General features: G+C 38.9%; 3 protein-coding genes and 1 non-coding gene across 5 annotated transcripts; all 4 read right to left on the reverse strand.

The window, feature by feature from the left end:
* Positions 1-7,972: 7,972 nt before the first annotated feature.
* LOC143881246 (uncharacterized) lies at positions 7,973-8,455 on the reverse strand. Its single transcript, XM_077384234.1, has one exon. The coding sequence runs from the start codon at positions 8,453-8,455 to the stop codon at positions 7,973-7,975; it is 483 nt and encodes a 160-aa protein (XP_077240349.1).
* Positions 8,456-8,922: 467 nt separating this feature from the next.
* Positions 8,923-14,437, reverse strand: LOC143881389 (rRNA-processing protein). The gene is made up of 3 exons (XM_077384430.1): positions 14,138-14,437; positions 10,684-10,796; positions 8,923-9,603 (listed from the first exon to the last, which is right to left on the reverse strand). Exons 1-3 carry the CDS (start codon positions 14,301-14,303, stop codon positions 9,331-9,333), a joined length of 552 nt encoding a protein of 183 aa, XP_077240545.1. The 5' UTR covers positions 14,304-14,437; the 3' UTR covers positions 8,923-9,330.
* On the reverse strand, positions 9,998-10,100 carry LOC143882368 (U6 spliceosomal RNA). Its single transcript, XR_013252208.1, has one exon. It is a non-coding gene; the product is annotated as a U6 spliceosomal RNA (small nuclear RNA).
* A 2,688-nt stretch (positions 14,438-17,125) lies between the features above and the next one.
* On the reverse strand, positions 17,126-55,292 carry LOC143881390 (phytyl ester synthase 1, chloroplastic-like). Of its 2 annotated transcripts, none has more exons than XM_077384433.1 (13): positions 54,650-55,292; positions 53,814-53,865; positions 52,332-52,387; positions 49,471-49,629; positions 49,307-49,384; positions 45,859-45,965; positions 42,269-42,390; positions 33,481-33,589; positions 22,763-22,896; positions 22,441-22,618; positions 19,170-19,283; positions 17,770-17,855; positions 17,126-17,667 (listed from the first exon to the last, which is right to left on the reverse strand). In XM_077384433.1, exons 1-13 carry the CDS (start codon positions 55,029-55,031, stop codon positions 17,367-17,369), a joined length of 1,878 nt encoding a protein of 625 aa, XP_077240548.1. In that variant the 5' UTR covers positions 55,032-55,292; the 3' UTR covers positions 17,126-17,366. The 2 variants fall into 2 exon arrangements, with proteins under 2 accessions (XP_077240548.1, XP_077240546.1); XM_077384431.1 differs by having other exon boundaries at positions 22,249-22,618; positions 54,650-55,291.
* Positions 55,293-56,003: the final 711 nt, after the last annotated feature.

The following is a 56,003-nucleotide window of genomic DNA, read 5'->3' on the forward strand; positions in this document are numbered from 1 at the left end:
TAGTGTTTACTTGGAGACGAAAATGCCCTTTCACAGATGGACATACCTGGAAAATTAGGTAGGGTATTTTGGTCAAATTCAGTCTACTGTGGTAACTGGTAACTGAATTTATGGGTAGGATCCTATATAAGATGCACTTGTAGTCTTGTATTGTGTGGGAGATTCCATGAGATGCATGGTACTGGGCCCACCCATTGAATATGGATTCTTCCTTTGCTCTATTTTTTTTTTAATTTTATTTTACCTTATAATTGTCTGGGTTACCAGTGATCGAATGGTTAAGATTGTATTGATGAGACTGATCTTTTGGGCTATGACATTTGCATAGTGGGCCCACCAGATGGATGGTGCAGATCATTTTGAGGCCATGTGGTGGGTCCAATCCTTGCATCTCATTAGAGAACATATATTTCATCCAAAGGAAATGATATATTCTCCCTTAAACCATCCGCTTGTAGTGTAAAAGGTTTGTCATAAATACACCGGAGGGAGCTGCCTGGGGTTGGGCCTGCAGCTCAACGGTTGAGGCTTTGTGTCTCAACCTGGGTTCGGTCCCAGCTTACCTTATGAAAAAATAGTCTCTTTTCAGGATATTTTATCTCCATTCACGAGGTGGCTGCTCTGACATGCGACAGACCATCTGCGAAATGCCTTTTGCGATTGACGCTAGCAAATCCCATTACGGGATCCTGTGCTTCGTCGTGGCACGCGTGCACGCGTGCAAGCAACAAAAAGGAGAGCTTATTCCCACAATAGCAAATAAAAAAAGTGAAAATTACCAAATCTATCTGTCATTTTCACCTCTTCTTTATTTTAAGCACGGGATCCAATTTTAGAAGTGTTTTCCTTAAATAAAAGAGGAAGTCTAAACTGAAGGGAGCCCTTGCAAAAAAGAGGTGAAAGGGCTCCCCCGTTGGCTGCACATCACCATCATGTTTTACTTTTCAGCCGTTATTAATGCATGATGGTGATGTGTAGCCAATAGGAGTATAGGAGAGCCCTTTCACCTCTTTTTTGCAAGGGCTCCCTTCAGTCTAGAATTTCTCAAAATAAAAATAGCAACATGCATTCCTAAATCGACATACACAATAAGTAATAATCAAAGATGGCTAGGGTTTTTATAGAAATTCAAAGATTTAAGTGTCACATCTAATAGAAATTAAATCACTCACACAAGTTCCATATAAAAAGTACTAGACAAGAAAACAAATAACTAATGAATAAAATCAAATCTATCATAAAAATCAATTGAAAAAACAACTACAACACAAAAAAAATAAAATACAATTGGGGTATGAGAGTAATTGTGGATAGATGGATTTGAGTAGGTAATCGAGTATCAAGGGTTAAGGAGTGATTAGTTAATGGTTGTAATGATAATGAAAAAGGCTCCAAAGGAAATGTTTACAAGATGGGAATGTTAACTGACCAACTTCTCCAAAAGCTTAAGCTATTGGAGAAAGGCGTTATTTATCTTTTATACTTTAACACTCCCCCGCACGTGTGGCCCACTTGGCAAACACGTGGCACATGTGGTCCCACTTTGGGCCGACTATCGCATGTGGATTTTTGCTATCCGGGAGGTTTGAACTCGAGACCTTTGGCTCTGATACCATGTTAACTGACCAACTTCTCCAAAAGCTTAAGCTATTGGAGAAAGGCGTTATTTATCTTTTATACTTTAACAGGGAATACAAAGAATAAGGATGGTTGGATCCGTACCTGGGGCGATGTGCGCGAATTCGTGCTTATGTCGATACATTGCAGGTAATGTTCGTGAAGAGAAAAAGAGACAACTAGAGCGAGGGAAAAAGAATAACTGATCTTAGCAAAGATAACGAGAGGAAGAAAAGAGAAGAAAAAAAGGAAAAATAAGAGAAGTATCTGGGGAGAAATAAGTGGAAAGAGATGGTTGTGATGAGATCTTAGCCATGGGAAGATGAGAGACGAAGGAGAGACTGAAGAAGAAAAAGGAAACTATGAGAAGTGACTATTCACACAGTTGTAAGGGGAGAGAAGAGAGCAGAAACAATAGGAAACAAGAGGAAAGAAGAGAAAAGAGGGGAAGAGAAAGAAATGGAGGGAGGAAAGAAAGGAAGAAAGAGAAGATGAGAGGGAAGGTGGAGACAAATAGGGGAAGCTGTATGTGGTCGATAGGAGGAGAGGAGAATATATAAGAAAAGAAAGAGGAGCAGGTGGTGGGGGTGCTATTTTTAGTCAATATGAACTTACGCTTAGGAGTGGGGCTTGGGGGCTGTATTTACGGGTATTAGCTGTCACAAGATATCACAATTTCAAAAAAGGTATCAGAAGCCAGTTAAAAAAGGAAAAGATGAGTTGCTTTTGTGCAATTATTAAACAAAGTACTGCCAACATTAGTAGCCTTAATTTGTCAGTTACATCACGTTCAATTAGGGTTAATCAATAGTTGGACCAGTTTGAAATGAAATGGGTAGGGGTGTCAATGGATCCAGACGGTCCACTGGATACTCCAAATCCGAACTTCAATGGACGAGATATGAGCATACTAGAAAGATCCATGGACGTGTTTCGGATCCTCATACAGGATCCGAAATTTTGTAGGATCGGATCCTGTGATACCATTATGAAGTATGTAATGTGCAGGGTATTTTTGTAAAAGCGAATAAATTTCACATTTTTGCGATTTCATGATTCACTTTCCTTTTCCTCCATTTTCGTCGATCGATACATCTCTTCATCTTCCTCAATTTTCTTCCTGTAACCCTAATCCACTCGGCATCCATTCAAGCTATCGCTACTCGTTCACCCATACCCTAATGCACTAGGCCTATCCATTATGTCGATAGTCATAATCTTGCCTTGCATGTGCTCCATCCGCAATAACTAGAAAGAAACGACCTGATTGGAGCACATTTTTGGCTCACCCTCTATTTACAATCTGCAGGTTTTAGTTAAGATAAAAAGACTCGCATTTTTATTCATTTGTGTATTCAAAAGACTTGTTTGGATTTCATTTGGTGAACATCTCTGTTCATGAATTTCCATCATTATGCAAGTGTTAGAGTTAGTGCCCTAAAAGTCATTACATTTTGTATTTCCTTTGAATTAAAGTATCAATAAAGTTTCATTTCATGACATATTATGGGTATTAAACATATGAATGTTTATGATGTGTATTCGTCCTTAGGTACAAAGTAGGAATGCCATGCTCAAGGATTCATAGATCCAAGGGAGCAAGGAGGATATGGCATTCCGGTTCTTTGCAAACCTTAATAGTTCTTGGTTGGGGCTGAGATTGGACATCTCTTCATGTATACAACCAGTACCATCCTTGCCTACATATACGTGCCGTGAGGTGACTTATCTCGGCCATCTATGTAGTGGATCCAAAGCAAGAAGAGTGGGTGCGACAATTTGATCGCGCACTGAACATGATCACATTGGAACAACCTATGGACATGAGATTATAAGGTTGTTCTACCAAACATGACCCTTTACATGTCCTTTGACTTGAGAGGCGAATAGTATTGGATTGTATGACAAACCCTCAAGATCATTAGGGACACCCAATACGGAATCTCTGCTCTAAACTCTAGGGAAGACATCTACAATTTCATTCAGAGCTGTAGGCCTATTAAAATACCTGGCCAGATGGGTTTGATAAAAGGTTTATCAAAATGGGTTTGAAACATTAAGAAGTTTTAATAGTTTAGCAAATGCATTTGCGAGGCTTACACCACTTGACTATAATGGTATACCATGAGTGGGCCTAAGGGGTAAAAGGTGTCTACCCCGAGTAGGACTCAACTCACTAGATGTAAATCAGTGCAGGGACTTGCACATACTAGATGTGGTTAGGGGTAAGATGATTTGATGGTCATCTTCAAGGTTACGTCTTGATGGAGGCCACTGACTTAATGCGATTATAGTTTTAACTATAGAGCGAGATCGCAGTGGAGCCCACTGTTGAGGTCTGCAGGATCGATCATCGGATCCTTACAACGATCTCACTCATAACTTGAATTGCCCAAGTACATTCTTATGAATGAGGGCCCCGCATTTTATCTATAAGCACTTACGAATTTGATTAAATGGAGAAGAAACATCAGAAATGTTTAAAAGGATTTTAGAAATCCATTTGAGCCTTTTCTATTCCCATTGGATGGGATTTAATATATTTAAGATATTAATTAGTGAGAGCTATACAGAAGGGGAGTGAATTATCCTGTATACAGTTGACATTACAAAGAGGGAGTGAATTATCCTGTATACAATTGACATTACAGGGGGTGAATTATCCTGGAGAATTCGGCCATGGGGTGCTCCCCATGCTTGGCAGACCACCTACACACTCCAAATTCGTTTTGAATTTCCCCTCCTTTAGGAAGTAGGGATTTGTTTCCTAGATTTTAGGATCTAGCTTTTGAGAGATTTTTTAGGAGAATACACCTCCAAAAAGTTAGAAAAAGATAAACTACCTACAAACAAGAGCATGTTATTGGTCCTTGTATTCCTATTTCATAAGAAACTCAACATAGGATTAGAATTACCAAGAGAAATTGTAGGGAAACTAATCCAACTATTATCCAAATTCAAAATTTCTATTTAAATACCTATGGATGGAGAAATTTTACAGCCACTCTCTCTCCCTTCGGAAATTTGTCCATCCCTTTCTCTCACCTCTGGGAGAATTTGTAGTCAATTTTCTCTCTTCTAGTCTCTCTCTACACTCTCTTTCTAGAATTTGTAGTTCAATTTGATAGAACTACATAAAGGCTCCTAAAGGAAAGTTGTCCCTTTTAATTAAAGAATTGATTTGGATCAATTCATTGCTGGAATAAAGGTTATTCCATCTCCTACAAGTGCAAAGAACCGGAATACATCGATTCAACTTGCGGATTCACGACGTTGATAACTTGCGCGGATATTTGATGAGTAGATCAAGCATAAGAATTTGTAAATCAAATTCTAAAGGTAAAGTACTAATCTTTATATGTTTTATTTCAGCACCATAAGATCATCTAGTTCTCTATTATCCAGAGTTAACGGGCGAAATTGAAGAAAATTTTTACTCTACGCAATTTCTAGTTCCGCTGCGCGTAGCAATTTCGCCTGGGGGTGAAACCCTTCCAATAGCAGGTACTAGGGCTCTAAGTCTTTTGGGAGATATTACATATCTTATGATCCAGTAAAAGGACAATGGTTTACTCCCAGTCGACTAAGCATTCTAACTTCTTTTTAACATTTTAATTGTGTATCACCATTAAAACAAAACAAAAAAACATTTTAATTGTGCACAGTGGAAGTATAGGACATACTAGGACTCTCCGATGGACAGTCCGATTTGAAATGGATCGTGACTGGGAAACGGGAAGTAGGATCTGAAGAACACCATGAATCTCACCCGACCAATAAGGGATTTGAATGGATCGTGACCGAGACATAGTGTGGATCCTTTGACACCCCTAAAAATGGGATCTTTTTTCAATTCATCATCGATATGATTTTGAAAACATTGTATATGTAAAAAATATGTGGACCATTTCTCAAAACATTGTTTATGTACGGTCATTTTTAATCCGATATGGCATATTATGATCATTTTTATATCATGGGGATATTTTAGTCATTTTCTACAACTTAGGGGTATTTTTCTAATTTTTACCCAATATAGGGGTATTTAAGTTATTTTCCATAGCTCAAGGGCAGTCTGGTCATTTTATATAATATGGGGTATTTTAATCATTTTCATGACTAGTGGTATGTTGGCCATTTTTACCCGGTGTGGGGTATTTAATTATTTTATACTAAAGTGTTAGTCTAGTCAATTTTCACACTCGATATGTGGTATCCAAGGTTTAAAATTTCGGTTTCGGTACCAGTTTCGGACCAAGGAATTTCAAAATTTCGACCAAAATTTCGAAATTTACGTTGAAATCTGGTACATAATCCGAAATGATTATTTTATTTAATATTAAATTTCGGCCGAAATTACCGAAATTTCGGTAAAATATTAAAATAATATTAAAAAAACAGTTTTTTTGGTCAAATTTCGGAAAACCCGAAATTTCGGATTTCGGTCGAAATTTAAAACCATGGTGGTATCTTGATCAATTTTATGTTATAGGGGTATCTTAGTCATTTTCCACGACTCAAGGGTATTTTGATCATTTTGCCTGATATAAGAGGTATTTCTACCATTTTCCACGACTTAGGGATATTCTGATCATTTTCACCTGATTGGCATATTATGATAATTTTTATGTCATGGGGGTATTTTAGTCAATTTTCACATGGATTCGGTCAAGAGGAAATTTGGGGAGATTTAACGTCGATTCTCTCCATCCGAGGAATCAAAATGCCACCCACTTGAGCATGAAACAAAAGAGCCAAATATTCCCTTGTTTTTTTCAATCGGAATTAAGTATTGTTTCCCATTCCAATTTGCAAACGAAAACAAACACTAGAATAGCCTAAATTGGAATAGGATACCGATATCGACTCCCGACTCCAAACACACCCTAAATTAGAGTTGGTTGCGCATCATATATTCGGAGTAGGAGAATTAGTAAGGGGTGTCATTACCAATACAGAGAGAGAGAGGATGCTTCCAAGGAGGAAAAGTGAGCAAATATATCACTTCCCTTTGCCCTCACTTGTACTTGTTTAAAGGGAAAATATGCACATGCATCCTTAAAAAGTAACAACAGCAGAAGCAATCTATTTGCCCTTTTGTGTACATGGTCCCCACTCTAAGTGTATTTATGACTACTCTTTTCCAGTAGAGGGGTTGTCCCAAGTAAAATAAGTGTTGAAAATATCATTTCCCTGACACACGTTCATGATCAAATGCCTTAATTGCATTCAAGGTTTTAAATTTCTGCAAGGACCGAAACCGAAATTAACGAAATTTTGGGTGAATTTTTTGAAATTTCGGCGAAGTTTTTGATAAAGTATTAATTTTTTATTCCTTTACATAATTTGAACCGAAATTTTGAGTGTTGTTACCCAATTTCAGCCAAAATTTCAGGATTTCAGCTAAAATTTCAGTTTCATTTAGGACTAAAATTACCCTCGAAACCGAAATTTAAAACCTTGACATGCGAGAGACCAGCTGCGATTTGCCATTTACGATGTACGCTAGCAATTCCATTTTCCCTTTTCTTAGAAGGCAAATAAAGTCGATCCCCACGTTCCCAATAATGAGAAGGATAGACTATGAAAAGGCTAGAGAGAAATCCCATTCCAATATGGCCATGTCTGGCAACCGTGATTTTTTTTTTTTTTTTGGGTGTGGCAAAAGGGGGCTAGCGAGGGTGGGAGATGAGGAGATTTAGATCACATAACTGGATAGGCTAAGAATTGGATAAAAAGGCAGGGAAATTTTGGGCAATGATACCCCCTCCCCCTTCGCAGTACGCATTCGCCCCCTTTAAAAAGGGTTAAAGTTGTCCATTGTTCACGTTACAAGGGGGCGAATGCATACTCTGGGGGGAATCATCGCCCAAATTAAATTATAATTTTATTAGAGTTTTTATTTCCTTCGTTTTTCAGACTTTTCTCATCATCTGTCACTCATGCTCTCTCCGGTTGGAGGCCAAACACGGCCCAAGTGTCCAGGCAATTACGCAGAGAGAAGTGCCACTACAGACTGTTCGAATGAATGGAAAAATAATTCCACATAAAACGAAGTTATTCGGTAAACAAATTTTCCATTTTCCAGAATAAAATTGTTCTCCTTAAAATCCTACCAGACCCTGAATTTTTTTTTATGGAATACTAGTTTCCATGAAAAAAATTCCATAATTTTTTCACTAGATCCCATACACCCCGGGGCTATTTAATGAAACACTTGTAAAGTCAGCTACGAGGTGCCACTTCTTTTCTTTTTTTTTCTTTTGTTTTTTTTGAATAAGGCAGATTTATATAAACAACAGAACCGAGATGGTCCTGAAGAGATACAAAGAGAAGAGAAAAAAATTGCAATAAGTCAAGGGGGAAGATAATCAAACCACTCTAAATCTGTCCTAAAAACACCTCCCTTAGCTAGAGAATCTGCTTCAGCATTGGCTGTTCTCCTTACATGATCAAACACAATAGAAGAACCCTGAACCAGATCCTCAATCTCCTCGAAAAAAGGTAAAAATCTCCAAGGAGGGATCGCCTCACCCGAAAGCCAGCAAATTACATTTAATGAATCCCCTTCCACTATGATTTTGTCAAAAGCCGATCTATCCAAATACTTGATCCCGCTATGAACAGCTCTGACCTCTGCTTCATTTGAGTCCGCTACTCCGATAGGTCCCGAGTAAGCCCAAAGAATTCCCCCCTTGTCATTTCTACATAAACCCCCAATTCCTGCTTCTTCTCTAGGATTACCAAGAGACGAACCATCGAAGTTAAGCTTCATAGCCCATCTGAAGGAGGATGCCAAGATTGGATGGTTTTCACTTTGCTGACCCCTTCTTTGCATATGATTGCCCCTCCTTCCCAAAGGTCAAAAGCTGAAACAAAATGAAACAAAGGGAGTCTCCTAGCCCAAGATATAACAGCAGCTATCAGCTTTACATAAATCCAATAGGGAGACCTAGCCTCTCCTTCAAAAACTCGCGCATTCCTCTCTTTCCAAAAGAACCACCAAGTAGCCACAAGGCACATCTTCCAGAGAGTCCTGCCTTTCTTTCTCCAAGGATTCCACTCCCAACTCCTAATGAAGTCCGCCATAGTTTTGGATGGGAGCCAACAGACCCCAAAGCGAGCGAAAATGGGACCCAACAGACCCCAAAGAAAAGTCAGCTATGAGGTGCCACTTCTCTCCTGAAAGAGTCGGTCAAATTGCTTTTGCAAAATAACCTTAGACTCTACTAATAAATTGGCAGAGGAGAAAGGCAACACTTTTCATGCAGGATGGTAAATACAAGATATGTGATGTGGTGAGGATTATTTCTTTGAAAATATTTTAGTATGGCAAAAGTTACAGTTAAGTCTCAGCCATTCAGTGATCCAAACCATCCATCCAGTTTTTATCCAAACCATTCATCTGGGATTTTTATCAGCACATGCAAACTGAGATTCATAAAGGAGAAGCTCAACAGAAGCTAGAAAAAGAAAGGATCTTGATGTTTACACTGCCATGTTTTGATAATTGCACAAAATCGCCTTGTCTTTTCCTTCTTAATTGGATGCTGACAGCTTTTGGGCAATTGTAATAGCTTTTGACAGATAGTTAAATAATTAAAGACAAGGTAAGTTTGTGTCATTATCAAAACATCGTAGTGCAAATATCAGTAGCCAAAAGAAAACATACAATAAGGCCTTACAGGAAAAGGAGAACTCCATACACGGCATCTAATTGGGGAAAGCTTGAATACTTTCGAGGAGATGTTCAATTCTATATTTCATGACAGGCTGACCTGATCGCGTCTTCTTGAACATCTTCTCTCTCAGCATCTTACGTCGTGCTTCAGCTTTTCCTCTTTCTTCCTTCTTCGCTTGAATGATTGCTTCTCTCTCCATCCTAGCCTTCTCTTCTTCCTCGTGTCTCTTCTCGTACTCTCGTCTCAGACTATGAAAACTGTTCTTCTTCTTCATCTTTTTACCATTTCCAATTTCATTGCCATCCTGCCATAGAATTCGAAAGCGGTTTTGAAACTGAATTTTCAAGGAGTGTAGGGGAGCAATATAGATTGAGAAAAAGAAAACAGTAAATGCTGACATAAGTTTATAAAAAAGAAAAAGAAAAAAAAAGGTCGCTTGGAAAACTTTCACTAATTTTCCGCAATCCACCATTTTTGTTTTGTAGTTCTTGAGGTAATTATCCTATGTATATAGAACAAATTCGACGTTGTCCAATGGGTGTAGATGCCAGAGTCAGACTTCTAATCAATGGTCCATATATTGGATATGCCATAACAGGACCAAGCAAACGATCCTAGCCATCCGATCATGGACCTTTTTGTGGACCATTGTCTGTCCACCCAAAAAAAGGTCTTTCATCGATTGTTTTTTGAGAAATAAAAGTTTGGACCGTTTCTCGATTTGTGCGTGTCATCCTTGCGCAGGGGACATGCTAATCTTCTCTGCATCGTTCCAATTTTATCGGATGTCTCCGAAGAGTTTTCAGGCTGACCTGTTTGATTGGATAGTGCTACATTACAAATATCGTTCTCGGGAATTTATCAGCAAGGGAAAATCTCAGGATATATTAAATTTTTTTTTTTGGGTTACTATCGGAAAAAGAGATAAAATGAAATTATTTAAAAATCTATAAATTAAGAAAAAAAAAATCATGATATTTTCGTGATATTATCACGGCAAATGGAAATATCGCTCTATATTTTTTAAATTTCAGGATTATTTCTAGATTTTGTTGTTTTATCAAAATATCGCAATAAAATTGCTATATTTTGAAAATATCGGAGATATTTGTGACATAGGTCCGGTGAGCATTGTCACCAATTTTCTGGCATGTTGTCCACATTTCAGGGTAACTATACTCGAGTTTTGGGGTAGAGTTGATTGAATATTGTAGCCCTCTTTCTTTTCTTTTGCTGAAAGAACCAAGTGCAACTTGGTTTGCGATACAAAGCCTCAACCATTGAGCGCAACCCACAATAATACAGAGTAAGTTACCCCTAGAAGAGTTGCAGCAAGAACCAAAAATTTAATAGACTGAATTTTAAAATAAGTAAAAAGTTGAACCTCTGGGAGGACAGCAGATACAGAAAGATGATCTTGCATTCCACTTTGCTGCTTCAGGGACTTCTTGAATTTGTTTACATATTTGGCATTTTTGTAGAATTCCCTTTTCTTTTCTGAAAGTACAGGAAACCTAGGTCATGACATAAACAAAAAATCTCGGACCCTCCCAATATAAGCAATCCACATATGGAAGTGCCAACGTAAGACAAATATTTGTTGATGTAGTGTATCTCATTAGATTATCCCACTGAAGTAATAAAATCAAGTGCATCAAAGTAGCAGCAAATTAAATCAAAATGCAATATTTCAGATGTGTGACTCTCATAATCATTTGATTATTAATCGATTGATATTATAAAGATACACCCACATCCATTCAGTGTGCATATCTCCTTGACTTCATTCTACACTCAGTGGTGGCAGATAGGGGGAAGGATTTGTTCAAAGCAGCCTGAGGAAATCAGCCCTAACAGAACAGATCAATTCCATGGCTAATGGGTTAGGAGTGCAAGGCACAACTGTTTTACATTTTTCTATTCTTTTCTTTTTGTAATGATAAAGGAGACATACAAAAGAAGAAATTACAAAGCGAAAGAGATGGCCCCACATATAACGAAGGTCTATTTACATCCACTTGATAAGCTGTCAACTATATCGTTAGCCTCTCTTAATATTCAAATCTCTACTAATGTTTTGATTTCAAGGGCCCAGTCCATGAATGGAAGTACACTTGATTATATTTGGGAGATCATTTGATTGTGTTTTGGGAGAACAGTCTCAACATAAAGTACTCCTGTCACCTCCTTAATGATGATTCGGAGGCATGCGAGAAGTGCATTTGCTTCCGCATTGTTTGAGTCTTTGACGTTAATACACTATGAAAGAACATTCAGAATCTCCCATTTTTCGTTCTTAAAGCGCTCCACCACCTGTTGGCCCTGTATTTAAAAAAGAACAGCCATTGGAGTTGAACTTGGCAGCGACTGGTGTAGCTCGACATCATGGACACGTGGCTGGTCCCATTCCAGTTATCTTATTCGAAGTGGAGACTTAGACTATGCCAAACGACTCGTGGTTTTTAGAAGGAAATTTTTGTTAATGGCACTGAAGAAGTTCCAAGAGACTTGTATGTATAACCTCACCTCCAGTGGATCTCACTTGTGGATCACCTTATAGAGTGCCAACACAAGAAATCTTTCAGACCATTGTTTCAAAGAATTAAAAAATTCACAGGGGATTGATATCCAGTTATGCACACAAAAAACCAATAACTGCATGCTGAAATTTGTCATTTTGTCAAATTGGACAGGCATGGCAGTAAATAGTTGCCCAAGCCAGTTGCCTTTTATAAATTTTTTGAAATTACCAGGGATCAATTTGTGCCTTTGTTTTCTACTTCAGCGCTCCAACCAGCAAGACATGCTCACTTGCTATCCACAAATATTTCAGCACCCTTTCATTAGGAAAAAAACAGCGACAGCCAGCGTTTCAAAACTCAGATTCAGATGAGTCAGCCATGGTAAAAGGGAGTCGACCCGGGCATGCAAATGATTTTTGCGGTCATTTTTTCACTAACTCAAGCAGGTCAAAGAAATTTTGATTGACTTGGTAGGGCAACAATTGGACTCGGTGGAGAACTCAGCCAAGGTAAAAATGAGTCAACTCCGGTGAGTATACCATTGACGTGGGGTGCTTTAAAACAGTGAAGAACCTAGCAAGTATGCTCACTTTCCTACCTCTAGCACACCCTTATACAACCCTAAATGCTGCTCAAATCTATACTGACAATGTATTTAAGCTACAAGGGATGCCCACATCCGTTGTTAGTGACCGTGATCCAGTGTCCACAAGTACGTTTTGGCAAGAACTATTCCATCTTTCATGGGACCCAGCTACTACTCAGCTCTTCTTACCATCCACAAACAGATGAGAAAACAGAAGTTATCAATCGTTGCCTTCCAAATTATATAAGGTGTATGACTAGGGATTGACTGACCAAAGCACTTGGCTAAGTGGTTTTCGTTGGCAGAATGGTGCTACAATACTACATTTCATTCATCTATCAAAACTACTCCATATGAAGCTATCTATGGCCAGCTCCCTCCTAGTTATATGCTATGTTTCGGGTGATTCCATTGTTGCAGATGTTGATTGAAGCTTACACAATCAAGATGCTAAATTATATATTTTTCTGAGTGATAGATGCTATAATACGTTTAATGCGAGGAAATTTAAAGCATGCTCAAAGCTGCATGAAGAAGCTGGTATATGAACATCAGACTGACTGTGAGTTCCAAGGAGATTGGGTTTACTTTTGTCACCAACGGTATCATCAAACCTCAGCGGCAATCCAACGGAACATGAAACTAGCTCTACGATACTATGGTCCATTTCAAGTGGTTCGGCGAATAGAAAAAGTGGCCTACAAGCTTGAGTTACCAGCTCAATCTCGCATCCACCTGGTTTTTCATGTCTCTTTTTTGAAAAAGAAATTGGGTTCTCATGTTGTACCACAAATAGGGCTTCCACACGATGGGATAGGAGGACAAATGCCACTGTTAGGTTTTAAATTTCTGCTGAAACCGACATGAAAGGACCGAAATGTTTCTGTTTCTATCCCCACCGAAACGATACCGAAACCAAAATCATAAGTGCATTAGTATACTATAGAAGTATAAAAAGGGTGGCCCAGTGCACGAGGCTCCCGCCATTGCAGGGTCTTGGGAGGGCTAGAAGTATGTTTAACTTATATTTATAAGAATTGTATGTGAAATGTGGTATATGCATTATGTATAAATATTTATAAGAATTTCATGTGAAATGTTGAACGCACAAAATTATTAGCCATGCATGACAACATATGCCACTGAGTATTTCAATTATCAATCCATTATGGATAGTTGTCTTGCTCATGTGTTGGTGCAATAGTCCAATTCATTTCTTGAAGATGCAAAGGGGGAAAGTTGGTTCGATATTCGACAAGGTTGTTTTCAAGCAGGTGGGAATGATAGGTGCAGGACAAGTAGAGAAGGCATTATTATCTCTCACACATCTCCAGCTGAGTTGTTACGATATTTGTTAGTATGTTATTTATCTGCATTAGGTTGTTAGAAGGGTCAAATGAGGTGTCAACTGTAGGAGGATCCAAAGGCATTATCTTAGAAAGTAGTATGTTTAAACTTTAAATAAATCATACATTCAGATTTCTGAGCAATGAAAAACATATCATATTAATCGTTTTTTTGTGAAGGTTTCCCTTTGGAAATGGGTGCGTGCTTTGATTTATTTTGTGTTCTTCTCCCTGTTCGTATCAACATGTCTCTCTGTAATTATTGACAGAGAAAAAAAAACCCAATCAAAATAGAGAGAGAGAGAGAGAGAGAGAGAGAGAGAGAGAGAGAGAGAGAGAGAAGATTTAAGAGAGACATATAAAGATTGGGGAATTTGGACTCACTTTTTATGGAGGGTTTGTAATCGCTTCTTATCGATTTGGCCTTAGCAAAGGCTTCGAGCGACAGACCTTTACCTCCCAACCGATTCTTTCTCCTCATCATCGGTTTCGAACGATCTTCATTCTCGTTACTCTCGTTCCTATTATTTTGCAGTGTGCGATTCTTCATTTCCACGAGAAGAGATTTCTTTTTTTCTTAACAGAAACGAAATCCAAAACCCTAACCCTAATTCTCAGACCAGTTTTATTAACCCTCGAAAGCTGGAAGAAAGACGTAAACGGTACCAGATTTTAAGTCGGTTCTTACGGCGTAGACAGATTTTTAATTGACAAAAATACCCTTCTGGCTATTTGATGCGGCGCAGGTATCAATCAACGGTCACGATCCACTCTCATCCTCATTGGATCCACACCACAAAGTGCAGTTGAAGTAGCAGAAATATGTAAAAGAATGGGTGTAAACGGATCGAATTCGAATCGCATATGGCTATATCCGAATTCGGATTCGGATTCGAATTTGACGGACACGATCCACTCTCATCCTCATTTGATATTATCCGTATCTGTTTATCCGGTAAATTTTAACATTTTATTGCAGTACTTTACCTTTCTTCTCCGTCTTACTCCTCGAATAAATTTTCCAAAACCTAAATCCGAACCTCTACCTTTTCTTCACAAAATTAACTCTCAAACCATAAAATATATGAGATCCTCTTCTTCCTTTTAAAACAAAGGCAGAGAGAGAGAGCCGGTGGGGATGGATGATGGTGTTGGTAATGGACTTTGGGTTTTTTCTTTTTCTTTTTATGTACATGATGGAATGGGTTTGGGCTATTTTGAACAGGGGAAGTATGAGTGCTGATTGTAGAAGATGAAGAGAAATGAGGATGGAGATGGCGATTGGGTTAGAGATGGAGGTGGCTGGCGGTGATGGAGGTGGCTGTGAGGAGGTTGAGAGGGGCGGCGGTGGATTTTGGTAGGGTTGGAGGCACCAAGGAATGCCGAAGATGGTGTCTCAGCCTCCTCCTTTCTCCTCTCTCTTGCTTCTCCTTGCAAACCTTAGAAGTTCCCTCTTTTAATTGCATTTTGGGTTTTTATATAACCCTAAGTTGAAAAATTAATATGAGCCGTCCATTTACCATCAATGAATATGGCCTTTTTGCTATAGAATTCTCTAGAAACTATGACATCTTCTTTCAATCACCATCATCCATTTGTCTCTTTCATCCTACAACCCACATTTGTTGCTTCATACAGAAGCCATGTCAAACTCCAAGAATGCCCTTAAAATGAGAGATTACTTCATTTCCTACCCAAAACACTTTTTGTTGTTGTTTTTTTCTAAGAAGAAAATTCACTTTTCTTTTAGAAACAAAAGATAGTGTGTCATTACTAAAAATAAATATTAATAATATTATTAATAATAAATAAAAAGGATTTACTTCTCGGATTCGGATGTTAAACTGATCGGATATACGATTTACCAGATTCGCATCCGCTAAGAGCCGGATATCTCATAAACGGATTCGGATAATATCCGCTTGAAACTGATCCCGATAATATTCGCTTTAAACGGATTCGCATGCGGACAACAATCGATTTTTCGAATATCCATTTACACCCCTATGCAGAAGTAAAGGAATATTAAATTCAGTAGGAATGCTAGACTCATGGGCGCCCTTGCAAGTAAAGGAGCATACGGGCAAAGGGCGCCCCCAGTGGTCAAATTCCTTTTAAGATGGCATATAAAATTACGATCATGACTTTCTTAAATAGAGTTTAACCAGTGGACCTACCTTTGCCCCCTTGCTAGTAAGGGTGCAACTCAGGTCGGGTTGAGGCCAACTTGAACCCGACCCTACGAGGTTCAACCCCGACCCAACCCTTTTTCCCAACCCAAAACTGACCCGACCTGAGTTCAACCCAACCCCACCAATCCGAGTAAAAAAAAATTGATAAAAAATGTCGGGTTTCACTAGGGTTGGTTTGCCCGAGCCCTCAACATGAACCCGACCCGACCTTTTTCAGGTTGAACCCAACCTGAATTGCACCCCTACTTTTTTGCAAGGGCGCCTGCGAATCTAGCTTTCCTCTAAATTCAGTCATGGTACATTCCCACGATTTTGAAGGAACTGATATAGCTAAGGTACATTTAGAAGAATATTGTCTTAAACTATGGTTCCCTCTAAATTAAGTTTAATTTTGAGTCCAATAACCAGTTATGATCCAAACAGTTGAAGGAGTGAAAAATTTTCCTATCCAAACTTTTCCAAAGAAATCTTGCAATACAAACATGGCTTTATGTTATAAATGGGGATGTCAGTTTTGAAGATTAACAGATTTGATTTCATATACATGCCCACCTCATAGTTAGCAAAACCATCTTTCCAACTGTACCCCGCTATAGTTTATAAATGACAAAAATTTAAGGAAATGTTATCAGCACAACCATGATTTTATAATTGCACAAAAGCAGCATTTCTTTTCTTTTTTTAATTGGCTTGTAGAGCTTTTTGGGACCGGTAATGACCTTTAACAGCTCTTGAAATAATAGAAGATGAGATGTGTTTGTGCAAATATCAAAATATGGTTGCGCTGATAACATTTCCCAATTTTAAATGTGTTTTATTTGTTGGTGTTTCCGTTTTCACTACTTTTTTTAAGCCCAAACTGAAGTGGCTTAAAAAAAGGGGGTGAACTCATTCTCCGGTGTAACTTTGCAGTGATCTAGAGAAATAGGTTTCTAGAACGGGATCATCCCTTCTTTTTGTAGTTTTTCTCCTTCTCCACGAGGCAAAAAATGAGATAAACCCTACAGAGAAGGGTTTGAGTGCTGCACATTGCATTGCCACAAATATGCAGAATGCATGTTCTTATTAAGCTCCTGTTGAAAATGCTGCTCCCCATTTGTTATAACTCAACTGAAATAATACTATAAGTATGTTTTAATGGTGAAAAAGACTAATATAAACAGGCATGAACAAAAAGATATTCACAGCAATGGCCAACATTTCTTCCTTTTCATTCTCTCTTTATTCTTTTTGGTGGCCTTACAGAGGCCAACAATGAACAATATGAATAGTCACACATTCATTCTACAGGAAACTACACAGAAAATCAGGAATAGAGCTCTCCCTTGCATACAAAGAAAATGCTCCTTAGACGAGTTTGAAGGTAATCTGCCACCTGATTAATAAGCTTTCCAACCCAAGAAGGCTTCAAAGGTAACATTTCATGGTTCAAAGGTGGGAACTTCATCTGTGGAACCCCTAGTAGCTTGATACACAATCCTTTGTAAGATTCCCCTGTATGGGTCTTCCTCTCTCTTCTTTTTCAGATAGGAAAGTATGCTCTCAACCTCAGACTTTATCTGCAAGTACACTTCATTTGCATTCTCTCTGTCTCTCAAATTCCCCATCCTTCCCTTCGTTTCAAATGGTTTTCCAAATAAAAAATAAAAGCGGCCAGGTATCTTAGGCAAAATGCCGGGAATGTAAAGATCTTGGTTTGCAACCTCCCCGTTCATATTCGTCCTATAATTAGAACATTTCCCATGTTAAAGATAACTTTTAATGATCTGGGTAGCTATTTTAAATGGCAAAACAATTATTGATGGTCAAATTCAGAGAGGTTACCTCAATCTTTTAAAACCTTTATTTGTTTGCTTTATCAGATCCCTGGTAATGGGGATGCTCATTTGGTCATTGTAATCAATAACCAACTGCAAAATAACAATCACCAATAAGAATAAAAGCACCTCGAGTATGGGTATCATATATTACTGACAAAAGAAAGTCCTAATCATGTGACAAGAGAAACCAGTTCCAACCAGAGCCAAACCATTTCATTCAAGCAGAATAAAAAAAAAACTACCATCATGAATATTTCAAAGAAACAAAACTCAAATCTTAATCAAGGATTAAAGAATCTCAGTTACGCAATGTGCTAAAATATTTTTTCTTTTTGAGTTCATAAAATTAATCATGATAGTCTAAAAGTTTACACATAGCACTAGCATTATGCAAATATTTTATGCTAAATTTACTAACATGTGTATGCATTATGCAAATATTTGTGAATTTTCTGGACCTGGTATTGCAAATGTCTGTATCGTATTCCCAGGGACAGATAATGAATTATCTTGAGCAAGATATATCATATTGGGTGATATTTGGATCAAACTTATAGTAATCTAAACAAACAACTCTTAAATATAAGCAGTCCAGTTACCATTTTCAAGTATTCAATATGCTAGGTGTAGCAACCATATAGGATCTAATAGGAAACGTCCATGCATGATACAAAAATCTCTTTAGGCTCACTCCTAGGGGATTAGAACTATAACCAAGGTGTTAGCCTTTATTGGGAGTTTCTTCAGAAGTTCATATTTCTAGTAATGGAACTAAAATTTCAAAACACAAGCCAAATGGGGAGGCTCCTTCCACCCACCCAAAGAGAGGAGGCTCCATTGATTGTCATTATTGCATATTTGTCTATGTTATGTTATTTCCCTACCTTAGTTGTTGCTATTGAACCATGAAATACCAGCAATGGGCACCGTTTCAATGTAGTTTATGTCTCTGTACTCGTGTAATGGAAAGAAAAGAATTTATCCAAAAGTGGTTTTTTATGGAATGACAGGGAGGAGTCTAGAAATATCACTTGGTTGCTTTGTGACACAGTTTGGTAAAACAAGGCATTAGAACAATGCAAGAAACAAACAAAATACTGTAGCGCCCTAGGTTGGCAAGGAGGAAACCCAGATAGTAGTCAAAATTGCACAGGATTCTCCACCCCCACCACCCCAAAAAAAAAAAACAACCAAAAGACTGCATAATTGCTAGATATGAAAATTGATGATTTAGGACAGCACGAAATGCAGGGTCACAAGGAGATGAAAAGAAGGATAAATGTTGCATTCAATAAACAAAGGGGTAATATAGAGGTGGCATTAGTAAGCAACAATTTCCACTATGAATAAAGCTTTATGGTATAAGTAGAAAAATTATCGAAACCCATTAAATCACAAGATTACTTCTGCTATATCATCTTCACCAACAACTCCAAACGGTACAATTGTTGCCCCAAATCGTGCTGCCATTCTTACAAATTCAGGTTGCTCTGGCCAAAATAACTTATATTCTTCACCCTGTCAGCCATTGATGAACCATGATTAGGGAACCAAATCTTTCAGTCTAAAACATATTTAAATTTGTCAGCCATCCAATTCTGGTTGTCCATTTAAGGGAGTTGAGAAAAAAAAAGAGAGACACAAAAGGAACTAACAGTTCATGTAATATGTAATCCATACTCAATTAAAAACATATATGATTATAAAAGGAATTGAGAGCTGCATTAACTAGGAACAAGCATATGTCTTGGTTTTGAGCACACAAGCCACAGACATGACTTAAAAGAAAAGAAAATGACTAATTGTATGGAAACTTTGACAATACAAACACACACAAAAAAACATAGAAACAAAGAAAAAGAGTTATCGTACGTGTATTCCAAGTCTATGATATACATCTTTCCAGCACTGGATGCTAGTCAAACTACATTCAAAATCTTCCAGTATCTTTCACCCCATACTGGTAAATTAGAATTACAGACATCGGTGATTAACTAGATGAATCAAACTTACTTCAATGAGTACAATCCGTCCAGGTGTTTCTTGGAGGAAAACTGAAGTTCTCCTTTATTAAGAGATCATAACCAATCCTTCAACCTAACAGACCAAATTATACATAAAGGAAGGCAGGGAATAAATTTGTTATGTCATGGCTTATTAAGTCTGTTGAAGAGTATGCAAGGGTAGTTTAGTCATTACTTATATTATGAGGGGTATTGTAGTCTTTGTACGAGGTTGCCCTACTTTGGGCCTATATATGCATCATTTACATGGGAGGACTCACCATCTTCTCCATTCACTCTTCTTCTTCCTCTCTTCTCTACTCATCTTAACATGTAATTAGAGCAAAGATCTTGAAAAGGAAAGGAAGAAGATCTCTCTCTCTCTCTCTCTCTCCACGCCGTAAACCCCCCAAACCCTCATTCTCCCATCTCTCACTCTGTATTTCCTCCACACTGTCAACCCCAAAACCCTCAACTCTCGTTCTCCCAAACCCTAACCTCACATCTCCTCCCCAACCTCCTTACCCAAATCACCCCTCCACTCGCAACCCAGATCTAGACCGATCTGGTCCAGATCTCTCTCCCGCCCTCGTCACCCTCCGGCCACCTCCAAAACCTGCAAACCCTCAACCCTATTATTTACTTCTAACCAAAACCCTACCCTACACCCTAATTCCGTGCACCCCAACCCTAGCTCCGTGAACCCTAACCCTTTTCCACTACCCCATTTTGGGTTTATCCTCCTTGTGAATCCCTAAACCCTAACCCCTTCTTGTGAGTCCCTAAACCCCACCCCTTTTGTAAATACCATTTGTAAATCCATCCATCCAAAAAAAAAAAAAAGATCCCCTTTTATATATTCTTTTCCTTCTTTTCTCCATCCATAACTTCCTTTCTTGTCCTTTTTTTGTTCTAAATCCATAAATCCCTTTCTTTTCTAAACCTTAGACCCATGTTGGGTTCTTTCTAGTTCCCTGAACCCCCTTCTTTATGGTTAAATCCTCCCTTTCCTTGTGCTTTGTAACCCCTTCCTCTCCACGCCATCCTAATCTTGTCATCTCTTTCTTCGTCTAAGTTGTGTTCTATGGTGTTTGTGTTGATATCAAAGGTGCACGCCAAGTGTTCGACGAAATGTCTGTGAGAGGTGTGGTGCCTTGAAATTGTTCTTTCCGCTACAAGTTGCAGGCATTAAGCCTAATGTAGTTCCATGGATGAAGTATTGAGTTGTTGTCGCCTCCGGGCTGATGTAGTATCGCCCTCTTTGTTGGAGTGTTGTGTTGTTCCCGTCATTGGTTCGTTGGTTGCTTGCTTGCTTCTTCGCGTTGTTGGTTGATTGGTTCCTTCCACTCTTGGCATTGTTGGTGGAGTCGCTTTGCGAGTCGTATTTCTTCATGCTTCTACATGGTGAGTGTAGTTGCTTAGTGTAGTTTTCCTTTGTTGTGGTTGTAGCGGTTTGCGTTGCAATCAACCTTGCCGGTGCTTTTACATGTGTGTAGTTGCTTTGCGTAGTTTTACGCATTTATTGTGGTTGTATTGCTTTGCGTTGCAATCCACCTTTTTTGTGCTTATACATGTGTGTAGTTGTCTTGCGTAGTCTTACGCATTCATTGTGGTTGTTATGGTTTGCGTCGCAATCCACCTTGTTGTTTGTGGCTATATGCCCGGTCGTTAGCGTTACTTTCGGCCTTGTTGTTGTTGTGGCTATTTCATTTCTAATAATTTTGTAGAAGCTAAAATGATATTAAATGTTCATGCCTCTTACATAGCAGATAAGACATTTTGCTCTATTCCCGGAGTAAGATTTTTAATGATTTTTAATTTTAACTTATTACATATAGACTTGAAGAACACGAGGGCGTAGATGGCAACCCTGTCCCAGTTACAACTCTTGCCAATAGAGCCAGTCCAGATGGGCCCCATCCTACTAATGTTGATGACATATAAATAACATAATGATGTAAATGAAATGAATTACAGCTGAGAAATTAATTACAATTGGACACTGAAAATCTATATACATTTAAGCTACCAAAATACAATCTACATAGAGTAGGAAGGACATGCAACAGATTATGTAAGCCAGAACAAGCAAGAAAAATTTTAAGCTCAAGGAATTTGAAAGCACAAAAAACTAACTGTCATGACACATATTGTCCCCAAGGACCAAAAAAAATGTCCCCAAGGACCCCAACAGTTATTGTTTGCTTCACAATTTTAAAAGGAACAGAGGGCAGATCCACTAGTACCACAATGTCATGTTGGTAACTAGACAAAGGAATATCCATAAATAAAAAACCAAGGTGGGGTCCCAACACCACCAGTCCTACAAAGAAGATTTAAATAATAATATTGACCTTCAATTACTCTGGGCAAAATATACAGATTACTATTTAAATGTTCGAAAAACAATGGTCTGGGTAATAGAATGATAAAGAAAAAAGAAATATGAAAAATGATACAAGAAAAACGAAAGACCACACCTTGCGGTGAAACGCCTCACGTACACCCCCAGGATAAAGAAGAACAAAAGATTTTGATGAAAACAACCTAAAAATATAGCTTGCTGAGACAGGCACTGCACCAAATACTTTTATTTCATCAAATACGGTGAACTCTTGTAAAGAAGTTTCGAACTTCTCAGTAAAAAACAACGGGTGTGCAACACCACGAACCATGACATTTTTCTCCCTCAAGAATGCATCAATAAGCGGAGACAGTTCAAAAGCCATCAACGTATGATAACCAACCAGCAGAACAGGACCTTCATTAGGTACCCCAGCAAGACCACTCACTATCTTTCCATCATTCAAAGTTGAAAGCATCACAGGACTAGTAGCTTGGAAAAATAACCTGCAATTAATGAGTTTATTGCTTGCCTCTCTCAATAAATAAAAGTTGTAATATTTTCTCCTAAATTCAATATTTATAGCTAAACTGCTGAACTGGAATAATTACCTATATTTTATTTTTATTTTTATTTTTTGAAAAAATTACCTGTACTTTAATCTAAAAATTTCTGTGTATTCTGTCATAGAGGGTGGAAGATAATCCGAGACATAGTCAAGCCGCCTTGATCGGCGGTACATACTTGCACCTTTAATAATAGTTAGCAATCGAATACCATCTTCCTGCACCAATATGATGAGCACATAATTCAGTAATTTTATAAATTGCTTGCTGATCAGGCAATAAAGTAAAATAGACCACGATTCATTGAAAAAATATATTATTTCTCTGTAGATTTTAGATCACCTGAAAAATGAATCCTGAATGCCATTATGCTTTGAAGTGTTTGGCATAGAACTTACAGTGAAACAATAAGAATAAACATATCTTGGATAAATATGAGAAAAAATGCACAAGACCAGGCCTAATATAGGAAGCACTCAGAATACTCAAGGAAAGCATGATTATATTTGGATGTGCTGTCCACTGTGTTCTGACTTAATCTACCCACACAACACTCAAGGAAAGCATTTCCCTTTCTGAAGTACCTCAACCACCAATATGCCCCAAAACTTCATCATGAGTATCCGTCTAATGATCTCAAGTTTAGCCTCCAAAATAGTTTCGAATTGACTTACACACCAAACGTCCTGTTTCTTTTGCGCCAAACGGCCCAAGTAACAGTGTAGGAAGTTACTCTCCATGGGATTTTTTTCTTAGTCAGCAAAAAGGCTTTTAGTTAACCCCGCGAATAGATCCACTATTGAATCCAAAAAGATCCAACGGATGCCGAAGCATAGTATAGCTGACCAAAGTTTATGCTTACAATGGATGAAGCTATAGTCAGAAAAGTTTTTCCTCACTAGTGTAAAGCACACACATACAGGCAATTATAAACTTCTTTTGATGTATTTCACAAGTGTTATGGTCACCAACCTATTCCAATCAACAAAATGCTTTGATTCAACATAGAACTTGTGTGTGAAGCAATTGCAGGGAGTGCCAGCAAGCACTAAACCAAAGAAAAGGAAATGACTTAGACTGAAAAAAAAACAACCATATGGGCCCTTTGTTTAAATCTTCTTAACATACTACAATGGAGACATGAACAGTCACTAAAGATATTTAAAAAAAACAGATGGGCCCTTTATTTAAATCGTCTCTTGGTAAGAACCCTATAGACAACTCACCCCACCCGATCCTATACTTATCCCCAGTGATTTTACACCATAAAATACAATTTTGTTCACAAACCTCCAAAAACATTTTCATAAAATGGCCATTTTTTTTCTCAAAGTTTCCAGCATTGGGTCTGTTAGAACGGTATTTTAGTTTTCATATGTAACCCTAGTGTTCACGCGCACACATATATCATATTATGTGAGATGTCTGATTGACAGACTCTCACTTTCTCCCTCAGTTTTCTTCTCTCTCTTCTCTTCTCTTCAATGAAGATCAGGTTACATCGAGCATGGTATCAGAGCTCCGGGTTCTGATTCCGGAGTGATGAAACAACAACAATGTGCTTTGTAAGACACCTACATCGTGTTCTCCTAACCTCTAATTGGGAGGACCGATTCCCATTGATTTCTCAGAAGGCCTTTCCCAAATATCTCTTTGACCATAACTCAATTGTTCTGGAGGTCTCGGATTTCTCTGAAGGGCTACATCCTTTGTAAGAAACTCAAAACCTTGAAACACAAAATAAAAGACTGGCAAAAAACGACTGACGAAGAAACCAAGCGATCCAAGGTGGAAACGATGTCAGCTCTGAAAATCCTGGACTACAAAGAAGGTCATGGTTCCCTTTCGTCTACTGAGAAATTGGAAAGATTAATGCTCTTGGAACGATAAGAAGAAATTCTAAGAAGAGTGAAGATTCAGTGGCGGCAAAAGTCAAGGGTTAATTGGCTGAAAGAAGGAGACAGAAACACAAAATTCTTTCACAAAATGGCAAATACAAGAAGACGAATTAACACCATTGCGTGCTTGATGGAAGGGAATGTGCTAATTGAGGACATGGGAGTAATCAAGAAGGCGATAGTTGAATTCTATCAGTCCCTCTATTCGAATTCGATCCACTAGAGTCCGAAGTTAGAAGGGATTCAGTTCAGACACATTACTCTTGGTTATCGCATTTCTTTGGAGCGAGATTTCACTGAGACGGAAGTACAGGAGACAATATTCTCAATGGCAAGCAACAAAGTACCAGGACCGGATGGTTTTCCAATGGCTTTCTTCCAAAGATTCTGAGGCATCATGAAGAAGGATATTATGGCATTTTTTATGGAATTCCAGGAAAAAGGAATTATTAGCGAAATGGCCAGAGCAACATTCATAGCATTGATTCCGAAAAAAGAAGGGGTGTTAAGGACAAAGGATTTTAGACCAATTAGTCTCATTCACAGTATCCCAAAGATTGTATCGAAATTACTTGCCCGCATGGTGCAAAATTACATGGGGAACATCATCTCACAATTCCAGGGAGCCTTTGTGACCTCTAGACAAATTCTGGACGGAGTTCTAATTGCGAATGAGATAATTGATTCCGTAAGGAGGAGTGGTAAAGTTGGGCCCCTTCTTAAGGTGGATATAGAAAAAGCTTACGACCATATTGACTGGGAGGCTGTGGACTTTATTCAAGATCAGATGGGTTTCGGTAATAAATGGAGGATGTGGACACGTCCGTTAATTTCAAACAATATATTGCAAGAGAATTAGAGAGAAAGAGAAAGTGAGTTGGGCATCTCCCCCTCACTCATTTATTAATAATAATGAAAAGGGAAGTACAATGACCAAACTGCCCATAGACTTATGGCTTATTCTAACACTCCCCCTCAAGCTGGTATAAATCATACATTCCTATCTTGTTACATATGTCGCTCAGCTTGGATTTATTCAATGGTTTTCTGAACATATCTGCCAACTGTTCTACAGAACGAGTGAATACAGCGTGTATCTCCCCTTTCTGAATTCTCTGACGAATGAAATGACAATCGACTTCGATATGTTTAGTTCTCTCATGGAAGACAGGATTTGTTGCAATATAGATGGTTGCCCTATTATCACAATATAACTGTGAAGGAGAGGGAAACCCAATACCAATCTCAGTTAAGAGTGACCTCAACCAAATAATCTCAGTCGTAGTATACGCCATGGCTCTATATTCTGCCTCTGCACTTGATTTCGCAATGACATCCTGTTTCTTACTTTTCCATCAAACCAGGTTTCCTCCAACAAAGGTACAATGCCCAGTAGTCGATCTCCTATCAGCAAGAGATCCAGCCCAATCAGCATCTGAGAACCCCTCAATCCGTGTATGACCATGCCGTTTGAATAGTAATCCTTTCCCTGGAGCACCCTTCAGATACTTGAGAATTTGAACTACTGCGTTCCAATGAGATGTGCAAGGAGAGATCATGTATTGGCTAACTAACCCAGCGACATAGGAAATATCAGGACGAGTAACAATAAGGTATATGAGCTTGCCCACAAGTTTTCTATACCTACCAGGATCTTTCAACAAATCACCCTCTCTGGAACCAGTTTCACATTTGGATCCATGGGTGCAACTACTGGTTTCACACCAAGATTTCTTGTCTCTTCTAGCAAATCAGGAACATACTTCCTCTGAAATAGAGATAAACCACGAGAGGAGTACGCAACTTCTATCCCAAGAAAGTATCTGAGACGTCCCAAGTCCTTTGTTGCAAATTCTTTTTGTAAGAAGTCTTTCAATTTTTGAATTCCCCCTGAGTCACTGCCTGTAATAACGATGTCATCGACGTATACAATCCACATAATGCATCCTGCTGAGGATTGATAGCTGAATACTGAGTGATCTACAGCACACTGTTTGAGACCAAACCTCATAATTGCCTCACTAAATCTGCCAAACCAAGCACGTAGTGACTGCTTTAACCCATAAATCACTTTTCTGAGGCGACAGACAGATGAGGACAACTCCCCCTAAGCAACATAACCTGGCAGTTGCTCCATATACACCTCTTCAAGGAGGTCGCCATGCAGAAAGGCGTTTTTCACATCTAGCTGGTGAAGAGGCCAACCATTACTGCGAGGGAGAGTAGAACACAGACAGAAAGTATCTTTGCAACTGGAGAAAACGTCTCATGGTAGTCTACACCGAATGTCTGAGTGTAACCTTTTGCCACCAGACGTGCCTTCAGTCGATCAACCGTCCTAGGGCTGCAACAGGGTCGGGTTTTGCCATTATCTTAGCCCTGACCCGCCCTGACCCTGAGTCAGGGCAGAAAATCCTCAACCCAATGCCCGCCCTACAAGGTTCAGCCCAACCCTTGTCCGTCCTGATTGGGCCGGACAATTTTACATGTTTTCGGTCCGTTTTATTGTCAAAAATCAAAATACTTTCACACAATCTATTATTCTAATTGATATATGATTTTTTGTGATAAATACATAACCAAAACCCAATAAATGGAGAAATGAAAAACAGAAAGGCTCAAGGGTGGGCCTTGGGTAAAGTGTAAACAGGGTCGGGTCGGGTCGGTCAGGGCGGGCCAGGGTAAAGTGTAAAGGGGGTCGGGTCTGGTCAGGTCGGCCCGGGGTATCAACCCTGAACCCGACCCTGAGTCAGGGCCACAAAAATGTACCCAAACCTGCCCTCAGGGTCAGATTTTCCAACCCTGACCCTGTTCGGGGTCAGGGCTCACAGGGCCAAACTTGCACCCCTAAACCATTCCATCAGGAAGATACTTAATGGGGAATACCCATCGGCAACCAACTGGTCGAGCGCCGGCAAGGAGAGAAACAAGATCCCATGTGTTGTTGGACTAAAGAGCGCTCATTTCAAGGTCCATTGCAGCTCACCAGCCTGGGTGTAGGAGATACTCATCCAAAGACTGTGGTAACACAGCAGAAGACATAGACAAGACAAAGCTTTTGAAATTGAGAGTTAGATGATCATAAGAAGCGAAATTAAAAGCAGGTGAGCAGTAGAATGGGAACGAGTACGGGAAGCAATAGGAGAGTCAGATACCTGATGAGGGGGTAAGAAGATCTCTGCCTGTGAGGACGATTTCTCAGTGTGCGAGGGACGTGCCTGCTGTGGACGACGTTTATATTGGACTGTAGTAGGTGGACGATCCACCCTGGGAGCACACGAGTCGACCTGTCCAGGAGGGCAAGCAGGAGGATGTGCAATAGGAGGAGGAATGGGAGAAAGCTCAGGAAGAGAAATAGTCACCTCAGGTTCTGATCTGACATTGGAAGGATCAGAGGAAGAGCCAAAGAATGGTTCTGATTCAAAAAATGTGACGTCAGCTGATACATACCATCGGCGTAGACGTGGACTGTAGCAACGGTATCCTTTCTGAGTGCGAGAGTAACCCAGAAAAACACACCGTTCTAAACGAGGATCTAGCTTATCACGGCCAGGACCCAAATGATGAACAAAGCATACGCAGCCAAAGACACGCGGCGTAAGTGGGAATGGGTCCTGATGTGGATAAACTATGTGAAATGGAGAATCACCATGAAGCACCGAAGATGGAAGACGATTGGACAAGAAACACGCAGTGAGAATGGTGTCAGACCAAAAAGATTTAGGAACCTGCATCTGAAAGAGGAGTGTGCGAGCCACCTCAAGTAGATATCGCAGTTTCCTTTCAATGACGCCATTCTGCAGCGAAGTGTATGCATAGGATGATTGATGAAGGATGCCATGAGAAGAGAGATAGTCCTGAAAGCCATCAGTAGTAGAGAAAAACTCACGAGCATTATCAGTATGCATGCATTTAAGATTAGCACTAAATTGATTTTTTATTTCAGCATGAAAATTTTTAAAAGCAGAGAAGACGTGAGAGCGGTCTTTCAGAAGATACAACCAAGTCATGCGTGAGTAATCATCAATAAAAACCACAAAGTACTGGAATCCATTATTTGACGCGACCCGAGAAGGTCCCCATACATCGCAATGAACTAACTGAAATAAACTATCAACCCTAGTAACGACTCGGGAAGGGAAAGACACTCTATGATGCTTTCTGAGTTCACAAGACTGACAATGAAAATGAGAAATAGAATTAGGAACTAAAGATGTCTGTCGGAGACGCTAAAGGGAGGGGTGACCCAGTCGACAGTGCCACTGAAAGGCATCCACGGAACTGTGTAAGATTGACGAAGAAGGGCTGCAGTCAAGACGGTACAGGCCATCCACCTCACGACCTGATCCAATCGTCCTCCCAGTCGAAAGATCCTAGAAAAGACAGTAAGAAGGATAAAATGAGATAGAGCACGACAGATTTTTCGTAATTTGGCTAACAGATAATAAACTAAAAGGAGACTTGGGTACACACAAAACTGCAGCTAGAGGGAGATTACCAATACCAGTAATAGGTGTAGTGGAACCATCAGCTAAAGTAATGGACTGAAAATCAAATGGAAATAAGCGAAAAGAAGAGAGTTGTGATGAGTTACTAGTCATATGGTTTAAGGCTCCTGAGTCAATAATCCAGGACCCAGAGCTAGAGAGTAACGTAGTAGGTGAACTTCCTGGCTGAGCAAAGCCTGCAGTGAGCTGAGAGGCACTCTGTTGAAGATGTTGTAACTCCTCATAGTCGGCCCTTGTAAAAGAGAACGAGTCATCAGCATGAGAGGAGAAAGGAGCAGAGACTACAGTGTCAGAGGGACCAGAAGCACTGAGGTGGGCTGATCTGGGCGGGCGAAGCTCTGGATGCAACGTATAGCAGGTCTTAATGACCTGGCCATCGCGCTGACAGTGGGTGCAATAAGGACGACCACAGCCACTCCCAACACGGCCACCGCGTCCACGAGCCCGGGAAAAAGAACCACCACCTCGGGAAGGGCGAGTACCACCACCTCCATCATATGCGGCCAAAGCCGAACTATCAGAAGTAGGGCGGGAGGGAGTCTCGCCAGCAGCGCACTATTGAGCACGGAAGTAGACCTCGCGCAACAAAGGAATATCGCCAGAACCAAGAATCTGATGGCGCATGTGTGTAAACTCTGGGCCTAGGCTCTCAAGGTAGTGTACCACGCGAATCTGTTCCTGTTGACGCCGAAGAACATGAACATCATAGGTGAGTGGCATGAAGACATCAAGCTGCTGATACAAGGAAATGAACTTCCCATAATGGGCCTCAAGAGATATGTCACCACGGCAAAGCCGCATCCACTCAGAGTAAGTAGAGCAGATGCGAGTCAGGTTCTCAGCCCCAAAATACGTCACTACAATGTGATCCCAGACCTCCTTCGCAGTCGGAAGAAGAATCAGAGTAGAATAAATGTCAGGAGTCATACTCTGCCATAGGAGACTCCGAATCAGCACATCTTCCTGTTCCCAACGGGTATACATAGGATCCTTAGGTGAAGGAGGATCCTCACGAAGAAAGCGTACTTTACCCCGGCCAAGAAGGTATGTCTCAATAGCAATCTTCCAGAGTAGGTAGTTGGTTCCATCAAACTTGGCAATATTCAACTGTGGATAGGAATTTTCCACAGGTGCCAACTGAGAAGACGAAGAAGAAGAGACCGAGGGTGTGGTAGAGACACTGACCTCAGTGGTCAGGCCAATAGAAGGATCAACAATGGTGAGAGGATCCATAATGACAACGAGGGTGGAAAAAGTGAATTTTGTGTGTGTGTGTGTGTCGGGGGGGGGGGGGGGGGGGGGGGTTGCAAATCCTAATTCCAGAAATAACTTGGAGCAGCAGCAAATCCAGACCTTGGCAAGGTCGGTGGGTTGCATGGCAGGGACCTTTCTAGTTACAGACCTTGGACTTCCCCTGGGTTTTGCAATTCCATCTGCATCTCAATGGGATCCGGTTGTGGAAAGAGTAGAACGAAAGTTTGCTGCTTGGGAGAAGAAATATATATCTCTGGGGGGGGGGGGGGAGAATAACATTGATAAAAGCGACTCTAAGCAACATGTCAGTATACTTCATTCCCTTTTTAAAATTCCGGTGAAGGTGGCTTTGCGAATCGAGAAGTTACAAAGAGAAATCCTTTGGGATGGCAAAGGGGAATCAAAGAAACTTTGTCATCTGATTAACTGGGATACAGTGACAAAATCCAAAAGAGATGGTGATCTGGGAATAGGGAAGCTTCGACTACATAACAAATCATTATTAGGGAAATGGCTCTGACGATATGGAAATGAAAAGAAGGCTCTCTGGCATATGGTGGTAGACTCCAAATACGGGATGAATGAACAAGATTGGATAATCAACAGGTTTAATAATGGGAAGGGATCGGGGTCATGGAGGTCGGTTGCCTCGGTCTCTGATGAGTTCAATCAAAGGATCAGATTCAAAGTCGGTAGGGGTAATAGGGTCAGATTCTGGAAAGATTCGTGGTGTGAGAAATCGTCCCTCATGATTGAGTATCCAAGATTATACAGGGTAGAAGTAAATCAAGACGCATTGGTGGCAGACTACCTTAATCGAGAAGGAGACTCTGGACGAGGTTTTTGGGGCATACTTCTGCGAAGGAATTTAAAAGATGAGGAAATTCAAGATTTGGAACAACTATTCAAGAAATTAGAATTGATGTATTGTTCCACTTCAGTAGATAATCAACTAGTTTGGGCACCGGAAACGGATGGGACCTTCTCAGCCAAATCTTTCTTTGCAGAGTTAAACTCCGGGCAACAATCAGACAAGAGACGAATTTGGAAGTCAGTGGCCCCACCAAGGGTAATCGCTTTTGGATGGACGCTGATCCACAGAAAAATCAATACTTGCGATCGTTTGAAAACGAGACATTTCAGTCTTGCTAGTATTTGTGTTCTGTGCCGTCAGAATGAGGAGACCTTGGATCACCTAATGTTGTATTGTCCTTTCAGTTATCAAATTTGGGGCCGTGCTATTGGAGCTTTTGGGATGTAATGGGTGTGCCCAAAATCAATTTCTCCGTTACTAATTAACTGGACGGGAGGACCGTTTGGAGAGATCGAGAGGCTACTCTGGATCATCTTTCCTTATGCTATTGTATGGAACATCTGGAAGGAGCGGAATAGGCGAATTTTTGAAGACCAACAGAGATCGGTGGGGAGGCTAGTGACGGATATCATGGTGGAATTGATTTCTTGGGCAAGAAACAAAAGGAAGTTACCATATAGGGTGGATGATTTGATAAGGAATTGGTGGGCACTAATTTGGGAAAGGACAATCTGAACTAAACCTAAGCCGAAATGGATGGCTCCGCCGGTAGGATGGCTCAAGCTCAATTTTGATTGAAGCTCTATAGGTAATCTTGCTAGGGGTGGGGTCGAAGGACTGATTAGAGATAACAACAAATCGATTATCATGTCTTATTCAGGCCCAGAGGGCCAGTGTGATGCAAATGAGGCAGAAACTAAGGCTCTATTATTTGGATTAAGGTGGGCTTATGGGAAACAACTAAAGTCCCTGATAGTAGAGGGAGATTCAACGAATGTTGTTGGATGGGCTTCAGGTACTTCGCCAGGACCGTGGCATCTCCAGAATATAATAGCAGAAGTGCTAGATCTTATAAAGGTTTTACAACCAAGAATTGAGCATCGGAGAAGAACGGCTAATGAGGAGGCGGATGTTCTTGCCTAAGCAGGAGTGCTACGAGAGACAGTCGTTTTCACGAATCTAACTAGTAGTTCCTGTTGAGAATTCTATTGTGCTCATGTGTATAATCTTTAGATGTTGTACTCGGATTTATTCGTTTCCTTTTGTATATTGGCGGGGACAACTTGTCCCAACCATTATTCAATAAAATTGTCAATTTTCAAAAATACAAAAAAAAAAACATCAACATCAACAACAAAAATAAAAAATAAAAATAAAAAACTTCCCTAGCCGTTGTCCCTCTCCTCTCCCCTTCTCTTTGCCGCCGTCCACCACGATCTACCCTAGCCTTCTGCCCTAGCCACCGCCGCCCTACGCCTCTAATCTAGCAGCGTGCCACCCCTAGTCGCCGCCCTCCCCATCTAACCTAGCCGCCCTCGCCTCCTTCCCGAGCCGCCTCTAACCCCTCTAGCCCCCACCCTTCCCCATCTTCTTACCGCCCCACCCCCCTTCATCCTCACGAAAATCCAACTGGGTTTTCACCATCTTGCCACCCCCTCGCCTTTTCTTGTTGACACCCATATTTTATTTAGGCAGGCACGTTGTCGCCCAATCCCTCTTCTGATGATCTGAAACGTTTTCCTCTACCTATCTCTTCTGAGAAATTGATGAAAATCAGATAAACATAGTTCACCATTTTGCTTATTGGATGGGACTGTCCATATAATAAATCACCAAACCAGCTCCAATGCACAATACATATTTCCAGATTTTAAATTCAAACTAAATGGAGTTGACGTGTACTACATACCTAGGTCTCTTTAACACACTTTCCACATTAGTACTCTATGTCCCAAATTTGCAGTATTATGTATTTTTATCTTGTTAGACGTCTTACAAGCAATGGCAACACATTTTTACTTTTCAGCATTTAGATAGATTTCTTGTTATACTACTTTCTTGTATTTAGCTCCGTAAGGTTACATGCGTTGCTCGACATTTTCCACAGGTGAACGAATGTGAATGACATTGGTTGAATTAAGCTTTCCAACAAGAAGCCATTCAATAATTGTGTGCATCCTGCAAGAATGTGCTGGCCATCATATTTTATAAATCATAGACACACTTGAAGTAATAACAAACTCCAAAAGAAATATGCAAGGTAAAAGTTAATTAAGCAAACCACCTAAAAGAACATCTAGGAAAATTCAAATGTTTTCTCTCACCTACCAATAAAAGGGTGTGACCGTAGTCTTTGAAGTAGCGAACTCTACAATTGCGTAATGAATTCCGTAGGCGTTGAGCTTCATCTCTACTAGGTAAGATATTATCCTTCCCACTAAAAAAAATACTAATCAACACTAAAAGATGCAAGCCTTATATTTAGTATTAAATCATGCGGCATGTATCTAATAAAACGAAAAAGAAAAAGTATCCCCAGTTGAAGAAATTGTACATAATTACAAGACGGTTGAAAGAGATGCTTCAAGGCATACCAAGAAATGTCTAATCAAAGTGAATGCATGTTTTCTACATCCACAATACCTAGGTAAGTTGCCAAGATAAATGCGTAAAAACAAATTAAAAATGCAATTGTAGATGATACTTCACAGTTCAAACTAATAGAAGACTATAGTGAGAAAAGTTTCAACCAAACTGTTAGAGAAAAATAAATATACAATACCTATAACAGTGAAAAGGATAAATCGATGTTTTTATCCAAGCTGTGCATGTAAACACATGTCAGATGCACCTGTGAGGAACATATCTAGCATGGTAACAATTTAAATAATTAAGGCTCCATGTCTTCAAGCCGATAGTAGGAATTAGGTCTTCCCATGGTTCAATGAAACATTCATTGTTGCCCATTTGGAAAAAAGACCTACTTTCAAAATACAAACAACAAAGAACCATGAAATTGGCAACGTTAATTCTAAGGAATGAAGTGAAGGAATCGATGTCCAACACTATATACATCAGCAAATCCTTAGACACCTGGAGTTGAGAGAGAAACAGAACAAGGGCGATGGAGAATGGGGAAGAGTAGAAGTGGCGGTCCAAAGACAAGCAGTATAAATACATATATATATTCACAAGAAATGGTACTGCCATCCACTGGTTGATATAGAACCAATAGGGAAGAAGACTACATACATGATTTTAAATTTCCCTGAAATGACCAAAATGTTTCCATTTCCATCCCCACCAAAAAGAAATCTACATCAACTACATCAATTCCTTCCATGTCATTATTTCGGTTGGAATTCCCAAAATTCAACCGAAATGGTTGGAACGAGAAAAAATGGAACGATGTTATGATTTGCATTTCATTTCATTTTATTTTATTAATGTAGATAATGATATTTGATACGCAATATCGTAGAACTTCACAACAAACTAATTGTTCTTATGCATGGGATGTCAGATCGGCATGGCGCCAGCGCATGTCACTAGGTGTTCGATGTGATTAAGCCATTATGGATGGCTTTCTTACTTATGTGTTGGTTTCTAAGTATGTATTTGTACTTATTCTAGCATTTCCCAAAGTTTATTCTTAAAATTTGATCATTTGCATATGTTTCCATATGTTTCTGTGATTTTACAAGATTTCCACTAAAACCGAAATTTAAAACCTTGACTACATCTGGTAGAATTGATATCCAATAATAGTTCTTGTAGATTTGGTACCATCGGTTTTGGTACCAAATCTACAAGATTTGACTACCGATAATAGTTCTTGTAGTCATGACTGGATATTAATTCTACCAGATGTAGTCAAATCTACAAGATTTTACTACCATTGGTATCAAAGTCATGACTGCCAAAACCAAATCTGATGTAGTCATGACTTTGAGGCAAATAGGTTGCCCCATGGTGTAGAATGCAATAGAAATCCGATTTTGGAGCGCTTGCAAGGAAATTTGGCTAGAAATCATCATTTTCGATCTTCGTTTAGGGCAGTTTGGATACACGGATTTTAGAATCCGGGATTTCTACAAAATTGTAGCTAAGAGACGAGAAGAGGCGGACCAGCCGTCGTTTTTTACTTCTCGCCCTCTTTCCGTCAACAAGAGAGTAGCAGATTCTCCCATATTTCCAGGTTTTAGAAATCTCAGGATGCAAGAGAGATTTTTAAAACCTGAATTTCTCATTTAAAATCCAAGAAATGCTGTCAGGACAGCATACGACAGCTTTATCATGAACCCTCTTTTACGCTGTTTTCAAACTAAAAACCTCGATTCTAAAATCCGTGTAGCCAAACGGCCCTTTAGAGTTTTTAAAAACTTAGATTTTCAATTATGAAGAATAGGGTTTTGCTATGCTTTAACTAGGGCTGGCAACGGGGCGGGGCGGGGCCGGATGTTGCATCCCCCGTCCCCTTCCCCTCTGCGGGGAATTTTTCTCGTCCTCACCCCCTCCCCTCAGCGGGGATCGCGGGGAATCCCCATCCCCTCCCCGCGGGGAATATCTAATCCCCATCACGTCCCCGCACCCTACGGGGACAAAATCCCCGCCCCATCCCTGCCCTGAAATTGATGTTGGCACTTCCATCTTTTGATATTTTCGGCTAACTCATCTTGTCTTTAAATTTTTGAACAGTTGTCAAATGTTAATACTAATATACGAAGAAAAGACAAGTTATATTTGTGCACGTATCAAAATATGGTAGTGCTAATATCACTAGCCTATAAGAAATATATTCCTAGTTCTCACAAAAAATAGTAAAACACTTGAAAATAATAATAATAAAATAAATTAATGCTTGGATATTGAACAGGGCGGGGCGGGGCCAAATCTATCCTCGTCCCCGTTGCGGGAAATTTTTTAGCTATTCCTGACTAAAGATAGGGGGAAAAGAATAAGTTACGACCTAATTCGAGTTAATTACGATATTAAAATCCCCGTCCCCTCCTCCGTCCCCGCTCAAATCGGGGAATCCTTGCCCCATGCGCGGCGGGGCGGATTGGATCCCCGTTTTCCCAGGTGAAATTGCCAGCCCTAGCTTTAACTTGCCATTTGATTGGGAATGGTAAATGGCATCAAAAGACGATCAATGAACTGAAAATTCTCATATATTAAGAGCAAAATAGGAAAAATAGATAACGTCATAATTAGTTTTTCCCAAATTTTCTGTACAAATCGGGCAAGAATGGGGTGTCCCAGATGGAATTTTAGAAACAGTGAATGTTGGCCGAAATGTTTCAATTGGTTTTTGTTCTAGAATTCTGGAATGCAATGTTTGGACAATCCATCTGAAGCAAAATGGAAATGACAACTAATGTTGGTAGATAACATAATGGTAGGATTAGGGGTGCAACTCGGGTCGGGTTCAACCCGAAAAAAGGTCGGGTCGGGTTGAGGGTTTGGCAACCTAGCCCGAGTGAAACCCGACATTTTTTATAATTTTTTATTTTTCTTAAGCTTAAAAACTCAGGTTGGGTCGGGTTGAAGTCAGGTCGGGATGGGTTCGGGTTGAAAAAATGGGTTCCTCGGGTCGGGTCGGGTTGAACCTCATCAGTTTGGAAATCGGGTCGGATCGGGTTGGAAAAATGGGTTCCTCGGGTCGGGGTGGCCTCAACCCGACCCAACACGACCCGAGTTGAACCCCTAGCTAGGATATTACCTGATAAAGCTTTGCGTGGAACATCCGTGATTTGTATGTGTTTCCTTCACTTGAACAACTTGGTCTTGCCTTTGTATTTCTCTTTTCTTCATTAACAAAATCTTACATGATTTTTTATTTATTTTTTTGAGAATTCTCATGATCTCTGGCGTAGGCGAAAGTGTGCGGAAAAGGCGAAGAACACCATCCTCAACCCTTCAAAAGAATAACAACGTCTTCTTTGATAAACTCTTAAATCCACTAGGGAAAAAATCTGTGAAACCACAAGGAAGAGATACAAAACTGAGTTGTTTTTATTCCATAAAAGATATCATTTCAATATACATGTATGCCCATATTTATAGAGTTTTTGTTTCCTAATTTCTATCAACTAAAATACTACTATCACTAACTAATTCTAATATATAAAGATTCTAACTTGACTTTAATTAGAAATTGTAACTGATTACTAAATCTACACAAATCGTCCTACATCAATCTCACTGGAAGCTTTCCAACATTCTTGATTATCATTTTTCCTACAATCCCAATCATCATTTTGCCTACAACATTCGGGGATGACTTTTTAAACGGAAAATTACCACATAATGTAGCTTTTCAGTTCAAAGATGATTTCTTGGGAGCTGAAAACCCTATTAGCAGTGTTCTCCCCCTTAACATCTTTCTTTAGTGCTACACATACTTGGCAGGTTTCCAAAGGTGGTGGGCATTCATATTCATCATCTATATAGGTGCCCCCATTTTGAAGTGGGTTTTGATTGCAACAAATGCCAGTAATACATGGTGCTGTGATTGCATGCTTAATAGAATCTCTGAAGCCGAATACAGGGCGATGGCACATACGAGTACAGCTCATTTGGCTACGATCCCTTTTATCTTAGATTGGTATCATCTCATCTTCAGCCTCACAGTTGTATTGTGATAACAAGGCCGCAATACATATTGCAACTAATCCAGTTTTTCAGCGCACAAAACACATCGAGGTTGATTGTCATTTCATTCGTCGGAGGATCCAGAAGGGCGAAATATGCACTTTGTTCACTCGTTCTGCAGATCAGTTGGCTGATATGTTCACGAAGTCATTGGGAAGGGCCAGATTGAGTGATATTTGTAACAAGGTAGGAATGTATGATATATACATTCCCGTTTAAGGGGGAGTGTTAGAATGGGTAATTACCCTTAGGGTATAATAGTCACTGTACACTTCTTCTATTTATATAAATACAAAAGTGAGGGGGAGATGTCCTAACTCACTCTCGCCTTTCTCTCATTCTCTTCTTTTTCGTCTCTCAACAAATTTACATGTACACTCATTTTTATAGAGTTTTTGTTTCCTAATTTCTCACAACTAAAATACTACTATTACTAACTAATTCTAATATAATAAGATTCTAACTTAACTTTAATTAGAAATTGTAACTGACTACTAAATCTACACAAATCGTCCTACATCAATCTCACTGGAAGCTTTCCAACATTCTTGATTATCATTTTTCCTACAATCCCAATCATCATTTTGCCTACAACATTCGGGGATGACTTTTTAAACGGAAAATTACTACATAATGTAGATTTTCAGTTCAAAGATGATTTATTGGGAGCTGAAAACCCCTATTAGCAGTGTTCTCCTATTAACATCTTTCTTTAGTGCTACACAGACTTGGCAGGTTTCCAAAGGTGGTGGGGATTCATATTCATCATCTATATAGGTGCCCCCATTTTGAATTGGGTTTTGATGGCAACAAATGCCAGTAATACCTGGTGCTGCAACTGCATGCCTAATAGACTGAAAAGATGCCTGTTTGGGAGTCCATGCTGTCCAAACCAAACCTTAAAACTCTTTATGGAATGGATGAAGAGGCTATGGAAGACATTTCTGATTGTCATACAGAAAGGAGATGGGCTTCTATAGTTTCAATGTAAGTGGGGGCAGGGGCGGAGCCAGGAATTTTCTCCAAGGGGAGCAAAAAATAGTTGTTATAAAATAATAATAAAAATATTATAAAGTAAAAAAAATTAAATTCACACAAATTTCAATTCAAATTACTTCCAATTTAAAAAAACATTTATATTTTTTTTGCCTACAGAAAATTTGCTCAATTTTATTCGGCAATTATTCATGTTTTGATGTATTATAGTTATGAATATAGGATTTGCGAATTATTAGGTGAGACGAATGCTACTAGAACATATTTATGAAGTTGTTTGAAGAGTATTAAGAAAATTGCACGTATTTCTCCATTTAACACATATATATTCTTAGTACAATGTACTTATGTTTCTTAATAAATTGTAACTAAATAGTTGGCCCCACTACATACATGGGTTTGGGTGGAGATTGTGGGCCACACACCATGAAAACATGGTATGAAATGATGGGCCTCATCCAAGCTATGCATAAGGTGGAAAAATATTCCACAATAGGAAAAATTCCAAAACTGAGGCCAATAATCCATTAGACTCAAATCAAATTTCAAATTTTGTTGGGTATTCATTTAAGATGGTACCAAGACCATGTGGGCCACCGGATGATGTTTTTACAAGATCAATGGTCTTGATTTCATATACATTTTTTCCCTCTTTAAACCCCAAAATTCTTTTTTTTTCTTCTACTGTTGATCATAAAAATTAAAGAGTGGACTTTGGAGGGCAATTTTGTAGTTATTGTTACAAAATAATGGCAATTTGTAAATTACAAGAAAGTTAAAGGAAATTTGTCTTTATCCTAACTTTGCCGCACAAACCCTTCTCCTCTGCGCCTAACTTTTCGTCCTGAGAAGAAAATTTTGCTCCTCCCTAAATTCTGAAATTTGACTCTACTTTTTGGCAAAAAAACAGGGGGGCAATCCTATCCAAACCCCTGAGGCGTTCAAGAGGGAATTTTTTTTTGGAAAAGACCAACTCAAGGCGTTAAGCTGCCCCCCTTATGCTACATGTAGCTCCCCCCTGAGTGGGGAGGAGGTCACAGTTCCATGGTTTTGGCCAGACTCTACCTCAAGTTTATAAAAAAAAGAAAAATCAATGTCACTCCAGTCACCGATTTCTTGAAGAATGGGGAGTTTGAGTGGAGGCCTAAGGTTGATGTTTCTTGTTGGTAAAAAGATACATGAAGACAAGTGTAGGTGATGCAGATTGTAATCCAATAAGAGGCATATTTGCCCATTAGCATGTTATTTTGTTTCTAGGATTCTTATTACCATGTTATTTAGTTTTAGGATTTTATTTTCCATGGTATTTAGGCTTAGGACTTTTATTTACTTTCCATGGAATTTTATTTCAGTTGTCTATATATAGGCCTCATATATTAGGGATTTGAAAGTTTTGGATGATTAATTGAATTGATTGGCTACTCCCCTCTACAGGTTTCTTCTTTTTCCTCTGTCTCCTCAATTCCTCCTCTTCCCTTCTTCTCCTATTCTTTTTCTTTTTCTATTCTTCTCCTTCTCTTCTCTTCTCCATATATTTTCTCCTCTTTCTTCTATTCTTTCCCTATTCTCCTACTTTTTCTTCTTCTATTCTTCTCTTTCTCTTCTCTTCTTCTTTTCTCTTCCCTTTCATTTATTTCTCTTCCCAGTCCTACATCAAATTTGGTATCAGAGCAAAGGATCCGAGAGCCAAAGATTATAGACATCCGTGATCGAGATCCGCGTGCGACTCCGAGAACCAAGCCCGGACAGATTTCATAAAACCTCTTTCCAGAAAACCCACCCTCGCTGCCCTCTTTCGCCATCCAAATCAGATCCAGAACCTGCAGAAACTCACTTTCCTTGTTAAGCCAGATTCACGAAGACCACTTTTCTTGTTAAGCCCAGCCCAAACTAGCTTCTGTTCTCAACAGAGACAGGCCCTAGGACCCACGATTACCAGTCCCTAAACCTGTTTGCAGCCGATTCACCCTCTCTGTTTCAGCCGTAAAACCTCCTTGTAATCGAAATCTTCATCCTTCTCTTTTCCCCTCTTTCTTCTATTCTTTCCCTATTCTTCTACTTCTTCTCTTTCTCTTCTCTTCTTCTTTTCTCTTCCCTTTCTTCTATTTCTCCTCCCGGTCCTACATCAGTAGGACAATTGCGATGACTCGCATATTAGAAGACATGGGTTTTTGCCAAGAATGGAGACCAAAAACATTTAGTGAGAAGTTAAATAGTACACAACCGTAGTATTCGATCTATGATGTAGAGTTCTATGCAATTGAGATTAGTGCACTACTTGATTCCACAAGAATTTGTTTTATTTTAAGATCACAATGTTTTGCGAAAGCCTAAATTTCCTACAATTAGGGGGAACCGGCAATGTCTTGAGGTGGTTGACCAAGGCATCTGTCATCTTTTCTTTGAAAATCGGGGTTAATGATGGCATATTTTTTCCGCACATCAAGTTTCTTTAATAAATTCAAGAAAGCGAGACATTGATTAAAACAGGTTCACTTAGGTTAAGGAGCATGGTTTGACAAATTCGGCAAAGGTCTTGAAGATGAATGTTTTTCAAGAATTACAGCTGATTATTCCAAGAAATCTCCGACTGGTACGCTTGCTCTTCCGCATTTATGTCTGAAGCGTACACATACTAAAGAGTCGTGTTTGAGAAGATAGAGCCAGGAGCTGTAGGTATAGTCATCAATTAAGATTAACTTGTGATGCTTTATGGTTTAAATTTTGAATTGAAATCTAGCAAGTTTTAGTTTGAACATTGGGGGTTTAGATACCTAGTTGATCAAACTTTTGTTTGACTAAATTTGATTTTGAGCTTGAATTTTACATTTAAATTTCAAAAGAACCAACATAGAAAATCCAAAAATTCCAACAGAATGCAACAACGAAGGGAATGAAGAGTTATGAAGACAATACTTCAAGGGAAATCTACGAAACACCTAGAGTAAAAACCTTTATGAAGACAACACTTCAAGGGAAATCTACCAGAGACCTAGAGTAAAAACCTAATTTAATACCATGCACGCAAAGAAAATATGGGAGGCTTCAATAAAAAACCTCACACTAGAGAGTACCATGAGATAAAGAACCACAGATATATGCAAAGATAGACTTGCGAAATCTAAAATTCCTTTCTATAAAGGGTTGAAAAGCATACCCCTCACACAGAGAGATAAGATACATTCGTAAATATACAACTCTTGCAAACGCCATCAATAAATATGCTGTTGAATGGTGATCCTATCAATAAATATAAGCAACCAATTCTTATGATATTAATGTAGGAGGAAAATTTACTGTTGAATGGTGATCCTATCAATAAATATAAGCTACCGATTTATAAGATAGTGTTGTAGGAGGAACCACCACCAAACATCAAATAGGGTCACATATGAAACAAGGGTAAAATTATGGGATGAACCAAATATGAAAGTCGTACGTCATAGAACTTTAAGAGTATAGACACCTGGCAAGCACTAAGACTTCAGCTTTGACTGCATGGAGACGGGAATTGGCATAAGAGGCAGCTGACCTAAGCAGCTTTAGTTTCCACAAAAGAGTATCCTTGGGCATGATATCTGCAAAATCCTGAAACGACATGGTGCAAATTATAATTGAGAAGAGAGCATTAATTCCTTATTCAATAGAAAATCCATTGATAAAATAAAGGAACATGCAAAATGTATTCATTTAAGTTTTAACTCAGAAAGCAACACGAGATAGCCCAAACTTAAGACATAACACAGCTGAAAGAAGATAAAAAAAAAGAAAAAAAGAAGCCACTTTAAAGAAAGAAATAAAAGTTAGGTCATGCCGTCCTTGTCCTTGTGCACACCACTGGTTTAAGGAAATGAAAAATGTACAATACTTCATAAAACTGATCAATTAAAGCCTCTAAACCAGTTGTCCCTTAAAACTCTTTGTTTTGTACATCCATGTAATCAGGTGCTAACTGCCCTACATCATGAGTGCACAACCCTCAATGATGTTGCACAACACAAAATCATGCATGCATGTCCTTACTTGTTCTGGAGTTATATAAATGTAGTTTTAGGTTTCCTTTGCATCAATTCTTGTCTTGGAAATCCATTCAAAGAATTATGTAATCAAAAGAAAGAGTTCTCATCCAGGGTCATGGTTTATCCCCAAATTACACAAAAAGATGAAAAAGAATCACGATTTGTATAATGAAAGATTCACATTACAACTTCAAAGCAATAAATAGTATAGCATAACTATGAATTCTCTGATTCAAAACAATATAGCATGCATAAAAGCTAAGCCTTTCCATGTGTAGTTGGATTCACCGTTTAAGAGCTTCCGGAGTTTTATACAAGTTGTTCTACCTTGGTTGAGTTCTAGTCTGAGTACAAGTTTTTCCCTACTTGATCAATTAAAAATTCCTTCAACTTGCCCAAGTTAATGAGAAATCGGGTGCCATTTCAAAAAAAAAATGAGAAATCGGGTGCCTCAATCATTGACTCGCTTTAGTCGACTGAGTTTCTGTCCAAGCCTGAGTTTTTAAATATTGGTTAGATCATCTCTTATTGCTATTATATGAAAAGGCATAATATGTGGGACTAACATAATGTGGTGCTCATTTAGGATGTCAATGATTTTGTTAAACAAGAATGCACTCATTCCCACTAAAGTAACAACGCCTATTCTTGAAGATTGGGAGCTTGCAAGAGCAAATCTACAACCTACAGGTCAATATATTTGAATCTAGCTTGGAAGAGTCAACAAGTTGTTATGTGTTGCTTCCAGGTATGACTACTCTATTTCGGCACTCTTGTCAAATTTTTTGCTTCCATGTTCCTTCATCACCATGTTGGTATTGTCATGCTCCACTATGTTGATGTCATCATCACAAAAGTATCATGATAGTCTCATCCACTTGCTTGTCTACACACTTTCCTGAGATTTTAGCATGGAGTCTCCTCAATATTTTCTTGGTTTTGAAGATTTCTCTATTCTGGCTACTCCTTTTCTTTACCAAACCAAGCATGCCAAAGAGCTTCATTCTTGGCCTAAAATCCAGGATATTTGCTCTACCCCCATTGTTCTTTTTGAGAAGCCTCACCAAGACATATGGAATCATTTCCATAAGCCTAGCATTCATCAATGTCACGTTAGGCCTTGAAGTATTTGACTCTCACTCATCCTAAATTTGGCTTTTGTCGCTAATCCCATGTGCCAATACATGCATCATCCTCCCGCCTAGCATACTCAAGCATACATTGGTACATTAAAGGCACAACCGTATATGGATTTCAAACTCACATCATAGGATCTCCTCATCTTATCACTTATTTGATGTGAATTGACATTTCTCAAATGATGGATGTTCCACCAACAATGACCACATTTTCTTGTTCCGACCTCAACTCATCAGCATTTTAGTAACCAATAATAGCTCAATCAAACATTGAAGTAAAATATAGTCCCACACAACATCCACGACAGTTGAGCTCATTCGGCGCTCTACTCTTCTTTTGGGAGCTTCTCTTTTACTCTAGTCTTAGTCTTACTCATTGTGATGATCTCTCCATCATGGAGAATGTCTTGAACCTCATTTTTCATTTTCACATAAATATACCAAAACTGGTTATCATTTTGCATGGGTAAAACCAATGTTGACGGAACCATTAAAAAAACAATGTTGGCGGAATTCATACACTATAAACATGCAATGGACATTTTCACCTAAGTAGTACCCAAAGATGTTTTTTCTATGATCCCTAGATACCAATATAGAACCACAGTACTGTTTACGACAAGGTACAAAATCGATATTTGTATATAAGATACCACAAGAATTTCTTTTGTTGGCCGAATGTCATGCCCTGAATATATGGGATTCTTCTCAAATTAACGATTGTGCTTCTTATTTGTTATTGCTATATAAATGCAATTTAAATCTCGATTAAGAAAGAGTCAGAAGAAGCTAGAATCAATATATTATTAATTCCATTTTTTTAAAGTTCAATAAAAAGAAAAGTTCTTTAAGGTTTTCATTTTTCTCAATTAACAAAGATTAGCTTGTATACCAACTTGGCATCAAAAGTACTATCTTATATGGAAGTCTACAAGTGTCTTGCTACTGAATTTTCAATGGAAGGGTGTTATGCTTTGTTTAGTGGTCAAAAGGCCATAGACACCTTACACGTTCTTCCAGCACAGACTGAAAAGTTAGCTTGAATCTAGGATAAACTGATTTCAAAGAAGTGATGCCAATTATGGAATGTTCATCGTAAAAGGAAAACAAAGGGTTACCATGTTGGTTGCATATGTTGACATCATTTCCTCATTAAAAAAACTCAAATTTGATTAGGGCAGTACGTCAGGGGATAAAATTAGCGAGGCTGAGGTGACAGCAGTACATCTGGGGATAAAACTAATGAATGACCTCCCACACTCACCCATCTCGCATAGGCAATTCGATAAAGACCTGAGAAATCAGCTCTCAAAGGAATGGAATAACGCCAAAGATCATGCCAAAATCAAATCCTGGCTCTATCTCCCACCCTCAATCTAACACTTCTGGAAATGCTTGAACATTCACATAATGTCTGCCACCATGATACCCAGGAATTCTCCAAAGGAAGTGCTCTACTTCTCAATGATCATCAATCTCCACGTGTTGTCTCTCTCCCCTCTGAACCTCCAAAGACATCTGCCCAGTAATGCATTATTCATCATCTTAAGATTAGGAATGCCCATACCACCCTCAGCCTTAGGCTCACACACTTCCTCAGCCATACGAATGCCAGGACCTCCATCAGCCATTTGAGGACAACTGCCATATTCACGTGCCAACTTTAAAGACTGCTTAAAAAAGTCGGGGTATTTTGAATTTTTGACAGTGCATGTAGCTATCTTATTTACTACTGGCATTTTATTTTTTACAAGGCATTTTTTGCCCATAATATTTGTAATTTTTTCGTGATCAAACAGAGGTCAGATTAACAACATAACTAAAACAAAAATATATTAAAAACATTCATGCATTCAACAGACAACATGGGATACGATATAATGCAAGAGATTCCTTACAAAAAGATGTGGTAACATAGAAGAGAGGATTCTTGGCAATTGATCAAGTGCTTCCAAAGGAGGAAGCCCGCTTTCCACACTGGCCATTGCCATCTTCGCAGGATCACCTAATGTTTTGAAAGAAAAAGAATTGTGGGATGAGAAAAAAAAAAAAATCAAATAATGTAGAAAATATGTATTGACCATGAACTCCGAAATAGTGAGTTATCGTGTTAGTTCAACTTCTGTCCCATGTCAGATCAAGCAATACATGCACAAACCCCTCATACTAGAGAACATCCCATTCTTATTTCTCAAATATTACAAAAACAAACCTCTTTCCGATCCAGACAAATATACCAACAAATTAATCTCCAATGAATTCCATACTACACGAACTTTACTCTATAAGGGATTCCTATAATTTGATAAATAAGTTGATAGCATATAGAAAGGTTCCAAGTTTCAGGTTCCCATATGTTTTTTTGTCATGATATAAATAGAAACATGTCAGATTTGGATGGAAATTTCGGTGAAATTCCTGTAAAATCATGGAAAATATGGAAATATATGCAAAATGATGGACATTTAAGATAAAACTTCAGGAAGTGCCAGAATAAACACAAATACACATTAAAAAAAAACATCATATAAGTAAAAAACCACTCATATTGGTTTAACAACATCAATCACCTAGAGACATGCATTGTCGTGCATGTTTGATAATTCAGTACATACCACATTTCACATTTAATTCATATAATATAAATATTTATAAATGAAACATACACAACATTTCATCAGCAATTCATATAAATATAATTATGTAACACATAGTGCCATAGTGTGTCACTAATACACTCATGATTTTAGTTTCAGTATGCGTTTCAGTTTCGATATGCGTCTCGATGTGGATGCAAACAAAAACATTTCGGCTGCTTCGTGTCGGTTTCAATGGAAATTTAAAACCAATTTAAAACAATGGCATACAGTCACTACAAATTGTTTAGCAAGATGGAAGCATTACAATGTTAAACAATGTGATAGATTTAACAAAACATATATTGGGAGCCTACTATATATGTTTTCCTGACTACAGATCTGAAGGATACTAAAGACATCTCTTACGCTCTTCGAGAAATTGAGAGACTACTCTGTCGATTTGTATGACAACGGATTTGCTGGAATTTTCTAAAGTTAAAAGTGGGGTTAAATAAGGATTGACTTGTAATCCAAATAAGCTTGATAATGGGATCTAGTATGTTCTTAGAAATAATAGAGGTGTATACATAAAACCACAACTTTTGTATCAGGTTTTTGGCTTTCAGCCAGCTCAACTCTTCAAGTTCTTTCCTTCTTACTACTTAGCCTAGTTCATGAGGATTTACTGTCAACCCAAACTTCTCAGTTCATTGCTGCAAAAAAGATATTTTGTTATTTTGATCACACTGCTTTCCCTAGAAATTACAGATCTAATAGCTGATTTTGAACCAATTAATTTAATTAATAGCATTCGGATTTCATATTCCAGATCAATAATACCTTTCAGGATTGATCAAATCTCATAACTATTTTTCGAATGGTTTATCAAGATTAATTAACTAACTCTAATGTCATTAATAATACATATCAAATGTTATTGGTATTACTATTACTCCTACGGTGATGCACTTCAAAACAGTGACAATATGATTTAGGCATGATACATGTGCCATGCACCGAAGCAAACGCCTTCCAAAACGATGGTCATAATGATAGCAATGGCAGTCGTTAAAAGTACAGAATCAAGATGAAATACAAAAAATATATGTTGTTGTCATCACTTTCAATATATATATATATATATATATATATATATACAGAGAGAGAGAGAGAGAGAGAGGTGTTCCTGCGCAGCTGCGCAGGGAGCTCCCTGCGCTTAAGTGGCTTAAAAAGCCACCGATTGGTCACTTTTTGTGGATCCCGCAAAGGTGGACCCGCTATACGAACCAATGGGAGGCTTTATAAGCCACTAAAGCGCAGGGAAGCTTCCTGTGCTGCTGTGTAGCTCCCTGCGCTGCAGTGCAGGCACACTTTCCTCATATATATATATATATATATATATATATAGAGGAAAAGGAGTGTGCGGTCGAGCGCACCTAAGCTTAGGTGCGGTCGAGGGCTCAAACACATGGGTCCCACATTTTTTGTGCTGATCAAAACCATTCATTTGCAAGGCCCCATCATAGATAGGGTGTGTACAAAAAATCAGGTCTATTGGATCATCCTAACCCCTCCAAAAGTGGAGGGCAAAAATGGGCAGATTTGTGGCAAACGGTGTCTATCCATTTTGACATCCACAAATGGCTGGGTTAGGATAATCCTATGGAGCTGATTTTTTGTACATACCCCATCTATGTAATGGCCTTTCAAATGAATGCTTTGGATCATCCTAACAAAGTGGGCTCACACGAGTTTGGGGCCCTCGACCGCACCTAAGCTTGGTGCGGTCGACCGCACAATCTTATTCCTCATATATATATATATATATATATATATATGAGAAAAGAGTTTCTACACACTAGTGTAGATAAGTTATCTACACACTAGCTTAAAATAAAGTGGGGGCCACATTGTTTGGGTGATCCAAAGCATTCATTTGATGGACCCTCTCATAGATATGGTGTGCCCAAAAAATCAGCTCCATTGGATCATCCCAACCCTACGATTTGTGGAGGCAAAAACGGACAGATTTGTGAAGGTTTATACACGTCCATTTTACCTCCACAAATCGTAGGGTTGGGATGATCCTATGGAGCTGATTTTTTGGGCACACCCTATCTATGTGAGAGCCCATCAAATGAATGCTTTGGATCACCCAAACAATGTGGCCCCCCACTGTATTTTAAGCTAGTGTGTAGATAACTTATCCACACTATATATATATATATATATATATATATATAGAGAGAGAGAGAGAACGGTTTCTACACACGTGTAGACAAGTTATCTACACACTAGCTTAAGATACAGTGGAGGGCATATTGTTTGGGTGATCCAAACCATTCATTTGATTGGCCCTCACATAGATAGGGCATCCATAAAATATCAGCTCCATAGGATCATCCCAACCCTACGATTTGTGGAGGTAAAATTGACGTGTATAAACCTTCACAAATCTGTCCATTTTTTGCCTCCACGGTTCGAAGGGTTAGGATGATCCTATGGACCTGATTTTTTGTGGACACCTTATCTATGTGAGGGCCAATCAAATGAATGGTTTGGATCACCAAAACAATGTGGGCCTCCACTGTATTTTAAGCTAGTGTGTAGATAACTTATCTACACATGTGTGTAGAAACCGTTCTCTCATATATATATATATATATATATATATATATATATATATATATATATATATATATATTGCTGTCATGCAAATATATATATATTGCTGTCATGCAAATTTTTGAAGAGATAGATCACATACCCATAATGAAGCTAAGATCAGGCAAGGCCTCCAAAATAGGGAGAAAAGGCTGCAGCTGGGACCTACCAAATGATGTCGCTAGAAGAAAATGCAAATAAATTAGCAACCAGATTGAAACACCGACCGATGCCTTGCGAAAAAATAAAATTCCAAGAATGACTAACCTGGATTGGATAATATTAATATTAGATCAATGTTGGGGTTGTGAGCGGCAACAGCAAGTGCTACACATCCTCCAAAGGAATCCCCAACAAGATAAATTGGCTTATCTGGACACATGGCATGCTCGAGCCTCACAGTGGCTTCCACAATTTTCACCATTCCTAGACCCACACAAAAAACAAAAAAAAAAATCACACCCACTTGACAACTTATTGGCTTTAGAAAATCAAACCTATTAGTACATATAGCTACACTTGATACCCACAAGGATGGACAAAATGGTCAAGCATAACCATAAGCCATGCATATCCACTACAATTTTCAGTCCATTTGTACCACAAAGAAAAGGAGAACAGGTACCAGCTCATTTGCACAATTGATCTATCAATACAAGTTGTCAAAGTAGTTAACTTTGAAAATGGATAGAATGGAGAAAGCTTCACAATAATCCTTCTCTGCGCCCAAGCATGCGAGAGACAAAAAAACAACATCGATAAAACTCACTTCGTAACTGGGGTTTCAATCACATTTTTTTAGAATGAAGAAAAATCTATTGATGCGAGCATGTTGAGAAATAGGCCTAACTTTCCATGAAATAATCACTCAAGCCTCACCAGGAACAGAATAAACAGAGTATCTACTATAAAACCCAATTGGAAAATTCAAATAACATGACCAAGACATTTTTTTTTTGAATGATGAAAAGAATTTACTAAAGCCAGAAAAAAGATGAAAATGACTGAAAAGGTCATGGAACTGGAACCAGACAGTAAAAGTACAAGCAAATATTTACAAAAACAAACTAGAGCAAAACATGCTGTCCCATATCATGCAACTCATGCCAAGCCCTCTACTTATCTAGCAAATCAGTCTCATTGTTGGCCTCTCTCACAATGCACTGAAACGAAATCTCCAACAAATCCCACAAGTCAATTATCTCCTCAAGCGGATCAACAAGTCTCTATGTAAACTCAGAGCTCAAGGACCCCAACATATCACATTCCTCGTGTCATCCTCCAACAAGCAACAACCACAGCCCAACACTCGAAGAAACAGCCAACCTCATACCTTGAAAAGGGGAAAGAAGGTCAGCATTGTTAGAATCTTTTACCCACAGCAACCTAGAATATGAAATAGCATATTTATTGATACCCAGATTGTCACTAATCACACCTCCAATACCAGTCAGACAAGGGTCACAAAAAAGGAGAAGCATCAAAGAAAAACTTGAGATGATCGGGTAGAGAAGGATGCCACAATGAAGTACTTCTAATATGAGGAATCTTGCTTGACCTGATCTTCCTCCGGCCTGAAGATCTTCTCTTCGAATCCTAACCCAACAATAACTCATCTAATTAAAGAAAAATCTAAACATAAAAACATCATAAAAATAACTCTTGTTGTTACTCCATGTGATCTGTCGATCAACAACTAGATCTGTCAATCGACCCTCTTGCCCTTCGATAGATGGTTTGGGATGTCGATCGATCAATCACGTCGTCATATGTGGCAAACCATAGATGACTCCTTGAACCTTGATGGGTTTCTTCTTGTTGTGATCCAAACTATATATGTATTCCTGCACCAGCTGATCTACATCAACCTTTAATTGTTTAAACCCTTAACAGGAGACGGACAAAATCAGTCGCTAAAATTTTGAAAGAGAAAACTTAAGAAGACGCAAGAATAGCTGGAATTTAAGCCTATGTGTCTGTATGGCTGAGCCTTGTAGCAACGGTAAGGTTGCTCCATTGTGACCTGGTGGTCACGGGATTGAGTCAAGGAAACAGCCTCTCTGCAAAGCAGGGTAAGGCTGCGTACATCTAGCCCTCCCCAGACCCCACAATGATGGGAGCCTCGTGCACTGGGCCGCCCTTTTGTCTGTATGGCTGATGTCAGGGTCCATAAAATCAACACTGGAGTTGCGAGGAGAAGACAACATGACATTAAATATCTAAATTTATAAGATTTGGTGTGATTTTACCCAGACTTTTAGTTTTAGGGCTTATTCGAGATGATTCTTTATCATCTGAAACATTTCAAACCAGAAAACAGTTTTCTGTTTGTGCATAATAGCATAAAAAGCATAAATTTTTCAATGAGCATTAGAAGGTTGCTCAGGGCTTTTGAGGCAGTACTTCCAAGATGTTTGGGGACTGAAATAGTATAGAATTGAAGCCTTTAAGATATTTTTAGTATACAACTTAGCTTTTTTTTCTTTTTTTTTTTTGCCCTTCAAAAATCTTACATCAGAACGGTCCGATTCACAGAACAAGCCAATATCATGATGGTGGTTGTTGAGGTGTCTTTTATACTATGCATGGAGGCTAACAAGAAGGAAATGGGGTTCTTACTCTTTTTTTCATTTGAAAACCCTAGTCTCCGGAAATCGTAGTAAAACTGAACGGCAATAATTTCTTACCCTGGTCTAACAAGACAGTCAGCTGAAGATTGCATACGTAAAAAGGATGGCTGAAGAATCAGATTCACCAAATTGGAGTCAAGCTGGTTGTTGGTCATTGACTCATTTCAAGGATCCTAAGATTCATGGGACCTCATTTGGAATGGTTTAATGTTCTTGAGAATCATCAAAGCAGGTTGGGACAGTGCATGGTTTGCAGGAACAAGAAAAGAATATTAACACTCATACATTATCAAGTTTGAGTTTGTTTTTTGAAGATCTCTACATCAATAATCAAGAAGTATGTCTAGATGTAAAGTTTGTAAACAATTTCATAATTTGAACAATCAATATTCATGCGTCAACATCTAGAAATAGATTTAGGGTGAAAAGAGAACAGATAATTTTAGAGACTGTGTAAGATCAAAGAGAAGTTTCGCCACATAAAGAAATTATCAAGACCTTCAAATGGTGTCCGGTCATAAACAGGAATATGCATGCACCTAACTTCAAAAACCCTGCATCCCGTATAATCAAAATTAGATATCATTAATAATAATCCAACGTTTGCAAATGTATACATGATTTTCAAGTACTCGACATTTTCCCAAAACTTAACACGGCAATCCAAACTTTCACGACATTTGTTGAATGGTTACTGGTGTTGTACAAGTTACAAACACAATTGACAGATTTGGCATAATATGGAGACATACACATCAACTCTGAGAAGGATATTGTGTCAATATGGAATGTGCATAATAAAATTATAGAGATACTATCTGCACTTTATTGTTTTGATCTTGGTACTCCTCTCTTTATTTAGAACTCCCCTGGTTGGCAGTTCTGTTCTACCACCCAATAAGAACAGCGAAAGATAAAGAGAAGAGTGCAGCAATAGCAAAACAAGGGAGTGCAGATGTCATCTCCCTAGCAGTAATAATTGTTTCCAAATTTTGAAAGAAGTTAAATACACATAAAATGGAAAAGATGTAGTCTAGGGTCAATCATGCGTTCACAACTACCAAACACTTGGTTGATGAGCAATGATACATAAAAACACCCAATGAACCAACCTAGACACCAATTGGAAGCCTTCAAATTAATGGTTAAAAAAAATACTCAATGGTTTACAGTTAGAAGGCAGAAATCCATTGATCAAATGACTATGATTATCTAAAGGGTGTACTTTTTTGTATTGTGGCCCATCCATTCATTGTAGGTCCCGCTATATGACAGGCCATACTCCATATCATCCAACCCAATAGTTTAATAACTCCGAGTCAGACGATAATCTGTCCATGGTAAAAAGGAGCCGACTTGGGCGAATCAAAGATTGAAGCAGTCAACTTTTAATTAACTCGGGGGTCACCGATTGACTCATGGATTTTTTAAACAGTGACCCAACCATATTAAGCCACATGTATGGTGGTGATGAGTGACTAACCCCGACGAGTTAGTCGCAATTGATCCAAAATCACCTCAACAACAAAGACATGGAGAAATACATGTTAGAAAAATAAATATAGATGAGCCAGGTGCTATTTGTGTATATTTAATTTAGGGAAGTGATAAATCGACCCCCCAAAATGATAAATCGACTCCCATGTGTCTATCTCTCTCCTCTTTCTCTCTCTAACCCAGAGGAGAGAGAAAGACACATGGGGAGTCGATTTATCATATTTGGGAGTCGATTTATCACTCCCCCCTTAATTTATCGAAAAAATCATGTCTTGTAGAAAAGTACTCTCTCTCTCTCTCTCTCTCTCTCTCTCTCTCTCTCTCTCTCTCTCTCTCTCTCTCTCTCTCTCTCTCTCTCTCTCTCTCTCTCTCTCCAAACCAATTTCTTTTTAGTTCTCACATCGATTAGAAAATTTACATGCATGCCTGTATGGTCATGTGGGTTCACGCACATGAAAGGGAAAAAAAATTACTCGAACTTACTTCCCTAGTGCTTTGTGATGCAAAATGAGTCCCATCCCAAGACCACCAATTCCTGCATACTCATTAATAAAACATCTGAATTAGATAATAAAAGCGCCCAAAAGATAAATTATTTTCATAACAATTATAGGAAGAGGAGTGCTTCAATAGGTTGCTAGTAGAATGAGACACATAGTGATCCCCATCCATATACGGAACGTTGATCTATCATTTTCATAACAATTATAGTAAGAGAAGTGCTTCGATAGGATGCTAGTAGAATGAAATGTGCCTACTATCACATAGTGATCCCCATCATGATACGGAGCGTTGATCTCATATGACCAGCCATGTTGGATCTCCAACAGCCCAAACATATGATAACTGGACAATCCAAAAACGCATTTAATGGGATCTTACAACTCTCCCCCTGGCATATTTTTGGGTCATTGGAGATCCAACATAAGTCTTATCAGGACAGTCTGGATCAGCCAGAGGCGGACTCCACTAAGTATTGTTATAGTTTATAAGATCTTGTAAGATCTGACCGTTGGATCAGATCTTAAGCTCATCCTTATCTCTATGCTTCTTGTAAGTGCTCTATGTAAGCACTCTTTATGATTCGATTGTAACAGTGCCCATGAAAATAGGGCTGCGCCCTATTGATAGGAAGATAATAGAAACAACATCAGAATTCCTAATTCAGTAGTTCTAGGCACAAAATCTCAAGAAAAAGTAAACAAATAGATAAGCAAATCATGGAGAAACTAAAATCCGGGCGATAGTTCACTAGAATTGGCCTAATGTAACTAACAACTAGCAGCAAAGTTAATCAAACTTGACCAACAACAGCATACCAGGCAAAAACAGAAGCAAAGGCGAACCCTTAATCGGGCGCCCACACTCAACAGGGCAGAACCACCGAGGGGGGGCACCATCAGACCGAACCAAATCAGTGTAGTCAATCTCACTACTACTCGTATACCCATCATCATACAACAATTCCAATCCTTCAGATTCCAACTTCTTCACATCGCGGGCCCCACCGGCAACAGAATCACCTCTCACCGAATCCGGCGGCGGCGAAGATGCTACCGACGCTGTCAGATTCGTACTCACTTCCCTCGAAACCGCAATCCGGTCTCGCTTTCCAATCCAAAGATCCGAATTGAAATTCAAAGGATGAGGAAAACAAAAGGAGATTCGATTTGAAGATAGAAGGGGCATGGTGAATGGCATGCCTTCCTCCAATCTAACAAAATAAAATCCCCAAAAATTAGGGTTTCAAATTCCTGATGGTCTTTTTTTCTGTACTGGATAATCAAGTTTCAGGTATCACATTTTCAGCTCAAAACCCTAAAACTGAGACCAATGAAGCTTGTGATGAATGATTGATGGCTGAGAGTTGAATATAATCATCAAAGTAAAGTAAGGAAAAATAGGAGATTCTGCAAAAATACATGGTGTCGTCTTTCTCTTTTCCACTCGCTTTCTATCTGTTCCTCTCTTTGTCGGCTTCCTATCTTCTAAGATATAAAAGCGCGGGAAAGAACTCCCGCAAAATTCACCGTGTGATAATGCTGTGATTTGCTAGGGATTATTGCAGACGGAATCTCGCGGACTGCTTTTGCATGAGAGAGCAGCCACATACTGAAATATCAATAATTTCGGACCAAATTTTGTACGATATAAGATAATGCTTTATTTGATTTCATTGGATTTCGTCCAAATTTTCAAAAGTTCGGTTTTGGTGAGGACCGAAACGCATTCCATAACCGAAATCTTAAACCTTGCTCGTAAGCAAGGTTTCAAATTTCGACCGAAACCGAAATTGGGTAAACCATAAACATTACAAAATTTCGACCGAAATTCTGATCTTTTCCCTTGGTCCGAAATTTTAGGAATATCACCAAAAAATCTGAATTTTATTCATTATTTAATATTTTGGTAATTTCGGCCAAAATTTCGTATGAGATAAAAATATTTACTTTAATTGATTTCGTTAGATTTCGTTCGAAATTTTGGTGGAAATTTCGGTTTTGGTGAAAACCGAAATGCATTCCAAAACCGAAATTTGTAGCCATGATTGTGACTATGGTTTTAAATTTCAGTACCAGTTTAGGACCTCACTGAAACTGAAGTTTCGGCCAAAATCCGACCACACATTAAAATTAATATTTTATATATTGCAAAATTTCAGCCCAAATTTCA

The sequence above is a fragment of the Tasmannia lanceolata genome, unplaced genomic scaffold, assembly GCF_043159265.1.
Source record: "Tasmannia lanceolata isolate RefF3 unplaced genomic scaffold, GAP_Taslan_0.1 ptg000007l, whole genome shotgun sequence".
NCBI classification, from domain to species: Eukaryota; Viridiplantae; Streptophyta; class Magnoliopsida; order Canellales; family Winteraceae; genus Tasmannia; species Tasmannia lanceolata.

Coding starts and splice junctions, on each gene's coding strand:
- LOC143881246 (XM_077384234.1), bottom strand. CDS start 8,455: ATGCAAAGAAGGGGTCAGCAAAGTGAAAACCATCCAATCTTGGCATCC.
- LOC143881389 (XM_077384430.1), bottom strand. CDS start 14,303: ATGAAGAATCGCACACTGCAAAATAATAGGAACGAGAGTAACGAGAAT. Junction 10,797..14,137: donor TTACAAACCCTCCATAAAAA/GTGAGTCCAAAT, acceptor CTGTACTTTCAG/AAAAGAAAAGGGAATTCTAC. Junction 9,604..10,683: donor TATCTGCTGTCCTCCCAGAG/GTTCAACTTTTT, acceptor ATTCTATGGCAG/GATGGCAATGAAATTGGAAA.
- LOC143881390 (XM_077384431.1), bottom strand. CDS start 55,031: ATGCCATTCACCATGCCCCTTCTATCTTCAAATCGAATCTCCTTTTGT. Junction 53,866..54,649: donor TTTGCTTCTGTTTTTGCCTG/GTATGCTGTTGT, acceptor ATGAGTATGCAG/GAATTGGTGGTCTTGGGATG. Junction 22,897..33,480: donor ACGGTCACACCCTTTTATTG/GTAGGTGAGAGA, acceptor ATATTGGTGCAG/GAAGATGGTATTCGATTGCT.